We start from the raw sequence: 72,089 nt of genomic DNA on the forward strand, positions 1-72,089 counted from the left end.
TGGTCTGGGGATCCCATCCCCCTGGGCCCATCCATATAGTAAATGGTCGATTTTGACCCTGGGGACCTTATCTCCAGGGGCTTGCCCATCAAACTTCAGGGTGAGGGGAACATTTGTCTCCCACCCCAGGTCAATTTGGCCATCCCCCGGAGCCTAGACAAGAATGAATAGGGAATGGGGCACACAGCCTCCCTCCCCGAGCCGATATAGGCCCAGGGGACCCCATCCCCTTGGGCCCAGCCAGTAAATGGCGTGTACCCTGGAGCCCACCATGGACGGCCACTGTGTTGGGGGCTGTGGGGGTAGCCCCAATGTGCAGCCCCTGCCGGATCACCACCTCCAGCGGGAACCCAACATTGCTCCCACATGCATGGAGCAGCAAACAATGCCACTACCAACATTTTCATTTGTTTCCCTGCCCACTATGAAGCATTTTTCCTCCTCCCACTCATTGGGAACGGACTTACTGTTTCCTCTCACTTGGCAGTAACTTCAAATTGCTGGGCAGGTAAACCGCTGTGTCCTGAGGGTGAGAACCTCAGGACATATCTGGAGCCCGGCCCTGGGGGATGGGATCCCCAGGACCATACACAGGCAGGCCTCAGGGGATGGGGTCCCTGGGGCCAGGTGAGGGTTCGCCATGGCCCCATTACCCTGTATTTTTAATGGCTGGGCCCGGGTGGTGGTGGTCCCCAGGGCCGAAAGCGGCCGAGTAGTGGGACCATGCCCTTCAATTCTTCATTTTGGATGGTTGGGCCCTATGGGGTGGTGGGCCCAGGCTAAAATTGGCTGGGGGTGGGCCACATGGCCCCCCTATCCTTTTCCATTAAGGCCAGGTCCCAGGGGATGGAGTCCTAGGGGCTGAAATTCTCCTCCTTAACATGAAAGATATTTCCCCCAGGACCTGGCACCCGGAGGGTGCTAGAGAAAACAAGCATGTTTTTGTTTTTCAATTTCAATGTGGATTCGCAGATCCTCTGCAATTTTGCTGCAAATTCCAAAAACAAAAAAAGATTTTTGGCCCCCCACGAGGTCTCCGTCGGACTCCACCAGGTCTAGTAGGTCAGGGCATTCCTGCCCCATCCCCTTATTGCTTTTTATCCTTTTTTCTTTGGACTCAGACAAGTCCGAGCCCCAAGATGGCTGTCAGCACTTCCTGGTTGAAGTGTTGGCAGCCAAACAGATCTCACCATGAGATCAGATAAATCTGAGGAGGATTTGCATCCTATCTACATTTCTTTTTCCTTTAATAACTTCAAGACTGCTCAACGGAGTTACGCCAAATTACAAAAAGCACTCTTTCTGGACCAAGATCTTTCTTTCTGCCAAATTTGGTGTAATTCTTTTCAGCCGTTCAGACAAGTCATGTTCAAAATCCCTTTGGAAATTGCATGAGAAAAATGCATTTTGGGGACCCCTCTCCTTTTTTAAGCCCCCGCTTGATGAATCCCCCCGTTATTTTGCAGACAGCAGCTAAAGTGAGTTGTAAACAAGCTTGAAAATTTCGTGAAAATTAGTCACCAAATTCATTAATAAAACAAACAATTCTTTATCTATGAAAACTAGGTCCTCACTATAACTCCCTACTGGCGACCACCAATAAGTAATATATTAAAATTACTGATCCTAAAAACAAATAAGTTAAAACCTCTTTATGAAATCAGAATGATGAAAAAAATCCAAAACAACATAGCTGCCCTGCTTTAGAGCCCACAGACCCAAGAATGCTTTCCTTTCCACCCTAAAATCCCCGCTGATGCTATGCTCCAGCAAAGTAGGAGTGACCAACTTCAAAGTTCATTTGGAATATCAATGAACTGGGTAACAATACACATCTAAAATCTGTTGATAGGGACTATAGACTTCCTTGGGGTTTAACATGCACTCAATAAAAATATATGTTATGTAATATCTAGCTGTCACCCTTGAACCACACCTAAGCAAATTACAAGAGAGGAAAGGCAGGCAAACAGCTAAACCTCAAATTATATGGTGGTCCAGCTGGCCATCAAAACTTCATGAAATACCAGTATCATGCCTATAACTGGATGAATGCTTACTAATTGTCTCAGCAAATCAAAATCAGCTCCACCAACACCCCTCTCCCAATTCTTTAGGAACAGATCAACAGCACCGAACTTGCTTTTGACTCTTACTTGGAGGATGCTCAGCAAGTTAATTGCTTGCTGCTGCCAGCTAATTGTTACCTTCTTTTCACAAGTTTAATTTCCATCAAGGTGAATTTTGTCTTTTTCTTCACCCCTTTCAAAGTAGTTACATTAAACAACCTTAAATAGGTAAAAGTAACAGCACAACTTTATCAAGGAAAGTGCACAGGTGCAAATGATTTTACACAACAGCTTAAGGCAAATCCACAACATCTATTGCACCCAAAAGCCTGGATTAGATCACTTGACTGTGTTTGACTGCCTACTAAAAACCTAACCAGTCTTCAGAAGGCATAAAACAAGTCAACTCGACACATTTATAGCATCGAATACTCTGTTGGTAATGTCATAGCTGGATCATTAGATCCTTCATTGCCTTTTGACCTAGTCATTACTTATAGAGGAGAGCCCCACCTCCTGACAGGAACAGCAGAAAAAAAGCTGGAAATCAAAGTCCCAAAAAATCCAGCTGTGTGCCATGCAGGACCGGCATTCACATCATTCCTCCAGTGCTTTTTCCGGGCTTGCTGCAATGCGGACTCAGTAAATATGATAAAAGGGACCCTGCTGTGTGAATGTGCCTCCATCTTTGCAGTGATGGAAGGGCCCCTGCTAGGCTTGCAACTCCATCTTTGCAGTCCATTGCCAGACTGTGGGAATTGCCTTGAGAGTGTATGACATAATCCCTGCTGCCAGGAGCACTGGGAGATATATTTGGATTTTTTTGCTGAGAAGTGCCTGTCTTTGTCCTGGACTGTCTTAAAATAAGATCTAGGTCTGGACGCTGTTATGTCGTGGATGGTACTGGCGTCACACCCAACAACACTCCGGTAAGTGCAGGAGTGCCACGGGTGAGTAAGAAGTCAGACCACACATGTAGATAGATTCTGTGCAGTCATGCAAGGTCTCTACTCTGAGAGCCCGCCCGCCCCCGCAGCTGTGCACCATTATTTTGCAAAGCCAACATCTATGTCAGGGGGTAATCCTAAGCAGACCACCCCGGCTCCATACAACATATTGCGGGCGTCCAGATACTATAGTATCCCGATGAGCGATACTACAGACGCTACGGTGCTGGCTTTGGGAGCTAACTGTCATTGGGGGTGGCTCCCATTAGTTTTATGGAATTTCCTTTATGGCTAATTCATGAAGTAAGTGAATATAAAACTGGGCAAATAACGGCCTCTTTTGGATTTGGCTGACATGCATGTGCAGAATTGTGTTACAATAGAGAACTGTGTCAAGCCACAGCTGCCAGGGTACATATCAGCATTTCTTCTACCTGCTGTGTTCTTTACAAGGGATGGCTAAACACAGAAAAAGATTGTTAAGTTATTCAGGTCTGAGGTTTTAATGACTGTAAGGGCTTTCTGTTTCATTTTGTGATTTTAGATACGGTCACTGCAGCGTCATGAATTTAACCTCTTGACTGCTAGGGCTTATCGTCCGACCCGTACTAAGCTCAATTTAGGATGTCAAGGGTAGCTTGCATTTAAACCTTCATAAATCTTTTTTCCAAACAAAATTTGCATACATTTTTTCACCAACATCCTGGGAATTTGTAAGGTACTGATGGGGCCGGATTCCGAATTCTAAATTTACTTAGGAAAACCTGGCCGATGGTCTTTATTGCCTGCTAAGAAGTGTATTGGGAAGAAAACAAATTTCCAGTTAAACATTTCCCCTCCCGCCTGACTAAAGGACTACAGACTCTAAATTCAGGTTTTGTTAATTTATTACAAAGCCAAAAGCAACAGAATATAGACACATCTCAAAATCAAAGCGTAAAGATACATGATTACTAGTACAGAGCCCAATTTATGAATGAAGTTCATTCAGCACAATAGGCACAGAACGATACATTTCTAAATCAGAACACAGCTGAGTATAGTTACTGCGTCCAAATCCCTTTTCATTGATATTTCCAAGATAAAAAAATAATCTGTCCCTACTCTACTTCTAAAGTGGCATCCCTTCCTAATTTCCCAGAAGAATGTCCTCAAAGATGTCAGCACATTTTAACTTCCTAAGAAGTGCACTCACGTTAAATGGGTCAGGTAGCGTAAAGCTACAGAGCTCATTCTAAGATGCTCTCCTTCCTTAGTCAAAGGCAGAAGTCCCGCAAGTCTGTCCCTGTGTCTAATAGAAAAAGACAAAGTTACACCCCTAACAGTTCACATGGTCAGTTATCCCGTGAACACCGTCTTTGAGTAACTTTCCACAGACTCCAATTAAGACGAACACTTCTTCGCCAACCTTGGTTCCCAGGTTTCACCAGGCACGGGAGGTGTCCGCCCTGTTCAAGTTCTTCAAAGACATTCCTCTCCTCCCATGTATCTTCCTAAATCTAAAATAACAAAGTTGAATTCCTGCACCTGCAGCAGGGGTGAAAAGAAAACTTTCTACACACATACATTTTAACTTACTCCCATCTCGAGATCAAACGAGGAGAAACTAAACTTAAAGAAACGAAAGTTAGGCCTTCAATTGGTCAACCTTAAAATATTCTTTAATTGTGCAACCGTTACACAAGCCTCTACATGACTCATTTATAACAGTGAATAGATTTGTTTTACCTAATAATCCTAATGTACGTATATGATTACATGATTTGTCTAAACACGTGCGAAATACTGATCAGTCCTGTAAATAACGTCACAATTTCATTCCACTGATTTTAATATGGCGATATAAACTTCATTCTAATATGCATGAAGTTCAAGCATTGAGTGCTCTATTAGCCCCCCTCTGATGACTAGTGTCATCAAACACAGCACCTTTCCCTTGTTCTCCTTTCAGAATAGACTGACCTAAATAGAAGTTGTAGCCGGTCTTCCCTTTCTAAACTTCTCCAGATTCTTAAGGTTCTGATAGTGACTATCCTGCAGTCTTTCCTTCTGCCTTTCCCGTCTCCTAAGAGAACTCTCAGCCTGTCTTGCATTGTGGCACTTATAAGCTCTAAAGGCTCCCAACAATACAATAATACAGATCACAACTATTATGATAGGTTTTATATTATGACCAATAATTCCTTGTCCCAAACCTCCAAACCAATTTCAACCCTTCCAAATCCTTGACCAATTTTATCCCAGATCCCCTCAATAGTCAAATCATGTATACTGTGGTATATATCAGTGATGTTACTTATATATTTCTTTAAATCCTTACTATTGTCAGGGATATAAGTGCAAATATGTTGGACCCTTAGCAATTTACAGACTCCTCCCTCTTTTGCCAATAATAAATCTAATGCACCATAGCCCTTATAGAGACTATCTCCCCATCAACAAGCAGTAAGGCTTGGGCCATATTAACTGACAGTTTGTCCACTAGTGTTGACAACCTTCTAATCTTTACATCATTCAGACAACACCCAGGCTGGGTATCATTGCACCAAATACATCACCAACAATTTCTCCTGCACTTTTGCCACGTTTCCCTTCCAATGGCCACAAGTCTTCCACATTAAATATTTTAGGAAATACCACAGCCAAATAACATGTCCCTTACCAATTTGGAGGCAATCAAACATATGTGTTTCTACTATGGTCAATTTATCAAGTAGCACCTTCTTTATTAATTCTTCAATCAAGAAAATGTGCTCACATTCACTCTCTCCCACAAATACTTTGTCATAATATGTCTGTGCTTGTCTAACGCAAAGTTTCCCTTTTTGCTGTATATCTAGAGCTATTGGACCAGAGCTTCCCTTTGCCTTATGATCTACCTCTTCTTGGGTCCATGGAACCAACTCATGCTTCGGATCAGGCCTGAATAATGAATGTCTATGCCTGTCCTCTATCTGATCCACAAATTTATTTTCTATATAATAGAACATACAAGTCAAATTGTGTCAATGGGCATATGCTGTATCTAACATCACGGTGCGCACAAAATAGTTTGACATCCTCTCTTCCTGCCTATAATATTCATATTTGTTCAGATATTTAAGTACAGGGGCCTCAGGGAGCACTACATCATAATTTGAAAAATAAAACTCAAAATGTGCTTTACCATAAAACATACTGAGCAACACGCTACAAGTGATGCCATATGTCAGGGGTAGGTGATGATATTTAATGCCTTCCTCTACCGAACTGCATGCACACACAGCAATCCTTCGCGTCCATGGTTTCCACATATTCATACAGCAATCTTGCATACACAATTAACCTAAAGTCACCCTTGGAGAGATCTACATGTAATACGCAACTACTTTTTTCTATCATGTCCCTATCTGATTCTGATTCACACTTTCTTATGTCTGATATAGGAGGTGTAGGTGTCCCCCGTTCCCCTTCTTCCGCAACATTGGACTCGACTATGGATGTAATGACCACTAGGGTGATGACTACAATTACTCCCACTATGAGGTTCAAATTTTCAGACTCCATACTGATTCAATTCTCCAACAAGTTGCAGAAGTGGAATCAACAAAGTCATTTCTCTTCCCTTTATGATTCTACACACAAAGTCCTTACTGAATTCTTTTGGGAATTTTGAAGTTCTTCCGTATTCTGTTCAACAATAACGATCTACAGTTCAACAACAGCCATACCTAGCCCTATTTCTTTTTCTACTGAAAAGGCCCTAAATTTATTATTCTTCCACTTGGGTCTAAGTTATCTTCTTTACAGCAATTTTTTTTATTTATTTTTTATTTTATTTCACCAAGCAGCATCTTATAGACATTATACAATAGTACATATATATATATATATATATTGATCTCTACGTACATTCCACAGCATTATATTTTAAGATGATCTTACATTATTCTGGTGATCCAAACCTGGGCATTGATGCTCGACAATAATACAGACACTGTAATGTACCCTTGCAACCTGTACTGGTATCAGTATACTAATGCCTGTGACAAATACACAGTTAGTCAGATCTATAAGCATGATCTTGAACTCCCCGGGCCAGAGGATCTCCCATTCTCACCCGCCCCATTCTCGGCTTCTGATGGCTGTTCCTCCTGTTGTTGGAGTAAATAGTCCAGAAATGGCTGCCAAAAGTCTTTGGGCCTAGATCTCTGCGGCAGCTCATCCTCGTAGGTTCCCAGTGTCTCTTTGCAATATGTCATATCAGACAACCAGGCCTTGAACCGAGGTGGGCGTTTACTGCCCCATTTAATTGCTATTCGCCTTTTTGCCAGTAAGAGTGCCACCGCTAGCAATTTGCACCTTCTAGGCTGTTTGAGCTTATAGGTGCCCAGGAGGCACACAGTGGGTGTATTTGGGATCGGCTCAGACAACATTCGGGCCAGCGCTGTCAACACCTCACACCAGTACTTGTCCAGTTTAGGGCACGACCAGGCTGTATGGATAAAGTCTGCCCGGGGGGCAGAGCATCTGCGGCATTTATCATCTGCCCTGAGGCCACAGCGAAACAGTTTGTCAGGCGTATAGTAGGTCTGATGGAGGAATCTAAAGTGTATAATTCGTAAATTACAATTTGGTGTGAATAAATGCAGCTGTGTGCAGCTATAGTTCCAGTCGTCTTCTGAGATAGGCACCCCAGTGGTCTCCACCCATCGTGTCAATGCCCTATCCGGGTCTGTGTACTGTTCATTCTGCGATGTGGTATATAGTTTTGTGACTAGTTTGTCACGCGTTGGTGATGTGAGCAACGTCTGTAATGCCTGCAGTGTTGTGGGTTCAGCTGGGAACGTATCGTATAGGTATTTTATTGCTGCCCTTAATCTGAGGTAAGCGAACGTTTTTAGTGGTGCTTGGTGCGTGCTTAGGGAGGGGCATGTTAGTGGAATGAATGTGTTATGTGGAAATATCGAGCTCATCGTTGCCAGCCCCATTGCCCCCAGTGGCGTCATCATGTTCTGCTCTTGTGTGAGTGACAGTTTGGGATGATGCGCCAAGGGGAGCTCCGGTGCGTATATGGGATATTTCCTTGCTCGTGTCGCCAACACGTGCCATGCTCTGGATGTGTATTTGACTGGATGTATTACACTGTTAGGGTAGTTCCTCACTGGATCTGCTATGTATTCTGTTAGTCTGTGCGGGCGGACACTGTCCGTTTCTACTGCTATATGTGGAATATGGGAGTGCGGTTGCGACCAATAATGAGCATGATGTGCCTATGCACAGTAGTAGTATAGTTGCAGGTCGGGGGCGGCGAAGCCCCCTTGGAGGTACGATTTCGTGGGGACTCTCCAATTCACCCTGGACGGTTTTCTGGCCCACGTGAGCCGTTGTAGCACTGTACGTAGTCGGGCAAAGAACGCAGTCGTAAGCCATATAGGGATATTCCAGAACAAATAGAGGAATCTGGGTAAAACTATCATCTTTTGGAGAGCTATGCGGTCAGCCATAGATAGAGGCAATTTAATCAATTTTTCAATTTGGTCTTCCAATTTGTTCATTGCCACACCATAATTCGCCCTTATCACCGTTTCTGGGTCTCGGTGCACCCATACTCCGAGGTATTTTACCGGATCTGTGACCCATTTCAATGGGTAGTCTAGTGTCGGTTCCAGGGTTGTCTCAGTTAAAGGGATCACTACTGATTTGTTCCAATTTATGCTAAGGCCTGAATATTGTTTGAATTTGATATATTCTCTAATTAGTGGATTTAGATTCTTATCTGGGTGTCCAGTGTACAGGACCATATCATCGGCGTATAGGGATATGCCCACAGGCCGAAGGCTAAACTGGAGTGCCGTTTCTGGGTGTTTTTGTCTGATTTGCGTGCGAGGGGCTCTAGTGTAAGCGCGAACAGGATAGGCGACCGTGGGCATCCCTGCCTCGTTCCACGGGTTATCTCAAATTGCTGGGACGTGTGCCCGTTGATGCGCCCTCTTGCTCTGGGTTCATTATACAACAGGGCAATCCATTTCAGAAAGGCAGGTGGGAATCCTATTCTGGACAGGACGGTGATCATGAAATCCCACTCAACCGAGTCGAAAGCTTTTGCCGCATCTAATAGTGCAGCCGCAGCCAGTAGCTCAGGATGTAGGCTGTGGTACATCAAGAAGATTGTGCGAATATTGTGGGTTGTGGATCGTGTGGGGATAAATCCCGCCTGATCCGGGAGCACTAGGAGTTTTAGCAGCGGTTTTATACAATTTGCTAATATCTTGGCCAGTATTTTCACGTCAATATTTATAAGGGAGAGAGGGCGGTATGATTCGCAAAAGCTGGGGTCTTTGCCAGGTTTTGGAAAAGCTATTAGCAGCGCCTCCCGTAACGTCATCGGAAGGGATCCCTCTTCATATGCTTCCTCAAACATCTGAGCTAATTGTGGAATCAACAAGTCTTTAAATTCTTTGTGGAATTCTCCCGGTATGCGGTCCATTCCCGGAGCTTTGTCATTTGTAAATGAGTTAATCGCATCTTTAAATTCGTCCTCAGTGATATGATGCCCTAGATATTCTCTGTGGGTGTCAGAGAGTCAAACCAGGCCTATGTCGTCAAGGTACTCATAAATATCTGTTTGTACGTGTGTCGTCTTTGCGGTGTACAGTGTTGTGTAATATTTCCTGAAACTGTCTAGGATGGAAGGAGTGTCGTATACCTGTACATCTTGGTCTGTCGTGATGGTTGTAATGAGTGCTGCTCCCTGCGTTGGCCTGATTTTTTGTGACAATGCTCTGCCTGGTCTCCCACCCTCTCCATACGCCCTAGCCGTGTATTGCTTGGAAAGGTATTTTATTTCAGTGTTTGCGTATTCGTTGTATGTGTCTATTTTGCTATGGATGTCTGCTAAAAGAGAATCTTGTAGTGTGGTGGCATACTCGGCTTCCAATGTTCGGATATCTCGTTCTACCATGTTTAGTTGTTGCCTAATATCTCTAAGGATACCAGCATGCTTGCTGATGCAATGGCCCCTTATGGTGACTTTGAAGGCCTCCCATAGCGTCCTATAGCTCTCCACTGTCCTAATATTGATCTGGAAAAAATCTTCTATAGCTTGTTTCAGTTCTCCTTGGAAGACTTGATCTTTCAGTGCTGATGGTCTAAGTCGCCATGTGAATTCCCTCGGTGTATGTGTGGGGATCTCTATCACCAGTCACCCTGGGGAGTGATCTGATAGGGTCTTAGGTAGGTGTTCTATTTCCTTTGTCCCGGTACTAACGTCCTGCGTCAGCCAAAAGTCTAATCTTGACCAGGTATTGTGAGTAAGTGAGGTGCATGTACCGTCTCGTCTCGCTGGGTGTCTTAAACGCCATATGTCTACCATGGACCACTCCTTCATTCCCTCTAGAATCGAGCGGGCTGCTCGCTTACCGTGTCTTTCGGTACCAGAGGCTCTATCTAGTAGTGGGTCTAAGCACGTATTTAAATCTCCTCCCCATACTATGGACGTCGGTTGTGCCTCTCTGAGTTTGCCCCAGAGGTCTGCATAGAATTTCGGGTCATCCACATTTGGGCCGTATCCTGTGACTATTGTAAGGTCTGCCCCTCCAAAATTACCTCTGAGTATAATATATCTCCCTTGATCGTCTGTAGTCGCTTTAAGTAGTGTGAAGGGAATGTTACGCTTAACCAGTATCAAGACCCCCCTGGCGTAGTTTGAGTAAGAGGATGCCACTCGGAATTGGGCCCATCTATATCCCACTCTGCATTCTCGTTGAGGCGCTGTGTGTGTTTCTTGAATACATGCTACGTCTATTTTGTGTCTATCTAAGTATGCGAGGACTTTCCTGGTTTTTCGCGGGTCTTGTAAGCCTCTCACGTTCCAGGTCATTAGGGTTAGTGTCCTAACCTGTTGTCTCGTCTCAGCCATGGGTTACTGGTAAGTCATCGTCAATAGTTTCTTGGATCACTACGCTCATTCGTGTACAGTTTTGTGAACAGAATGTATTGCGGTCTACTGCTGCCTGGTGAATTTTTAACTTTTCCCCCGTCCCACCCCCTCCCACTTCACCTATATCCCTTCGACGAAGACATCTCACATAGGGATACCTCCTCTCCTAGCATGCCTATCCATAAACAACCCCATGTAAATAACCGGTGTGGTGCACACAGGTGGGCAGGAGGAGCCGGGATTTCCCCCTCTTGACATCCTGAGGAGGCGCCTCATTGACAGCATAGGAAGGCACTACATCAGTGTAAACCCCGGTTCTATATCATGTCAATGCGGCAATTTAACGCCTAACACCAACATTATCAACAACATTAACACATGCCTCGTAACACTTCACTCTTGTACATGTATAAATACAGTTTTCCTGCAACTTATCTGAACTGCCAGTCTTCAATTCAGTGCTCCTGTGATTGGATGTAGTTCAAATTGTCATAGTTCACCGCTGTGAGCCCCAGTATGTTCGTCTCCAGAACAGGGCTCAGTGGTACCAGGTCCTGTCGTTTGGAGAGTTTATGACACGGTACTCTCAGGCGCATGAGTCACTTGCGTAGCCATTGCAGGTCATCCTATCATTCCACGTCCGACAGGGGCCCCTGATCCTGCTGTCTGTCCCTTGGCGAGCGCCTGCGGTCCCCCTTCGGTTTCCTCGACTGTAGATATTTCAGGAGTTCCTTAGGTTCGTTGAATATCTTCATGGAGCCCTCGTCGGTGATCTTCAATCGGGCTGGGTATAACATGGCGTATGGAATCTGTAAGTCACGGAGTTTTTGTTTTGCCTGCGCATATTTCTTCCTCGCCTCCTGAATCGATTGCGTGAAGTCGGGGTATAGAGCTATATCCATTCCCTTGTGCTTCAAGGCGCCAAGTTCTCAAGCCTTCCGTAGCGCTGCATCACTGTCCCAGTAGTTTAGCAGTTTAGCTATGATGGGCCTTTGTCTCGTGCTCACTGGTGGTTTCGGGGCTAGGGACCTATGTGCTCTTTCAACCAGGAAGACCTCCGAAAATATCTCTCTGCCCAGCAGTGTAATAAGCAGTTGTTCCGTGTATTTTTCCATTGGGCCTGTATTTGTTGTTTCTGCAATTCCCATGATTCTTATATTGTTGCGTCTAGACCGGGGCTCCAAATCCTCGGCTTTAGCGGACAATATAGCCAGTTGTTTGTCGACTGCGGTCTGCTTTGATGTTGTTTGCGCGCTGATATCTTCCAAGTCTGATATCCGACGTTCGGCCATGTCTATCCTTTCGGTATGTCTGTCTAGTCGTTCAGACATGCGGTCTACTCTGTGTGTGAAGTTATCGATTTTTCCGTCAATATTTGTTAGCGCCGTTTGGATCGTAGCAAACATTGATTGTACACTGTCTGTTGTGGGACCTCCCGGATTGTGCGCTGACGTTGGATTTGTTTGGTGGTCTTCTCCAGATTGGTCCGGTGTTTTTTTAGATTGATCGAAGTTTAACTTCGGCTGGTTCCTGTCTGGCTTACCCATTGTGGCCTAAGCGTGGTCCCCTGTGCTATTGGCACGATTTAAGTCTTCTGGTGCTTTCCTGTGCACAGGTGTCTGTCTGCATTGTGGGCTAGTGATCACGACAGACGCGTAACTGAGTGTACCCGAGTATCCGCCTCTAGTTCGGGTACGTCTCCTGGTTCCGGCCTGGGCCTGCCGCTTAGACCACCTGTAACTCCTCACTAGATGTTCTGGGCCGGGGTGCAGCACATTTCCTCACCTTGAACTCAATGGGCAGTGGTGCGCTCTTAACTAGCTCTGCGGTGCTGTGACCCAGCTTATGGGAATCTCAGAGTACTCTAGGAGCTATGGTTGCTGTAAGTTGTTGTGCCGCCCTGCACGCTTATTTCAGACCTCCACGTGGCATGTATCGGTACACCTCCTCGCTATGCCGGTCAGTATGGTTACTCTTGGTCTTGTGGCCCTGCGGCCCACCACGTGTGGCTGTCGCCCCCGATAGGTGAAAATTGAAGGCCCGATCACCGCCGCAGCGCGCCTCCTTTAGCCGCACTGCTCAGCTGAGCGGCCTCGTGTGGGCTGTTATGTATGATGCTTAGTGAGTTTTTTAATGGCACAGGGACTGGCGTACCTGTGTCTGTTGAGGCCTTTAGATCAGTTCTCGCAGGCAACGAGTTGGTGCATGTACCGGCCTTCGGCAGCGCGATCTCTGCGGTGGGAGGGGCCACTGGAGTACGAGTGGAGTGCTCTGCGTCTCGGCCCTGTTTTCCACTCTATGCCGGTGTCGCACCTTAGTCTTCCACTGCGTAGGCCACCGTAACTTTTCATTCGATATTTCTTCGCGCCTGGGACTCCGTTTCGTTCAAAAGCTTCCGTTGAGTGATGGTCCTGTGTCAGGCTATGTATTGTTTGAGTATCCGACATATAGACACCGTCTGTAGTGTAGGATCGGGATGATGAAAGCGGGCACCCGGAGGAGCTCACTTAAAGTGCGACCATTTCGTTCCACGGCTAGCTCCGCCCCCCTCTTTACAGCAATTATTATGTACTTTCTTTCTCTTTATACAGTTCAATTCTCATCACAGATCAAATCAGTGCAGAGAGCATTAACAACGAGTTCCAAGATCTCCATACAAAACGCAGCCAATTCTTGAGCTGAAGTCTGGCAACCAAATGTTGGAAATGAGAGTTGATTTAGGATCAGAAGCCGCAATCTACTTAGCCATGGAGGATCAAATACCGTTAGAGTCAAGAGCCCGAGAGCCTTGTCTCCTGTGAGTAACAGTTCAATGTCAATGATCAGTGTGGTCATTGCACATATTCCCCATTCCTGATAGGAGATCCTGATGATGTTAAGAACCCCCTCTGTGGCCATAATTGCCCAAAATCATGAACAACTCCAAACCCATACTGACTATCAGTGAAGATAGACACTCAGACTTGATCAGAAATGAGGCATGTGCGTATTAGGGCAATGATTTCGGCCACTTGTGCAGAGTATACTCCTTGCAAAAAAGCAGCTTCCACAAATCCGAAATAGTACAAACATCATCAGCTGCTCTCAAACAACCCTCATTGTCTCCTAAACATCAATCATCAACAAAAAGGACCAGATCAGATTTGGGTAATGGTTCATCGACAATGTCGGGCCTGGGCTTGGTAGAAAGCTCAGTCCCCTAAGTTTACCTAAGTGAGGCTCTCACTCCACTGGCCCGAAGTAAAATACTCTATATGAGGCTAACAATACTAGGAATTGCCGACTTCAACTCTGTATGGGCCTGCAAGGGGGAATATACATACTGCAGACCATGCCCCTATATGAGGGAATCCTGCCTGCATCTCCTTTGTTGCTGCCTGAATTGCAACAACGACCTTTGGCAACTCCTGCGTCCAATATGTATTGCGAATGGAATAAAGTCTTGCAGCGAAGCGTCGGCCTTATGCCTTTCCATCACCGACACAACGACAGTAGCAAGATTGGCAAAGTTCACTCATCAAATCAGGATCGCCCTAAAAGCAGCTAACGAAAGCTACAAAACTCTGGCGAAGGGTACTGCAAATCTGTAAGAAGAAAGCTTAGCGGCCCTAAAACACCCCTAGCCCACCAGTCTAAGAAAGCGTTAACATCAGCGAGGGCCAAAGAGATTGTAAGAGGTGTTGTCCTTTATGCAGTACAGCTGTTTACCCAGTGAGACTTAAAAAGGGGACTTCATGAAAACGTGCAAGGGACCGCGACATTGACTATAACCTGCGGGGAGGGACGATCATGTTGGCACAGGGCTGCTGTGCTCAATTTTACGTAAGATAAACAGTTGCTTTTAGTAACATGTTTTTTAACTGTAATGCTTTTAATTAATTGATCAGTTAATAAATAAATACAAATACATCTAGGAAGTCATGCTCCCACAATCTTCTCCTTCAACAGGCAGATATGGCATCAAGGTAGCAGGATTCAACATAGAAGATCTTTTCAAAAAAACATTTTCAGATGCCAATATAACTTGCTCAAACCTGGTGAGCTTATTATTTGTCAAATGCTGTGTTTTGGTTCTCATCTTCAGGAGTTCCACAGAGTGCGGGACATAGACAGTAAGTGGGTGACCCATCACAATGTTTTCACATCTTTCAATGATGACACCCGTTGCAGAAACGGATCTGAGTCATCCAGGCAATACGAAAGCTACCGAGTCTAAGGTAGCTGGAAAATAAGCCACTGTTCTACGGGCACCCCCATGTGCCTGAGTTGGTACCGCTAGTAGGCACCCCTCTCTTTCATGGCAGAAGAGCAAAAATGCTTTATTATAGTCGAGTATTCCCAGGGCTGGAGCCCGACATAGGCTCTCTCTCAGCTCCCGAAAGGCCACTAAACAGTCATCATCCTATGATACAAGATCAATTACATCCTTGCATGTCAACTTCAACAAAGGTTTTGCCTTAAGGGAGAAGTTTGGGATCCAATGTCGACAGTAGCCGACCATTCCCAAAAACATTCGGACTTCCTTTTGCGTCTTAGGAGTAAGCATTTTCAAGATTGCCTCTATGCGATCTGGTGACACCTTTCTCTTTCCCTTTTCGATTCGATGACCTAAATACCTAACCTCAGGCAAAAAGTACTAAAGCTTGCCCAGGGACAACTTGTGTCCATTCTCTGCCAGGTGATTCAACAGAGCCACAGTATCTATCCTGCAAGCATCGTACATCTCCGAAGCAACCAAAAGATCATCTATGTACTGTACAAGAACTGAATTCTGTGGCATCCTCAGACCCTCAAGATTCTTCTTCAAAATTTGATTGAAAATACACTGGCTTTATGTATACCCTTGTGGGATATGACACCATGTTAACACACGGTTCTCCAGCCGGAAAGCAAATACAAATTGGCTCTCCTCATGGAGGGGAATCAGTAGAACGCCTGGCATAGGTCAAGGGCCGTAAATCATTCAGCTTTACAAGGTATTTGGGACAGAATTACTGCTGAATTTGGTACCACAGTACAACATGGAATTACAATCTCATTAACTCTTCTCAGGTCCTGAACTTTTCTATACTTGCCACTAGGTTTGTGCAACCCCATTATAGGTGAATTACAGGGGCTTCCTCGTATCTCCTTTTTAATGCCTTGAACAATCATAGATTCAATCACAGGTGTAATTCCTACCACTGTCTCCGGGGTTAACTTATACTGCGGAGTCCTTGGGAATTCAGTATTCAGCTTGACCTGTATCTTAACTGGTTCAACTCCTAGAATCAGACCTATCTCTTCACCAGTAAAATCCCCTACCACAGGAGAGACTGAGTCCCTCAAATCAAATGGTAACTTGCCCTTGGTCAAGATAATGAACATCACTGCACACAAATTCTGACTTGCCACCTTAAAGACAGCGTTGTCATCACAAGTCCACTTCCTTCGGAGTGCAATAGATGGTACAGTTTTGCTTGCACAAGGGGTCACATCCTAGTAGAAAAACTGGACTTGAATCACACGCCACAAATTGATATAGATCTTGAAATGTCCCTATTCTCACAGGTAACTCATTTGTTAGTGGATTGGTCATTTTCTGATTGGTAACTCCAACCACTTGGATCGATTGTCCAGAAAGGGACAAGTTGGGAACCACTGCTGACCTTACAGTGGAACGGGCTGCACCAGTGTCAATCAAAAACGTAATGGGATGACCGTTAACCTCTGCCTCCATAAATGGTCTGCTCTGGTCTACCTCTAAGGCTGCTCCAAGGGTACAGTCCTCCTCTCCCCTCTTACTCTGTCTTTGCAAGGGGGTTGGATCCGAACCGTCGGTCAATTCAATAAAGTTCATCTGTTGATATACATAATTAGCGGAGGATATTCTCAGGGTTGAGGCACCTGTATCTGCTGTTTTTGATCTCCCCATACATGAACCTAGGTCTAGTCACTGTGTTCAGACCATCAGGTACTTATACAGTTTCTTCATTTTGGGGTTGATTAGCTGGATTTAGGTGACACTCGCGCTTCCATTGCCTGATCTTGTGATAATAATGACAAGCAGTGCTCCTCCTTGGTTTAACCCACTCAACTCCTGTCCCTGTGTCCATTCCTCTTACCCTTCCCTGTCCTGGATGAGCTGTCATATTTTGCCTGCTCCTCGACCACTCCCTTGTCTTCGACCCCATGTACCTCTATTCTTCTGTATTAGATCTGGTCTCTCAGCTTTCCTTAACTGCACCATCATCAGCTAATTCTTCATTTTCCTATGTGTGGACTCCACTTGATCGCTACAGTATTTGGCATAATGCAGAATCCCGTTCACTGACTTGGTCTGTTAATGTATCAAATGTTGCTGAATCATCAAACTAATCTCAGCCCTCAATCCAACACAAATTCGAGACAAACTGGCCGATGTCTTTCTGGTCAAGGGCATCCAGCCAACTATGCTGTTTAAAATCCAATAGGAGTCTCTCATAATAATCATGTACTGATTCCTTAGGCGCTTGGGTGGTACGATCATTCTTGAGCCAATCAATAGTTTGAGGGGCAACCTTAGACTGAAGCCATGTAATTGCCTGCTCGTATTTTCTCATTACCTCTGATGAAGGCCCATGTGTTACGGGATCTCTAACTGGCTCTGCGGTGGGCCACTTAATCACAATTTTTCAGACTGTCCACAAGTCAACTGGGACCACAATGTCAAATAAAATATTTAAATCTATCTACAATACCTTTGAAATCTTCAGAAACTGATCAATTTGTATATACCATTCTGTAGGCTTATCCCTTAGCCAGGGAAATAATTGGTGAAGGATGCCAAATCACCCCTGCTCCAAGGCACATGTACATACCCTCCATTCTGCACCTCTCGCAGTGGGAAATTTCCTACCTTCTCCGTCCCCCTCCAGGAGGTGGAGTGTCTCCTATCCCTTACTTCTTGGACCACGTCTCTTCCCACCTATCCAACTCTTTCCATGCCCTCATTCCTATGACTTGTTCTCGAATATGGGCTTTCAACCCTACTATTCTTTTCTCTTCCAATTCCTGGTCAGTGTAATTTAGCCTGTGGTTTTCCTGCAACATTTGTGTTTCCGTCACATCCACATGATTCTTCCATGCCAACTGAACTTATTTTGCCTTCCAAGTGATATCCTTGGCCACTAATAACTGCTCGGGTTCCCATTGATCACCTCATCCACTTCTGCCTTTAACTCTGTACATCTAACAATTTTGCCTTCACTGTAGGCTGAAGCCGTCCTCATTTTGTCACATTACATTGTCCCTCCCTGTCACAACTTTGACTTCTCCAGCGATCCCTTGTCTCCTCAACTCGGACAGTGGGCCGGCCTTCCCTCTTACATCTCTGACCCTTCCATCAACTTTCTTACCTTACATTCGGGATCCCAAGTTGTGATCTAGACACATCTTGCCTCATTCCTATCTCAGCTGAGCTCCTCATAGTGTCCCTCACTGGTGGAACCCACATTTTTATTTCTAATCTAGAATTTGCCAGTGTACCTGTTCGCCTCAGTTCCAATCCTGGGCACACCCTTGAAGGGTCTGCCGTTGCTGGCAATGGAGTGCTCACTTCCACAGGCTCCAAAGGTACACCCATCCCTCCCAACGTAAGAATTCCTACAGAAATAGTTTCTTCCCCCATTCCTGTCAACTGTTGTCTCTCATTTTCTCCCGTACTCGGGTTGTATATCGAGACCATGGGTCCAATAGTAGCTGGCACCGATGGCTTCTTGTAACCGTATGTCACAGTTGGTACCTCTCATCTCAGTATTCCCAACTTCTGACCTTCCTGACCCTTCTGATTCTAACAAAATCTTTCCCACTACTCTTGAACTTATGCCTACCGGAGCCGATTCCACTTCCTCTGGGTTTTCTTCTACCAGTTCTCCCTTTCCCTCCTCAGACAGAGGGTTGTAAGGTGGAGGAAGCGCCGCCAACAGTCTATCTAACAAGCTATCATCTGTGTCACTGTCATCCTCTGTATTTCCTCTTTGTGCACCAGCTACTTGTACTAATTTTGGATGCAATCTCTCTCCCTCTATGGTATCAACCCTAAATCTCTTCAACGGTGCATCCCGCCTGGCATCCTGATACGCCTACATTACTTTTCTCATCCTTCCCTGTGAGTTTTCTCTCCATCTAGCTTGTGCTGCCCGCATCCATGCATCTAATGCCTCAAATGGTGTGGGTCTAGGTGGAGGTTGTAATAATATCACCCCCCTTAATTGATACAACACATCCAATAGAAATGACCTATAAAATGGAATAGCCAATTCTCCTTCTTTTTCTGTAATCTTATGCCAATTTTGAAGCCACACTCTTGTATGCAGTCCTACATCTGTTGGCATGTAATGTGCTGGGGTATCCTCCGGCGGGGCTTCTTCCCCTACTTGAGTCACCACACCTAAATCTCCTCTGCATAGATCTCATAATACCTTAAAACATCTCCTGTTGAATTAAATTGTTACAAAACACAATTTTCCCTGTTCACATGCTTTGCGGAGCACCCTTCAATCCCAGCACAGCATTACACCGACTGGCCTATCCCAGCGTGGCGCACACTGACGCCACTGTTCCCTCTTTGCAGCGGTTCATCCGCCTTCACAATTTCACAGTATACATTTGCTCTCACATTCACACAACCAAGTAACTGTTTATCCAAAAGCTAGTAAACCAAGTAACTACATATCAGGCAGCCACAGTAACTTACAGTTACATGAAACCAAGTAATTGTCTGTTGTCTACAAGATCGATAGTACTTTCTCTCAAGAGCATTCACACTCCGTGACCCACAACCTGCCTTAGTCACTCGAATCGCTGTAGTCCAATCCCTGGCTTGAGGTTTTCCACATGTGACTCTATTAGAACCACTCACACAACGTTTCCTACCCCAAGTGAGCCGTCGATAGCGCTCTGCGACACCCACATCAATGATCAGACTATTACAGTACAAAGCTATCCCAGGATCTTGAACAGCTCTTGAGTCCGCTTTCCAAAACCTTATGATCCGCATGTGTTTGGACCAGTAAACCAATAAAGTCACGTTCACTCAACTATCATTCGAACCCCGCAAGACATCGCACAATCAGTTTACCACAATCTAACACACACATCACTGTTCATACACACGCTACCGCCGCCTCTGCCGCACCATCAACTTCCGCCGACCTCCGTCAACACCCACCATTCTTTGCTCTCAATCATGGGGCTCTCTTTTGGGCTCTATGAGTCTGATTCTGCTCTGAATTTTCCTGGGTTCTCCCCTCACCTCCAGAGGAAACCATCCATTTCTGCTACCAATTGATGGGGCGGGATTCTGAATTCTAAATTTACTTTGGAAAACCTGGCAGATGGCCTTTAAGCCTGCTAAGAAGTGTAGAGAGAAGAAAACAAATTACCAATTAAAAATGCCCCGTCCCATCTGACTAAAGGACTACAGACTGAATTCAGGTTTTGTTGATTTCTTACAAAGCCACAAACAACAGAATATAGACACACCTCAAAATCAAAGAGTAACGATACGTGAATACTAGTACAGTGCCCAATCTATGAATATAGTTCATTCGGCACAATAGGCACAGAACAATGAATTCGAAAATCAGAACACAGCTGAGTATAGACACTGCGTCCAAATCCCTTTTCATTTGTATTCCTGGGATTAAAAAATTATCTCTCCCTACTCTACTTCTAAAATGGCATCCCTGTCTAATTTCCCAGAAGAATGTCCCCAAAGGTATCAGCACGTGTTGACTGTCTAAGAAGTGCACTCACGTTAAATGAGTCAGGTAGCGTAAAGTTACAGACGTCGTTCTAAGATGCTCTCCTTCCTCAGTCAAAAGCAGAAGTCCTGCGAGTCTGTCCCTGTGCCTAATACAAAAAGACGAAGTTACACACCTAACAGGTCACATGGTCAGTTATTCAGTGAACACCTTCTTTGAGTAACTTTCCACAGACTCCAATTAAGTCGAAGTCTTCTTCGCCGATCTTGGTTCCCAGGTTTCACCAGACATGGATGGTGTCCTCCCTTCTCTGTGTTCAAGTTCTTCAAAGAAATTCCTCTCCTCCCATGTATCTTCTTAAATCTAAAATAACGAAGTTGAATTCCTGCACCTGCAGCAGGGGCAAAAAGAAAACTTTCTACACACATACATTTTAACTTACTCCAATCTCAAGAGCAAACGAGGAGAAACAAAACTTAAGGAAACGAAAGTTAGGCCTACAATTGGTCAACATAAAAACATTCTTTAATGTGCACCCGTTACACAAGCCTCTACATGAATCATTTGTAACAGTGAATACATTTGTTTTACCTATTAATCATAATGTACGTATATGGTTACATGATTTCTCTAAACACCTGTGAAATGCTGATCAGTCCTGTAAATAGCATCACAATTTCATTCCACTGATTTTAATACGGTTATATAAATTTAATTCTAAAATGCACGAAGTTCAAGCAAACAATAAAATATATGCAAGTGCAGTTTGTACATGAATATAATGCACCATTACAAATTTAAGAGCGCTCTATCAGTATCCAGGGTTTGTAGATTTCTCTTGAAAGTGAGAAAATCACCAATTTATAACTAACAATATTTTTTTTGCAGTTTTATACAGCGTGAACCCACCCCAAATGTATCAGAGCGCTTTAAATAAGTACCAGTTGCATTACAGACTGACACATTCATTTTTAGGCATGGGGAGATGAAGAGATTTTCCGAGAATCACAGGATGCTTGAGCCTCCTGCCAGGCTGAAACCTGGCTCCCAAGCATCAAAGTGTGTAAATGGGAAATAATTGTAAGAAAGCCTGTTTTTTTCTAAAAAAAAATTAGCATTAACTAAAAGTTTGCTGTGCTAGCATCACAATCGTCTCAGTTCTCAGGAACTAGCAGATTTGTACCATAAACAATTTTTGTTACCACAGCTTTCATGTTTTTCTCTGAGGTATCCAATTTCTCCTATTTATTGCAGTTTCAGGCTACTTGCAGTTTGTGGAGGAAACATGTGAAACCTAACGGAGATTCTGGAATCTCAACAACTTAATAATTTCTGAAAAGTAAACAACATTCTGAATTTATTAGGGGGTCATTTGTTTAGAATTTTCAAGGTTTTCCCAAAAAGATTAATTGAATGAAACTGAGTAGGAAAATATAGCCTTTGTGACTATATTTTCCTCTGTAACTTCCTGTCATGATGGCAGATTTACTGAAGCAAAATACTTTTGGTTGCTGTAATATATATGGTTTGTAGGTTCTGCAAAAACATGCAATATTCAAAGCAAACAACTGAGCTGAACCTTACAATGATTTTTCATTGTCTACTGACTAGGCACCAATTCATATGGTAAAATATAACAAATAAAAAATGGGTATGAAGGAAATCTATGTATTTCTGAAATGCACACAAGATTCTGTATTTTGGGTGGGGTGTGGCTAGCAGCCGATCAAGATGGCTGCCTCTTGAAGGGGCTCTGGCGACTCACAGAGTAATTGCCCTAAAATTCCATACAATTATCAGACCCTGCATTGGCCACCAATCAGGCAGTTACAAGTGGTGTACCAGACGGCCCGGGGAGGATTTACAGGCCAATTTCAGGCCAAGAGAAGGGAAATAGAAGTCAAAGACTGTAATGGCAATGAAGGGCCTACTTGCCGGAAAATTGCACCGACGCAGTAGTTAAGAGTGGCAACAACGATGGTTCCCCCGGTAACAAATCAACATATATAACATCAGATTGTGGCTGCTCCGCGAATAAACCAACATATTCAACTCCAGATTGCGTGAATATGTTGTCTTGGAATATAGCCGGTCTTTAAAAAAACTCAAAAAAAACTAACTGGCAGGATTATATTGATAAATTTGATCTCTGTCTTTTTCAAGAGACGTGGGCAAGGGAACCACTATTTAAAGTAGGCTATAGAACATTTAGCATAGAGGCCCAACAACCAATTAGAGGAAGACCATCAGGAGGCCTCTTAATTTGGATAAAAAAAATCACATAAATGCCTCTATAGAAAAGTTACCTACTGCCACAGATGATATACTGGGTTCAAGCTTTATATTTCCAAATAAGTCCTGGCTATACTTATTTAATATATATATATATAAGACCAAGAGAGCATTCAAAAGAATCACCAGTAATTCAGCATTTGGAAGAAGTCCTTGACCCTATTAAATCCAACGGGCCTATTATAATTGGAGGTGATTTTAACTGTTGCTATTAACCTCTGTCGGGATTAGATACCATTTTTGAGGAAGAAGACCTAGCAATGGGTGTTCTACCCCTAAGGACAGAAAAGACTCTGGGATGCTCTGTATCTGCAAAGCAATTACTTAATTATACTATAGAGAAAGGATTAAGGTCGTGCAATGGCAGATCCCCCTCTGATCTTGAATGCTCTTATACTTTTTCGAGGTGCCTTTCCTCATCCCGGATAGATTACATTATGATAAGTGCTGCTTATTAGGCTTACGTGTAGGACTTTAAAGTTGATGACAAAGGAGAAAGTGATCAATTCCCTCTGTGTTTAGATCTCACAGGGAAATATTTTCTGCTACATTCACTGATATAACCTGGAATGAGCACAGAGGTCATACAGCCTATAGTGAGCAATAATGGGAGGGCATTAAAATGACCATCTATACTGGAAAAGGTAGATCCCCTTACTTGTATTTATAATATCTTTAGTGACCTCGTATTGCTCTTCTTAGAAGAGTGCCCTGACATCATACCCATAACACAGATTCACTAAAAGTTGGTAGAAAATATAAAACCCTACTTAACTAAATCTAAGACCGGTAAGGCTAAACATAGTAACAAGATGTGGTTGTCTAACCCATGGTTTGACAAAGAATGTGCAGCGGCCAAACGTCTCATTAGTGCCTTGCAAACCAAGGAGATAGTTATGATTAGGCAAGAAAGAAATGCATATAACAAAGTTCTGAAAGTAGCCCATAGAAACTGGGAAGATGCTAGTTGGTAAGAATTGATAACAGCTTCAAAGGCAGGTGACCAATCTTTGTTCTGGCGGATTATTGCCAATGGTAGTAAATTAAATAACCCGGCCCAAGACTATAATCTGGACCCCTGCACTTGGCATAGACATTTTGCTCATCTATATGCCCCTCCGGCTTTAATGATCAGAGATTCTCCATGTAGCATTGAGGGTCTCATGACGTCAAATGAGATTGCACCATTATAATTCAGCATAGAAGATACCACACTGGCCATAGACGCTATTAGGTCATCGAAAGCTCCTGGCCCTGATGAGATACCGGGTGACCTCTTTAAACACGCGCCTGAGGTGTGGGCCCCATATATTAATCTTTTACGCAATGCAATCGCTATAGGCCAGCTCATTCTAGAATCTTGGAAGGGAGGGGAGATCATCCCGATATACAAGAAGGGTTTCAGGGACGAACCCGCTAATTACAGACCTATCAGTTTGATAGACATAATGCAAAAGGTTTATGCCAAACAGATCGTAGATAAGTTAAATGACTGGATAATTGAAAACGATGTACTTTCCTCATGCCAAGCGGGTTTTAGAAGGAGAACCAGAACCATAGACCAAGTGTTCAGGCTCATAACTATAGCCTGAAAATATACAAGGCTAAGATCTGGCCACTTATATGTGGCCTTTATTGATTTAAAGGCTGCATTCGATTCAATCCCCAGAGACCTGTTATGGTTAAATTTACTACAGCAGGGGGTACCATAAATATTTTAGTGCAGTTCATTAGGATTCACGAGGATAACTTTGCAAAAGTCTGTTGGGGCAAAGGGGGGGAACTCACAGACAAGATACCAGTCGAGAGAGGCGTGCGCCAGGGCTACGTTCTGGCGCCAACTTTGTTCCCCTTATATGTTAACGATATGGTTGAGTTCCTGCAAAAATCCAAACACGATTCCCCGAAACTAGGAAGGAACCATATTTGTACATTAACATTTGCTGACAACACAAATCTGTTGTCCCAAACGCCAAAGGGCTTGCAAAATCTTCCAAACACTCTTGATGAATATTGCAAATCAAAAGCTTGGATATAAACCCAGTAAAAACTAAATATATGTCCGTAAGGCCCCATAAGTTTTTTAAAAATAATATAAAGCTGGATAGAGCGATCTTAGAGCGTGTTTCCAGTTTTGTTTATCTCGGGGTAGCCATTGATTCTAAACTTTCATGGAACCCACAGATAACCAAATAGAGATCAATTTTAATGCAAAACTCAGCACCAGTTATAAAAAAACCTCTTTGCAACTACGACAAAGGCTATTACACCAGCCCTAGAAGTCTACAAGTCCAGGGTTCAAACTGCTGCTTTACATGGCTCAGAGGTGTGGGGGGATCACTCTCCCTTCTAACTGTGGGGGAAAATAAGGTTTTAAGAAGGCTAATTGCCCTTCCCCAAAATACACTTGTGATCCCCTTAATGTATGACCTGGGCATAAAACAAATCAAACAAAGGGCGGTTTAGATGACCTTGTCATATTGGATAAGAATATGGACCACCAAGGAATTGCAAACTTATAGACAAGCACTGAGTGAATTATTGGTTCTTGACACTCACGTCACTTTCTCGTGGTTGGCCCATATTCGTAAATGACTTCTGGACCTGGGCTTGAGTAGATTCTGGGAACAACCGAGTACGCTGACTCCGGACCCAAGGCGGGAAATCAAAATCATTTACTGGAATTTTATTAGACACAGTGTCACTTTAAACTGTAGATCTGGTGAACTCACAACTCAATTTCTGATTTTTAAAATAACCCCGTTTTGAATAGTTTTTAGATGAAATTGAACCTCTACTTGCCAAGGTATTGTATCTGAAATTCAGGTATGGTACTCTCCAGATAAAGGCATTTACATCCAAGTGGGGAACGATACAGGAAGGGGGAAAAGATTGTACCCAGTGCCATTTAGGAAGCAAGGAGGACATTGCGCATGTCTTATTTTTCTGCCCTGCTTATGTAAATCCTAGAAGGAAATGGATAAAACCTCTGGGCAGGGAATGGAGTACTAGAAAATATATTGAAATGCTGCGTATTTGAAAAACTGACAGCTCTAAGCTTATTGTATTTGGCGTCAGTAGATTTTTATTGGCTATTCATTTTATAAGGATGAAGAAAGGGCTCAAACTCTAATTTAAAAAAATTTAAAAATATGTTTTTATTTCTTATGGGAGCCATATGAAATGTAAATGTTCATGTTGTATATAGCCAATGATAGCACAAACCTACAACGTAGATTTAAATTTTTGAACTATGTTCTGTTAAAGTAGCCTTGATAATTGAGTACTCTGCACTTTGCACTTTATGGAATTTATCTACCGCTGCTAACTGTAAATATTAGGTCTCCCGTATTGCACTGTAATCAACATGAGGATCAATGTACTGTATATGCTTTTTTTAATATGTTCTTAGTATTTTTTGATGCTTTGATGATTCTGTGAATCAAATAAAGATGCTTTGAATAAGTTACGTGTGGCAGAGAAAGATGTCGATGAGCTGCAGCTGGCGAGCTAGAGTGGTGCCCGGCGGTGAGAGGGGGGTATGCAACCATTTAGGCCATTCCCCACTGGGCTTAGTGGAGATCACATCAGTGGAAGGCAGCCTGAAAGTGGGAGCAGCCACAGCAGCGGGCAGAGCCAGAACCCTCGGCCCAGAACAGAATTGACACACCCTGCATCAGGAGTGGTTGATAAAAGTCAGAGAGCACACTTCACATAGCCACCGAGTGAGAGGAGGAGGCTTTGACGGATGATCAGGTGCTACAAAATTGTGGAGGTATTAAGGGTGAGAGACTTCGGGCGCGGGGCAACTGGGCTTGGTCAGAGTGACAACGAGCCTGGAGAGAGTCCCGACCGGGCGATTGAGGAGCCCACAACTCACTGCTTTGACCTCGGGCTCACCTTCTTTCTCCCTGATACCTACCTCATTGTGAGACCATGGTGGCCTTGTGATAAGGATACTTGCTATCCTTTGATGAGGTGAAAGAGCCTGTGTGCCTCAAGATCAACTGGAGGGGGAAGGCCTAACCAGGGTAAAAATTTTTTTTTTTTTTTAAAACCTAACCACTGAACACCCCAAGATCTGGCCTCTGAATACAGATCACAGACGGCAGCACCTACTCCAAGGGTATCCAACTTTAAGTGAGGTTAGCAACCAAGGTACAATCATTGACTTAGGAAAGATGTCGGGGATTAAGGGTGCATGTGCAACACACCAAACAAAATTAGACAAATTCACACATTCTAAACTAGACTCCCAAGGCACATCAGCTGAGGAGCAACAACCACCCCCTTTCCCAGAAGGCACCCCAACGCTGCAAGATATAATGGTGGCAATCCAAGGTGTACGTACAGTGTTGGAAGGTAAATTAGATATAGTGACATCAGAAGTCTTCCTAATCAATCAATCAATGAAGGAATTTGTAAAGCGCACTACATACCCGTAGGGGCTCAAGGCGCTGGGGAAGGGGGGACACCGCTACTGATCGAAGAGCATCTTAATGCATGTAGACCTCCCTAACCTCGGCTCACATGTCAAGACCGCGGAAGACTCTATAGTCACTCTTTAGACCTCCACTAAAACACTAGAAAAACAGGATACAACTCTGTTGACTACTACTGCTACACTAGAGCCAAAGGTTGAGAAGTTTGAGGGGAGATACTGTAGAAACAATGTCAGAATCTTGGGGGTGCCAGAACGGGTGGAAAGTCTGGCAACATATTTTTTGTTGAGGATCTCATTGTAAAACAGTTACAATCATGAGACCTCTATAACTTATTTTCAGTGGAATGGGCCCACCGAGTCCCGGGGGGTCCGCCTTGACATGGGCCCCCCCAGCCCGATAGTGGCACGAATTGTCAACTATAGAGATATAATGTTGCAAACTGCTCGGTGTGGCCTGCCTCTCAAATTCAAAAATGTGATAACATTCTTTCCGGACTTTACGATTAAAGTGCAGAAGCTACTGCGCTCCTTCATGGAGGGCAAGAAGGCCCTAAGAGAGAGAGAAATGAAATATGCAATGATATTTCCAGCCAAACTCAGAGTTGTGGCAGAGGGCTAGACGTGGTAGTTTTTTGAGACCCCTGACGAACCATGGGCCTGGCTGGGTGGCTGGCATAAAGTAGAGGCTGCAAGTATCCCGAAAACAGAGAGCTGCGCTGAAGCCAGTACTGTTGAGAAAAACTTTCCAGAGACTGTAATATCTTAGAATACCGTATCTTGACGCAGCCAAAATTAGAGACACCACGATCCCGATACATGAGCCCAACATTTTAGAGACTGAACAGGGTCCTATTGTTCTGGCCTCAATGCGGTAAAGATGATCCATAATTTGGGGGCGGGAGGGCAGCAGCTGCCCCAGGTTGGGTCACGTTCCACAGCAATGGGTCATAGAGAAAGGAATGCACAGGCGCTCTGCAATGTTGAGGGGTGGGCAGTTTTCAATCTACAGTACAGGGGGGGCCTTGGGGGGGTTGACATTACAATGTTTTTGTGTTCTTTGAGGGATTGAATGGGGGATAGCAGAAATGGCAGAAGGCAAGGTACTGCACAGATATCCAGATACCATGAGTTAACACGTATTTCTATTGAACTTAATAATAGGCATGAATGCCTTCCCTGGTCCCCTGGTGGGCTTGGAAACCCACCCTCTACAATATGTGTGATGTGCACATCCAAGTACGACGCTTTGAAACCTGAAAAGAAACCCAATGACAACATATCAGAGAACTCATAGCTTCAAGCTCCTCTCCTGGCATGTGAATGGGCTGGGAGATAGGATTGAGAGAGGGGTGTTACTACACTATGTGATGCGACAATATCTAGACATAATCCCCCTCCAAGAAACTCACCCACAGGGAACATCCTATGGTGCACTAAGTAGATGGGGGTACAAAAAAGTGTCACACGCAGGGTATACTAGAGGATCAAGAGAAGTGGGTATTCTACTCCCTAATACCTTCCCCTTTACTATCCAACACATTTTGCATGACCCAAATTAGCACTTTGTGGTGCTCTCTGGGTACTGGAAAGGCTGACTAATTAATATTATCACTCTCTACATCCTGCTGCAACAACACACAGAGGCACGGGCAGACTTGGGCTAACTTGTTGTACAATTACCACAGGGGGAGTTACTCATAGGTGGCAACTGCAATGCAGCAATTTGTGGGGAGCGAAATCGGTGGCCAGCGCGACAGCGAGACCCCTCAGGCAAGCTACTTACAGACTTTTTATTGGCTCTGGGCCTGGTGGATGTATGCAGAGTTTGTAACCCGAAAGCCAGTCAATGTACCTTTCATTCAGGTGCCCATGGTAGTCTATCATGTATAGATTATATATTTGGGCTGGAAAAACACCTTCCAACATTCATCAACATATTCTTCTCCCAAGGAGCATTTCGGGCCACTTCCCCCACTGGGTAATCTATGGGGAAAAGACGAGCCCCACTGGCCAGGTTGCACCATTTAATCCATGGTTCTTAATTGTACCTCCAATTTGATCTGATTTGCAAAAGGCCACAGACCAGTATGGTCGCAGCTGGCGAAGGAACTATTGCAGCACAGAGCGCGGCAAATACAAAAAGATCAAGAGTGCCTAACATGCGCAAATTAAACAGGCAAAGAAGATGTTTTTTAGATCAGCAATAGAAACTGCTAATAATAAACACAAAGCGATTTTTAAAAATGTGAATGACTTCAATAAACCCAAATGTTTAGTGCAGGATATCCCTCCCTCACAGATGCTCTGTGATTCTATCGCAGACTTCTTTGAGGAAAAGGTACAGGGTCTGACAAAGGACTTCGAGGTCCCAATACCAGAGTCAAAGAAAGAGAGTGATATATTAGGGCAGGAGGAAACTCAGCTAGCAGCCTTCCGACCAATCAGTCTGGAGGAGACCAAGCGAGCAATTTTGTGGTTACCCCACACGTCCACGTACTGCTGACAAGAGGACGGCAACTATCGGCCAACACCGTGAAGCCGACAGACCCCACGCATGATACCGCGCTGACGCATAATTAAGAGTGCCAGTGCGACGACGTACTGCTAACAACGGGACGGCAACCGTCGGCGTTCGCTCTGTAGCTCCGAGATCTCCTCTACGATACTTCGTTGACGCACCTCTCAGATTGCCAATGTGACCAGAGCCGTCAACAGACCCCAACCTATAGAACTACCAGATCGATTCACCAGGTCATTTATTCATCAGCTACTAGATACCCACAGCGTGTAGTCTCTTGCCAATTAAGAGCAACCACACAGCTTAAACACGAGAAGCCACTCCCAAATGTGAAAACTGAAGTGCAGAACACAGACTAACGATATACTGCACAGGTCCACTTGGATATCTACATGGCTCCCTGATGAAGGCCTCCAGCCGAAACACGCGTAGTTGATATATTCAGCCATGTTTTAATGTATAAATATCTACACTATTATGAAAACTGTATAGGATCTGACAATATAAGTCTGTATATGTAGATAACAAGTCACATATATAATGAAGGCATGCACATAATAATTACGTATATCCAAATGACAACTGTGCTTTTTACTATAATGAAAATTTAATAAAATAATTTTGTATCATGCTTTCTGTCTTACTATAGTCTGTGCTGTCACTAGTCCGTCTCTGTCCATGGTTTCTAACACTAGTTCCTAATTTCTTTTTTTCAAACATTGTATTTATCCCGTATTAGGAACTCTAGTCGGGGATACCCCCTCATTCTTACAAACAAAATCAGGATCACCATTCGATCCGTGCCCCATTGGACTCCTGCACCTTATTGTAGAAATTGCCAATCCAGTAATAAATGACATTGTCAACACCTCACTGACCACAGTCAACGTCCCCATTGAGTGGAAACTGGCAGCAGTGAAACCACTGAAAAAAAACAACTTCCCGACCCCACCACACTATCAAATCTACGACCCATCTCATTACTTCCAGCACTGTGTAAAATCACAGAGTCGATGGTAAATAAACAGCTTACACGTTTTCTGGAAGACAGTGAAGCATGGCATCCTAATCAAGCCGGCTTCAGGACTCAACACTCCACGGAATCGGCTCTCCTGTTCACTACTGAGACTATCCGCTCAGCTTTGGACCAAGGTAAGAAGGCCGTCCTGATCTTATTAGATCTGTCGGCGGCCTTCGAAACGGTCTCACATGTCATCTTAATAGACCGGCTAGCAACATCTGGCATCACAGGCACAGTCCTGGAGTGGATAAAGAACTTTTTGAAGGACAGGAGGCAAGTGGTGACCCTGGGGGAATTCTGTTCCAGTGAGAAACCACTGTCGACGGGAGTACCTCAGGGTTCCAGCCTGAGCCCGACATTGTTTAATGTCTACACCGCACCCCTGATAAAGTTGATATCATTTGGCATGGATGTAATTGCATACGCCGACGACACGCAACTGATCCTGGTAATGGATAAAGAAAACCAGGTATGGGAGGAAAAGCTCAAATGTTGCCTAACGGCCGCATTTGACTGAATGCGGAGAAACCATCTGAAATGCAACACAGGCAAAACTGAGATCATGCCAATAGGCCCCAAAAACGAGTTTATTCCCAGATTATGGTGGCCAGAGAAGGCAGAAATACCGCCTCACATTACCATCTCGGCCGTAACCTTGGGGTAAACTTCGACGCTCACCTGTCCTTTAGACAACAGGCGTCTAAAGTGGCAGGCACATGTTTTGGGGTGATAAAGGGGCTGAGGAAGTTCTTTGACTTGTTGCCTATTGAGGCAAGGAAAACGGTCATGGTTGCACTGGTGACATCACAAATCGACTATTGTAACAGCCTATATGCTGGCACCAATAAAGTGGTCACCCATAAACTCCAGATGGTGCAACATGCAGCAGCAAGGCTGGTTCTAAAATGGCCGAGAAGATCATCAGCAACCAAGGCCCTTAACACACTACATTGGCTACCTATAACAAAAAGGGTTTTGTTCAAAGTGTTGATAATTACTTTTCGAGCTGTCCACGACTTAGGCCCACTATACCTAAGGAAAAAATTTGTGAGATACTGTCCAACACGAGGCCTACGATCCTCAAATGCAAATTTGCGGACCGTTCCAGGGTTTAGACTCAAAACTCGAGGGGGTAAGTCCCTGGCGGTACTCGGTGCAAAAGCGTGGAATACTCTCCCCGCACATCTGAGAGCATTGGACAGTGAAACAGAGTTCCGTAAACAACTAAAAACTTGGCTTTTCAAACTCCAAGCCACAACTGCCAGAGACCTAGTGTGATTCCTGATCTGGTCAAGTCAAGCTGCAAGGCAACATTACATCGGTTGGCTATATTTGGGCACCTAGATGCTCCTTGGAGCCATTGTTGCGCGATATAAATGGGCAATTACATTACATTACATTACATTTTCAAGAAAATGTGGAATAGTGCTGAATCCTCTGGGAGGCCTTTAAAACGGTAATAAGAGGTCAGGGAATTGCCTTACTAGCGGGCCTGAAGAAAGAAAAAATAGCATGACTGGAGAGAGAACTCCACCTCCTTGAGTCCAATTTAATAGCCACAGATCTTCATACACTTAGTCACAAACTGAATATTAAGCAGAAGGAGTCGATAGATATGGTAGAAGATGGGACTAGGCTATGATACAGGGCAACTCTACAGCGAATATATGAAGTAGGAGACAAGGCAGGTAAATTACTATCTTAGTTAGAGAAATGGGAAGCAGCATCAAGATGGGTGTTTGAAATTGTCACAGAGGCATGCACACCCATACGAGACTGGCAAGGTATTGCAGATGCATTTGTATTGTATTATACAAAGTTATACTCTCCATCAATGAGTGTCACTACATATGCGGCTCGCGACTTACTAGCCACCCTTAACATGCCAACTTTGACAGCAGGAGATAGAGATTTATTAAAGGCAGATCCCACCAAAAATGAAGTGACCCAGGCCATTCAGTCCTTAAATTCAGGAAAATCAATGGGCCCCAATGGTCTCCCGATCAAATTATATAAATTAACAGCGTCCAAGATTGCCCCCAAATTAGTAAAGAAGTTTAATGAAACCTAGAGGCAGGGATACTGTCAGCAGATCAAAGCCTTGCTAACATTGTTGTGATGTACAAGGTGGGGAAACCACCAGATCATTGTTCATCCTTTCGACTGATTTCCTTACTGAAAGCCAAAGTTAAGATCTTAGCCAAACTATTGGCAATTAGATTAATACCTGTGATAGGTTAATTAGTACATCCAGACCAATCAGGCTTCATGCCTGGTAGAAATACCACATGAAATCTGAGATGGTTAGATGGTGTACTAGGAAGTGCGGGCTCCAATCAAGAGGATGCTTTGATAGGATCGTAAGATGCTAAAATGGCTTTTGACATGTTGGAGCGGCCCTTTCTCTTTGCTGTTTTGGAGAAGCAGGGTTTTGGCCCAACATTTTTGTCCTGGATTCGCCTCCTCTACATCAACCCTTTGGCGCAAGTAACAGTAAACAGAGGCAAATCAGCGGTATTTACCTTGCAGAGGAGCACGAGACAGGGCTGCCCCCTCTCTCCATTGATATATGCAATGGCTCTAGCATCCCTGGCAGTTTGGATCAGAGGAGAACCCCTGATTAGGGGATTACAATGGTCAGAGTGTTATTGTTATTGTTATTGTTATTTTAATTTTATACCGCGCCTAATCACCTGCAGGTCTCTAAGCGCCCGGAAAAGATGGTACAGGACAATAACATAACGGAGTCAGAGCAAAGAGTAGCATTGGGTTATGCCATGCTCAGGCTTCTCCTGAACAATAGCGTTTTCAAGCTCTTTCGAAATCTTAAGAGGTTTCCTTCCTCACGCAGCCCTCCAGGCAGATTGTTCCACCACTGGGGAACCAGTACTGAGAAGGCTCTCCCTCCCTTCGTCGCTAGCCTGTAGCGAGAACAGGTCAACAACTGTGAGTCCGAAGACCGAAGTGTTCTCACCGGACAGTACAGTTGTAGGCGCTCCTTGATATAGGCCGGGGCCTTACCATAAATAGCCTTATGAGCTGTACACAAACTCTTAAATTCCACTCTCTCTTTAATTGGAAGCCAATGTAGGCTTTGTAATAAAGGAGTGGCTTTAGACCTCCTAGGGAGTCTAAAGATCAATCGGGCAGCATCATTCATCAAGACCTGGAGCCTATTGGTAAGGGTTTTCGGTAGGCCAAGATAGAGAGCATTCCCATAATCGATTCTGGAAATGATAGTGGCAGTTACTATTAATCGCATCATGGGCTCTGAGAGGATAGGGGATAACTTCCGCAGTTGCCGAATGATATTAGTACAGCTGCCTACCACCGACGCGATCTGAGGAGCCATCGACAGATCAGCGTCCAACCTAATCCCCAAGCTTTTTACAGCCAGGCTTGGTTTTGGGGCTGGGCCCAACTCTATAGGCCAGTAGAGGTCACTCCAAGGTGAGGAAGTGGATGGTATAACCAAGATCTCAGTTTTTTCAGGATTGACTTTTAAAAGGTTATCCGTCATCCATTGCACCGTGAACCTCAAGATGTTCTGGGATTGGAGTTGCGCAGCCGTGGTGTCATTTATACTTAACAGCAACTGCGTGTCATCCGCGTAGTTAAAGACTTTACAGTCCATCGCAGCCAGCGCAGTAATCAGTGGTTGCAGGTATAGGTTAAATAGAAGCGGGGACAGGGCCGACCCCTGCGGTACCCCACACTCTAGAATCCCCACCTCAGATGTTTCATCCCCCAGTTGAATCCTTTGGGTCCTTCCTGTAAGGAAGGATTCCAACCACTGAAACGCCAAACCCTTAATCCCAAAGTTCTTCAATCTATCCATGAGCAGGGTGTGGCTGACCGGATTTTTGTACACGCCGATGACATCCTTCTCTACATGGCAAGCCCCTACTCCTCGCTACATAGTCTACTTCACATTTTGGCCCTGTATCAATAATATTCGAGCTACACCATAAATTGGGATAAATCTGTGATGTATGTCCTGAGGGGTGACAATCCACGCATCCCTCGGTCTTGTGTAGCTAATGTGGTGACAGAAGGGTTCCAATACCTGGGTCTCTATGTTACAAGGGACCCCAATGTCTTTCATAACTGCAACCTAGACCCTCCCCTACGACAGTTTCAAGATTTCATACAACACTGGAGGACCCTACCCCTGACGTTGCTGGGCAACGCTTGTCTTTATAAGATGATGGCACTACCCGGATTTCTATATATACTTCACAACATACCATACCTGGTCCCACCAACGCACTTTCAAGCAGTAGAAACAGCAGTGAGAACACTCCTTTGGGATGGAAAAACCCCCAAGAATACCTTTGCAAATATTGACAAAGAGCTGGTATGGAGTTGGAATTGCACTACCGGCACTACAATATACAATACTACTATTGGGCGGCACAATTGACAGTAGTTAATCTGTGGGTCCATTGGCCACTTGACAATCCAGCCTATCGAATGTACAGACATATTATGCCAACAGGAGGCTACCTTAGAGTGATATATGTGGGAAAACGTAACATACCACTAAACATCCCAACCTCCATGGCAGTTAAATTCTGGCAGATGACACTGGCGATGTTAGGGTGGCGCAATAAAATCACGCGAGTCACACAACTGTGGGACTCAATACAATTAGACCTATTAGGAGAATACCGCAGCTTTGATGCATGGGACCTCATAGGTCTCTCTCGGGTAGGGGACTTATGGCCCAATGGAGAGGTGAAACCCTTCATTGAATTACAGCAGGAATATGAGTTGGCATGCCCTGAAATATTATGCTAGCACCAAATAGGTTGCGCACTGCGGCGGGCCATTCCACGGGATGGGGAGATTCCTAAATCATCTCCATTGGAAGACAGACTGCTAGATGAATATATGCCAAAGAAAGCAGTGTCTTTAACATACTGGAAAATACTGAATAACTCCCGAGATACCTTGGTGAAACTTAGAGAGAGATGGAGGGAATATCCGGGGCGTATGGATGATGAGGAGTGGTTGGAGGCGATCGCTTCTCCCAGAGAGGTTGCAATACACTCACATTTCCGATGGGGGCAACTGAAAATCCTACAAAGAAAATATTTTGCTTGCACTGCACTGATTACAACGGGGAAAATTGCATTCTTGCAATGCACCAGAGGCTGTGGGTGGGAAGGCACCTTTTTTTCAAATGTGGTGGGACTATCCTTTGATCCAAGATTATTGGGGGTAAGTGATGTAATGCATGATGAAACTATGTACAGAAAATATTGAAGCCACTCCCCAAATACGTCTGCTGAATATATGGGAAGCAACAGATCTCACTGCTGAGAAATATTATGGGTTACACTGGGCCTCATGGTCTCAAAACGTAATATAGCAAGAAAATGGAGAGCAGATTCTAGGCTGACCATGGGAGGGTGGGAGGCAGATATGGAGTGGTGCATGCAAGCAGAATGCATTGTCTATGAGAGATGGGGATGCCCCCAGAAATGGTCTAAGATCTGGGAAAATTGGAACACAAGGAAGGGGATGTTCTGTCCACCTGGCCAGGGACCTGCCCAACCAGAAGAAAACTGAGAGCCTATAAGGGTAGCCCTACCCCATGAGTTGGGAAGAATAGTGTCACACATTTGGAAAATATATGAAGGGAGGTTCTTGTTCCTATGATTCTATGTTATTTATGATGTACTACACTCCTCCGGCTGTAAGAAATATGCCACGGCAATCATGTTTTTTCTATTGCAATAAAAAGATCTGAGAATTCTCAGAAAAGTCGGGAAGTGGTTTCCTGAGTGTCAAACCTGCAATGATGTGATCAGGAGAGTTACACCATTTGGGTTGGAAAGGGAGTGTCTCCCACTGTAGACCAGAGAGGTGTGACAAGGGGGGAGCACTGGAGCAGCATACACAAGCTGCTGCTTTCAATCAATCAATCAATCAATCAGAGTACTTGTAAAGCGTGCTACTTACCAGTGAGGGTCTCAAGGCGCTGAGGGGAGGGGGGTGCCGCTACTGCACGAAGAGCCAGGTTTTGAGGAGTCTTCTGAAGGCGAGTAGGTCTTGGGTCTGCCGTAGGTGGGTAGGGAGGGTGTTCCAAGTCTTGGCAGCGAGTTAGGAGAAGGATCTGCCTCCGGAGGTTGTTCGTTGGATGCGGGGGACAGAGGCGAGGGCGAGGCTGGCAGAGCGGAGCTGGCGGGTGGGGGTGTAGAAGCCAAGTCTGCTGTTCAGGTAGGCTGGTCCGGCGTTGTGGAGTGCTTTGTGTGCATGGGTGAGGAGCTTGAAGGTGATCCTCTTGTCGACGGGGAGCCAGTGTAGGTCTCTCAGGTGGGGAGTGATGTGGCTGCGACGGGGGACGTTGACGATCAGTCGGGCAGAGGCGTTTTGGATGCGTTGTAGTCGTCGTAGCTGTTTGGCTGGGATTCCTGCATAGAGTGCGTTGCCGTAGACCAGTCTGCTGCTGACGAGGGCCTGTGTCACCGTTCTTCTTGTTTCAGTAGGGATCCACTTGTAGATCCTGCGGAGCATGCGGAGGGTGTTGTAGCAGGAGGAGGAGACGGCGTTGACCTGCTTAGACATGGAGAGGGAGGAGTCGAGGATGAATCCTAGGTTGCGTGCATGGTCGGTGGGTGTTGGTGCTGTTCCCAGTGTAGTCGGCCACCAGGAGTAGTCCCAGGCTGAGGGGGTGGGTCCGAGGATGAGGACCTCCGTCTTGTCCGAGTTCAGCTTCAGACAGCTGCTCCTCATCCAGTTGGCGACGGCCTTCATTCCCTTGTGGAGGTTGGTTTTAGCGGTGTGTGGGTCCTTGGTGAGGGAGAGGATGAGCTGACTGTCATCGACATAGGAGATGATGTTGATATCGTGATGGCGGGACACTTGTGTGAGTGGGGCCATGTAGATGTTGAACAACGTCGGGCTGAGGGATGAGCCCCTGGGGGACGCCGCAGATGATGTCGGTGGCTTCTGATCGGAAGGGTGGGAGGCGGACGCTCTGGGTTCTGCCGGAGAGGAAGGACGTGGTCCAGTCAAGGGCCTTCTCTTGGATTCCGGCTTCTAGGAGGCGTATCTTTAGAGTGTGATGGCAGACCGTGTCGAAGGTGGCTGACAGGTCCAGGAGGATGAGGGCTGATGTTTCGCCGTTGTCTAGTTGGCGCCGGATGGCGACTGTGGGGGCGATGAGGGCTGTCTCAGTGCTGTGGTTTTGTCTGAATCCGGATTGGGACGAGTCCAATATGTTGTTGTCTTCGAGGTTGTGAGCCAATTGCATGTTGACGATTTTCACGATGACCTCCACCGGGAACGGGAGCAGGGAGATGGGCCGGAAGTTTTTGAGGTCCTTGGGGTCCGCCTTGGGCTTCTTGAGGAGGGCGTTGATTTCGGCGTGCTTCCAGCTTTCCGGGAATGTTGCGGTTTCAAAGGAGATGTTGATGTACTTCCATAGTTGTGGTGCGATGGCTGCGTCTGCTTTGTTGAATACGTGGGGTGGGCACGAGTCTGACAGAGAATCTGAGTGGATGGAGTTCATGACCTTGCGTGTCTCGTCGTCGTTGACGTTGGGCAAGGAGGTCAGGTGGTTGGTGCTGGTGGTGTTCACAGGGTAGGTGGAGTCTGGTGTAGTCGGGGCGGTCGTGGTGTTGAAGCTGTTGTGGATGTCAGCGATCTTGCGGTGGAAGAAGATGGCTAGTGAGTCACACAGTTCTTGTGAGGGCGGGATATCGTTGGTGTTGGCACTAGGGTTGGAGAGTTCCTTTATGATGCTGAAGAGCTCTTTGCTGTTGTGTGCTTTGTTATCCAGGCGGTCTTTGAAGGAGGATCTCTTGGCTAATCTGATGAGCTGGTGCTGTCTGCGGGTGGCGTCCTTGTGGGCTTTGTGGTTGTCCTGTGTGCGTTTGTGAAGCCATATCTTCTCCAGTTTCCGGCATGCGCGTCTGGAGTTCGTTGGTGAACCAGGTGGCTCTCTTGCTGGTGTGGCTGATGGAGGGTCTCTTTAGCAGGGGGAGAGTGATGGTGCAGTCGTTGATCCACTGTCTGAGGTTGTGGGCTGTGGCATCTGCGTTGATGGGGTCGGTGGGTGGGTTCTGGGTGAGGGTGGTGATCAGCTCGTCTTCGGTGACTTTGCTCCAGCAGCGGCAAGGCAGCTGTTGGGTGCAGTGGTGCGTGGTTGGTTTCTTGAAGGTGAAATGGATGCAGTGGTGGTCGGTCCAGTGGAGTTCGGTGGTGTGGTCGAAGGCGACGTGGGTGCCTGTGGAGAAGACGGGGTCCAGCGTGTGGCCGGCGGTGTGGGTTGGTGCCGTGACAAGTTGTCTGAGGCCGAGGTTGGCGAGGTTGTCGATCAGGGTGGCGGAGTTGGCATCGTTGTTGTTCTCGAGGTAGAAGTTCAGGTCCCCGAGGAGGATGTAGTCCGTGGAGGCGAGTGCGTGGGTGCTGGCGAGGTTGGCGATGGAGTCGCTGAACTGAGCACGGGGTCCGGGGGGGTCTGTAGATGAGTGTTCCTCTGAGGGTGGTGTTGGGGTCGGTGTGGATCCGGAAGTGCAGGTGTTCGGCGGTGTTGAGGGTGTCGTCTGCATGGGTGGTGACCTTGAGGGTGGACATGTGGACGATGGCTATTCCTCCTCCGATTCTGGTGGCGCGATCCCTGCGGGTGATTTTGTAGCAGTCCGGGATGGCTATGGCGATGTCGGGCGCCAAGGAGTCATTCCACCAGGTCTCGGTCAAGAAGGCAACGTCTGGGGTGGAGGTGTCGAGCAGGTCCCAGAGCTCGACGACGTGTTTGCGTGCAGAGCGGGTGTTTGGGAGTATGCAGCGTAGGTGGTTGGGTCCGGTCCTTGGTGGTTTGGTGGCTCTGTCGCAGGTGAAGCTGCAGGTGCGGCATGAGAAAGGTCCGTGGGTGCATTTCGGGCGGCCTGGAAGCAGCTGCGGTCTCGGCCGGCATTGGGTGCCTGGAGGGTACTGACGTCGTATCGGAGTCTGGTGTTGTGGCATTTGCGGGGGCCAGGGGTTTTGGCACCGGGCGCGGTCCAGGCGCGGACGGGCACGGACGTTCGCAGACAGGCTTGCCTTAGGTACGCCTTCGGCGCCCCAGCAGCGCCAGCTGCGCGCAGTGTCCGGCATATATGGAGAGGTGGTAAGGAAGAGCAGCTGGAAGGCGGGAGCAGAGAGTGGGCAAGGGGGCGGGGCCGCAGGGGGTACAGCGGCGGGGAGAACGAGTGGCACAAAAAGAAAAACGGGACAGAAAAGAGGGGTAAACACTGGCACAGAGCAGAGAAAACGGGGCACAAAGGAGGGGGATAAACGAGTGACACAGATGAAAACCGGGGCAGAAAAGAGGGGGAAACAGTGGCACAGAGCAGAAAAAACGGGGCACAAAGGAGGGGGAAAAACGAGTGACACAGAAAGAAAAACGGGGCAGAAAAGAGGGGGAAACAGTGGCACAGAGCAGAAAAAATGGGGCACAAAGGAGAGGGAAAAATGAGTGGCACAGAAAGAAAAGAAAACGGGTGGGCACAGCGAGTCTTTACCAGCGGCAGCAGGAGCAGGGGCAGACTGGCGGAGCTGCGTGGAGGGGGAGCGACCTACCAGGAGGGTCAGGGTCGCTCTCCTCACCGCGCAGCGTCCGGCATATATGGAGAGGTGGGAGGGAGGAGCAGCTGGGAGGCAGACGCAGCGAGTGGGCAGGGGGGCGGGGCCGCAGGGGGCACAGCGGCAGGGAGAATGAGTGGCAAAGAAAGGAAAACGGGGCAGAAAAAAGGGGGTAACAGAGGCACAGAGCAGAGAAAACGGGGCACAAAGGAGGGGGGAAACGAGTGACACAGAAGTAAAACGGGGCAGATAAGAAGGGGAAACAGTGGCACAGAGCAGAAAAAACGGGGCACAAAGGAGGGGGGAAAACGAGTGACAAAGAAAAACGGGGCAGAAAAGAGAGGGAAACAGTGGCACAAAGCAGAAAAAACGGGGCACAAAGGAGGGGGAAAAACGAGTGGCACAGAAAGAAAAACGGGGCACAAAGGAGGGGAAAAACGGAGTGGAGGGGGAGCGACCTACCAGGAGGGTCGGGGCTGCTTTGGTTCCTGGTGCCTTGACATGTCCTCCACATCCATGGCGCCCAATTGGAAGTACTATGGATGAGGAGATCATGTCCATAGCATCTAGTGAGCTAACAACTTTCCCCTGGCACAGAGTGTTTTTTTATGTTGGGGCTTAAGCCTTTGAACATGTTTCTCCCAAAAAAGATATCTAGACTAAATGTATGTTCTTTTTTTTGTCCCCACTTCTTGGGGATTCTTTTTTTAAATTCAAATCGTTTTTATTGAGAGAATTAAAAAAAAAACAATAATAACAACAAATGAGAATGAAAATGAAAAGTAAAACATGTATACAATGAGTCATAAAATAATCAAATATACACACACAAAAACGTAAAATGATTCAGAGAATGAATTAAATACATAGTGATGCACATCAAGGCCCAGGTGACAACCCAAACAATCAGCGTTACATGACCAAATACTGTTACATATACAATGACAATGAGTCCGGCCATACTACAGGGTTACACTCTATATCCAAGCCCTACCGTTCCTGTGACAAACGAGGTCAATACAAATAAATTGCGGTTCACCCACTGGTTTATAGGTACATAAGATGTCCTCACGGGGGATCAAATGAAAAATACTAGGCATAAAGGGATTTAAAAGGCTTCTTGTGGGAAGCGCGCCAAGGAGAGGAATACAGGGCAGGATTATCCGCTCCTCTTAAAAAGGTTACCCACTCTTGCCACATTTTGAAGGATACCTCGGACGCGTTCTTCCATTTACAAAGAACCACTTTACATGCCAGGGTGAGCAGTAGGTCCAGCAAATGTCGGTCATTATCATTTGGTAGATTCGGGTCCAAGACGCCCAAAAGGACATAGGCAAATTCCCTGACAGGCTTAATGTTGAAGATATGCTCTATGCAATCAAAAAACAATTCCCAGTATTTGCCCAGAGATGGGCAATTAAAAAGCATGTGGGCCAGATCTCCTACCCCGGAATCACAGTTCCAGCAGTCAGGGTTATCTCTTAGTTGAAGTCTAAAGAGCTTATCTGGTGTCCAATATGTCCTGTTGAGTAACATGTATTTGGTCTGAGATAATATGGGAGAGACCTTATTCAAGTAGGCTGTAATATGGATTTTGTCGCAATCGAACGCGAGACCTGTGGAGTTGGGCTCGGTTTCCCATCGCACCTCATTACGTTTGTGGGTTTTCCTTGGCAAAGGGAGAAGTTTATAAATTTTCGAAACAAAGTGGCCTCCTGCTCTGATACGCGTTAACGGAGACCTAAGCCATGGCTCAGAGGGTTTCAAAGAGCGAGTGCATAGAGCACTTTGAGTTTCAAAAAGTCATATAAATCCATCGGTGTGAGACAATGTGTGGCCTGGATCGCGGAGAACGGTAGGAGATGCAACCCATCGTAAAGGTCACTTACCAAATTAATACCTTTTGTGGCCCAATGTTCCCAATTGAGGGGTTCCCCGTTAAGTTTAAGGGCAGGGTTGCGCCAGAGGGCTACTAAAGTAGTATTTTTAATTTTTAAGCCGGTTTTGTGGGATTGATTGAGTCTTAAAAGGGCACGTCTTGTGTTCAATAAGATATATTTCGAATGTGGAAGGTGTGCAAGATCCATGGTGAGTAAAGAAAAATGTTTAAAAAGTGCTGTGCAATAAAGTGTATGCTTTTCCCTGGAAATTGCATCAACAAAATGATTGCTGTGCTAAGATCACCATCTTCCCAGCTTCCAGGAAGAGGCAGAGTAGTAAAAGAAAACCAGTTTCTTGCCATAGCTTTTGCATTTTTGTAACTAGTAGTCCATTTTTCCTATTTTTTGCAGTTTAAACCTACTTGCAGCTAGGGCAGGACTGGCCATAGCGGGCACCGGGCGTTTCTCTGGTAGGCCGCTAGGTTGGGGGCTGGTTTTGGGGCCCTGGGGGCCGTTTTTGTTACGGGGGTCGGCAATATCGGCCCTCGGTAACAAAATCGGCCGAAACCGGCCCTCGCAAACTGCTCGGTTGCACTCCCCCTCACCCCAGGGGGGAGCAGCTGAGCAGTTTGCCAGGGCCGGTTTCTGTTCCCAGTCCGGTCCTGCTTGCAGCTTGTGGTAGAAATAGGTGTGAAACCGTAAAGCTACACATTTCTGATAACTAGATAAAATGTTTAATTCAGCAAGGGGTCAATTGTGTAAATTGCTTATCATTTTTCAAAAGAAAATAATGAGTATATGCAGGAAAAAAAGCAATTGGTGATGTTTTCATGTGTAATTCTCTGCCCAATTAGCCGACTTACAAAAGTAACATAGCACTATGTCAGTTGGACTCTTCTGGTAGCTGAGAAGTATAGTGTCTGTTGGTTGCCCTGAAACACACCATACCCAGAGTCAACATCTGAGCTGTGGTTTGTAATGTGTCATTGTGTATCAACAAATCAACAATTTATATGGTAAAATCTAATGAATTAAAAATGGGTAAGAAGGAAACATGTATTTTTAAAAAGTGCATAAGATACTTAGTTTAAGATAATGAGCTCATCTAAATTTGGGGGTTACCCATGCTATGGTCATTCAGAGGGCGATTTCAAATATATGATCTTTCTTGCACACAGACTTACATTTGGAAGCCAATAACACAGAGAAAATCATTTTCATTTTATAATAACAAATATTATACTATTCTGTGTTTCCCACACCTCTCCCATTGAAAACGCTTCACTACTTGTGTGGCTCAGCCTAGGACGTGTGGCACAAAAGGACCCAAAACGTGGAGATATCAGCTATTCCTGTCAAACAAATTACCTGTTTTGGCAATGAGGTTAGCTGTGGATTTTGGACCCCACTTGTTTGGGTTGGCCTAGCAACCTCAAGAGGAAAGGCACCAAAATGCAACATGGACAGAGCAAATTTTTCCACTCAAAACCAACCAGGTTTTGTAATGCAGTTAGCTGTGGATTCTGGTCCTGGGCTCAGCCACCATCCAGGGATACCTACCAAAGCCAAACATTTCTGAAATCTAGACAAACATGGGAGATCAGAGTGGTCTGGGTTGTGCTGATCCCATTACCTTTTCGTACCTACAATGCCCTTCAAACCTCAAACTTCATAAAAAAACGCACATTACCTCACATTTCTGTGTGGAAAAGTTCTCGAATCTGCCCTGAACCTCAACATTCCTACTGCTCAGCCTCCCAACACTTTTACAGATAAACATTATACCACTCATGTGGCTGGGCCTTGCGCCCACAAAAGGATCAGATCAGTCCAGGGACATACTAAGGCCATATTGACTTGGCATGGTCCAGACTTGATCCGTTCTTGTCATATATGCTCGGCTCGGCCATAATAGTGAGGTAATGTTATTATCGGGAGAAGTGTGGGAACATTGGTTGGTTAGAATTTTGTGTATCCACGTGGTTTCCAGAATGTGTGATTTTAGGCATAGTTTAAGAATTACAGGCCATTGTGGGTATGAAAATGTTGTGGGCTCCACGGAGGGCACACTGCCTTGGACTCCGGCTGGTGTCTAGTTTTAAAAAATGTCTGGCTTGGGTAGGTTTAACTTGGTGGCAACCAACCCCAGGCCTAAATACCACAGCACCCACATAGCCAAAACAAATTGTTTTTTTACACGAAATGTTGATGTCTTCAGGTTGCATTTTGAAGCCTTTTGCACAGTGGATGCTATGCTGAGCCACAAAAGTGGAGTAATGTTTTTAATCAGAAGTGTGTGAATACTGTATGGTACGAATTTTGTGGATTTGTGCAGATTCCAGAGCACTCGCTCACAGAAATGTGAGGAAAATGTGTGATGTTAGGCAAAGTTCAAGGTTTGGAATCTTTGTGGGTAAAAAAGATTATGGCAAGACACACCACCCTTGTATTCAATATAGCAAGAGAGAGGAAACTGGGATTTACTTCAGCTCTGCTTGCCCATATATAAAACTGACACGAAAAAGAATGACAATTTCTTTTTGCCAGCCATGGGTCTGAGATGCTTTAGTCTCTAAGGGGACATAAAGATTATTAGGGGTTTAGTGGTAGGGATGTGGCTTGATGTCCGAATGGCCCATCCCTCACCCCAATAATACTTTTAAAATGTCCCCAGTAGCCCGAGGGCTTACTGGCTTTTGGTGTGCACAGTGCTTAATTTGTGCCGGAGCTTTCCGGTGCTTAGCACCGGCACATAATTATCAGGGCCGGGGCTACAAGCATCTTGGTGCGTCATTCATTAATATATTGGATTTACCTCACTATTGGACTTTTTGCAGAGTGCTGTGTTCTGCTTCTCGTTCCTCTCAGGCACGGCTGTGAGACTGAGCCTGCCCTGGCTGAATGAAGTGGAGATTCATGTGAATAAATGAAATCCCAATCTATGTTCAGTACTAGTCAGAATATGTTGATGGCAGCCGCGGCCTTTCTCAGTTCAGTGCTTAACAGACGGCGGGCGGAATTGGGCGTGATTTTTGTTCTGTGCGGGTTGGGGCTGTGAGGCAGCAGGCCGCATGCGCAGACTTTCTCAGATTGCATTGCCACGCCCCAGCAATGCATAGCCGCAGGGCTGCACCTCACCACCACCGGGTCATCGTCGGTAAAAACGGCTCAACACTGAACTGAGTGCCAGGCCAGCCTGACCTCACTGGGACATTGAGGACGGGCAGGCAGCAGCCGGGCAGGCCTAATAATCAGTTATAACTAAGGCTAAAGGCCTGCAGTGCGTGTCACGGCCGCCCAGCCCTCCACGAACGGTAAGAAGTTATGTACTAATTAGTCGCACTCGCCATATCAATAAAATGCTGTGGACCTAGTGGCCCATGCCAAACCAACGCTGCTTTTTTTTTGGAGCGTGGTGGTGTGACAGTCGTCAGCAGTGTGTAGTATACAGTTCCATCAGAGGCAGTGCTAGAAGCCTCGATCCAGAGCCGTTTTCCTATGGCTGATGGTGTCTGTAACAAACCGTCTCAGTATCTGGAAACCACAGGCCCCGGCCGATGTAAGTATCGTTTAACCTCTAGTATTAAAAGTTTTTCGCATGACAGATCTCATGGTCAAACTGCTGCATTAGACTAATGAGCATATCCAATATGTCTAATGCGGGAACGTGAAAAGGTCGCTTTATGCTCTTTTACTTTTGTTTTGAAAGCGGTAGTGTAGTCTTAAGTGTGTGGTATGGTGCCCTTGAGAGCTGTTGTGCAGTCTCCCGTTTGGTCTGTGGTGCCCTGGAGAGGTGTAGTTGAAATCTCTAGTGTGGGCTGTGGTATTCTGGAGAGCTGTGTTACATTCCTCAGTGTGGGCTGTGGTGCGCTGGAGAACTGTGGAGCGTCCTCACATGTGATTGCTGGTCGCTGGGCAGGCTTTGTAAACTTAGACAAGCATCAGTTTTACCCTGTACTGCCAGGGGCACCAGACAGAGGGTATCCGAGTGCGCTTTGCACGTGATTGTATCGCCAACCCGCAGCAAAATCATTTATTGTTTATAGCGTTCTAATTGCATTGGAGGCTTTTATGTCAAATCTCTTTCCGAGTCAGGTATAAAACGATTGTTTGCTTTCTAAGGCAGGCAGGCACACTCCTGACGCAGACCGGGGCTTACTTATGTAGCGAGGCCTACAGTAATATTGACTTTCGAGAGCAGTCGGAGATCAGATGTATTGACCAAACAGAGACGCTGTGAAGAGTTACTAGTTTTCTATAAAATCACATCCGGTTGTTGAAAATGCAGCTCGGTGTGTATAGAGTAGACACGCCCTATGTGTCTTGTTTACCAGCACCACAGACCTTAAAATGCACCTGTACTTCGGCAGGTCACTTCAGTGTTGTAGTAGCTCTGGTCCAGTGGCTACACAAGATTTAAAGATGAATGGTGATGCACAGCCTGGCTGGCAGCCGTACACTTATATATCAAGATTCCAGCACTGCATGATACTGATGAATATGATATGGCCCGGCTGGAGTTAAGTTAAACTGTCCTGCTCTTTCCGCCCGCCCGGCCCCTGCCCTTGAAGTATCCTCGATTCCTCCCAATTCTGAATGCAAAATCCGTGCAGGCTGTCAAAAAATGGACATCTGTGTCTCACTCTTGCTGCTCTTGCACTCCTGGAATGCCCATTATCGGGGATAGCGCAGACATGTTTCTTGTACAAGTTTCTCCAAAGGCCCACCTTTCTCTTTGCATAGCTTGTTTGGAGCTCTCTCATCACGCCCCTTGCAAGAATCTAACTACTCCCTTCAGGTTGTGCTTGCATTAAAGACTAGTATAATGGTGTCCACCTTTGGGCATTTATATGGCTGTTTTGTTTGTCACTTCTGGTAATACTACTCCTGTCAACAGAAAAGCCAGATCACGCAATGCTTGTTAGCATATCACGGATTTATTTATTCTAATTACTAGAATTTACAAAGCAGTATATTTTATAGGCTGTGAGCACCATTATACAAAATCTTATTTTTTTAATGAAGTGGATAAAATAGCTGCCTTTCAAAGCATAAGCTTATTCAGTACAGTAAAACAGAAAATTACCATTTGTGATATTTGCCTAGCATTTTATGCATTTGAATAATGTTCCTGCTCTTCCTCTTTGGTTTGATGTACAGCGCTGAGCAGCCCTTTAAATTAAGTTTGTCCTCTAAACTAGAAGAACCATCACAGTGAGTGCACACTTATAAAAGCTATGAAAAAGTTGTATCTCTGAACTCAGACTCTGTTAACAAATGGCCCACCCCAGTAGTGTCCTTTCCCCAAAACAGCACATAGATCACTGAAATTGTCAATTTTCAATGCATTATTGATTTTAGCTAATTATTTCCAAAATCACTTATTCCAAAATGACTTTCAGCAGTGCCAGTTGATGATGTGAGTTTAGCGAATAGAGTAAGTGGGTGGAGCCAGTGGAGGAAGTGAGTGGAGCTGGAGAAAAGTAGGTGTGGCTTCCGACAAACATTTGAGCACCTGCACTTCATATTTTACAAATTAAGCACTGGGTGTGCATATTTGAGGCAAAACCCCCATTTGCCCTGAGAGGGGTTAGAAAGAAGGTATTGCCTCTTGTGGGAAGGAAGTATTGGCAAATACAGAGTGGGCTGCCTCCAACCATGTTTTACTCCTAGTAAAATCTCTGGTATCTAGCTGCATTTCTACTCCCACAAGGGGCAAATTGGAGCAAACCAAAATCCAGACAAATTCCCTATCTGATCACAATGTGGGGGAAAACTACAATATTGCTCATTTTGAGGTGGAGGCATGTCCAGATGACAGGAAGAGGGCACCCCATACACATTGTTACCCAAATGTAAAAACCATATTGTCTAGTAAGCTTTCTACCCACTTGGGATGGCTGTTAGGAGAAACTCTGTATCTGCACACAAGAGAGTGCATAAGCCTGCTGTTCCGGTTCAAGGAGTGGGGGCACAACCCCAACCCCATGCCTGGTCAAGTGGCCCCAACCATTTAATTTGTCATTTTATTCCCTAGTGTCTATTGGGTATTGTGCCCCCTCCCTCCAGGAGAGGAGGTAACCGCCTCATTACAGCCCTCGAGGAATAGAAAGGCATTATAACCCTTTCTAGTGTGGCGGTTCGCAATACCATCCACCTTCAAGGTGGGGCAGAAAGTTTATTGTGCCCATGGGGTAGGGGGGTACTCCCCCAAAAGCAAATATCTAGTGTTTAGTAGCATTTCAGCCTCTCCGGCAGGTAGATTGGGGTTAAACTCCCAACTCCCACAAAGAGGGCAGAAAAACTATATGGCCCATTCTGGGGTGGAAACTCAGCACAAAGCCTGGGAGGGCCTCTCCATTATCTTTGCTAATTATAGATTTGTTCCCCTAATATCCAGTGGTATTCTTGACCCCATCTGCCCCCAAGGACACAAAGACTTTTCCATCCAGGGGTGCAGGAGAGCACAGGCCCATGCTCAAGGAGGCGCTCTCCTCAAACAATAATCCTCTGATGTTAGTGGGCTTTCTGCACCCCCTTGTGAGACAGACTGGGAATAAAACACCCCAATCTGAACCCAGGGCAACAGAAAACTGTTGTACTAGGGGAGGAAAGAGCACTAGCCCAAAGCCAGAGGTTACGTCCCGCCCCCTTCACAACCTATCCCTGGAGCCTAGCATCTGGATCCCTGCTTAGGGATAAACCTCCTGCTGGAATTCTTCAACAGCAATCCACTAGGGAGAGATCTCATTGGAAAGTGGATATTCTTTCCTATGCAACGATACCTTTCCTATTTAAATCGGTTCTCGGGGCTGACATATACCCCTGAGCACTGATGTAAATGAAAGTAAAATAAGCTGTGACGTCAGACCTCATGATAATGACATCAGTGAGCCATGAGCGCTAATCATCATTAAAAAAAATGCCTGTCCTGAAATGAAAAAAATGAAATTCTTCTGCTGCCTGTGTTCTTTGAAGTGACCTTCATGTCAACAATGTCCGATAAAGAGCATCCAAGCAGTTAACATGTTATAAGTTTGGTACTGAGGATTGGCTTTTAGGTTCGACATCTTAAACCAAATCCGAACAGCAATGCAGGAAGGTTCACGTTGTATTTGCCATGACTTTTCACTGAATCACCTCACCCATACCCTAAGGGTCTCGTTACTGATAGGGTCTTAAAAGCAATGGCACAAACAACATGTGGACAAGGTCTCTAAGGGCCTTGTTCACATTCTGTTTGTCCCATTGTCTTAAACACTCCTAAGGCCACAGGTAGCAACTGCTCACCAGCCTAGCGCAAACTGACATTCTTCAATAGCATCCTCCGCTGATTATCTCTGGATTTTAATGAAATAAAAGCAGAAGGAGAAATTGATGGGCCGCTCATCCCTCGATGCATAATGAAAGCTTAGAAAATCTACTGTTAGCAATGCAGGATGACACTCACTATTATAATTGCATTGAACTGTTTTGTGAACCTTTCGTGCTCAACAGCAAATATGAAAGTACAATGCGAAACAAATGAATAACAGGAGTAGGAACAAATCTTGATGGCTGTTGCCATGGAGTGCAACCTTGAACATTTTGAGCATGGCTCATATACGCTTTTCATTGTAAATTGCAAACAGAAGATCGCCTTGCCGCGTTGTTTGTTGTTTCTCTTCTTGTGTGGAGCAATTAAAAAATATATTTTTTTTCTAACAAAAGGTGTTCCATTTTCACATTTTGTTCTTGTCCTCAACAAATGTACTTCTGTAATGTTACTGCAGCCCTGTTTTAATTTGCTCTGGGCATATTCATTATCATGGCACATGGTTACAATGCATCCTTTACCAAGCAGCACCTTTACCATGCAGTCTTTACTTGCTTTACTATGTAGATAAGAACCATGATGGTCATTTTTAGGTACCTTACATTGCGGGACTTAACTTTGCAGGTAAGTTACTATTTTTATAAATTTAAATAAGCATTTATATATATTTTTTTTTCTTTCCTCCAGAATAATGGGTAACCGAGAAAAGCCTGGCCCTCTTGTCCACAAGGACTTCAGTACCTTCTGATGTCATTCAGTGTGAAAGCAGCTTAACAATATTGTAGAAACTGATTGTTTATTTAGAGTCCATAACTATTCACACAAATCTACTTTTTCTTGTCTTCCTACATATTTATTCAAAATTGCCGTGCCCTGTAGCTTAGCAAGTCTCAATTATTTAATTGAGTAGTCTATAAATATTTTCACATTTATTATGCTCTTTAATTTGGCATGAGAACCCTATTACCATTTTTAAGTCTTTCCTCAATTGCCAATATGCATATGGCAGCTACCAAACATTACATCTTTTTGTAGCCTACAAGGGGATGTAACTTTGCTTGCTGTTGCTAATGTGAATTTAAATAGTTACCAAGTGTTTATTAAAAATCAGTGACGGCTACTTCCCGATGGCATTAGTGGAGTGGGGAGGTTAAAAAATAAAGACTTACCTGCAGACCGCCTCTCTTCGGTCCTCTGCGTCCTCTCTTTCTTCCTTCTGCTTACCAGGAGGTGGGATCAGGAAGCACCCACCCAGGCTCCCTCTCCCTTGACCAATCAGCATTGTGATTGGTCTGAGCACCTTTTTTCTGCGCTCAGCCAAGAAATGGGAGCCTGGGGCATTGTTTTCACCCAAACTGTAATGCAGCCTGGATGGAGAACATGCAAAGTGAGCAAGAGGGCCAGCCAAACATTCATGCTCATTTGGAGTGGGCAAACCACTCCTCCCCAGACCTCCTCTGTGAGCAGGGCAGCCCGCCCACCCACAAAGCTGCCTGTGCACTGAAAAATAAAACGATAATAACATTGCCTTATTATCATTTATTTTTCCTTTTTTTGCCGTGCTGCAGGCAGTAGGGCGATACAAATGTGCAGATTTTACATTAAAAAATGAAGTATGTTTAATGCAAATATTGTGGAAGGCATTCATACCGAAAACCTATAAGACTACAACCTAGAAATCAAGCACAACTTCTAAAGCTAATGACTGGAGATGCAATGTTTTAACTGTAGGACCATTAATACTGAAATGCTTGTTTTTAATTTAAATAACAATTGAGCACGTTGTTTTTCTGCTCTTTGCTGCAGACATTACATTTTCAGAAAGTTTTGTTTATTAGTTAATGAATAGACATTTGCTGTAACAGACGACTGATATAGAGGGTCACACAGCAAGAACATGTAGACAGCAGAGAGGATGATTCATGGGAAGACGATATTGCAAACAAGAAAGGATGTGCCCAGAACATTCAAGGACACATGGTTGAGACAATTATATTCTGGTGAGAAGATGGGAAGTAGACCTGTTCCCATAAGCGTGCTGGAATGTTATTGGTCAACATGAAGAAGAAAGAAAATGAATGCTGCAACATAGAAAACGTGAGTTTATATTATTGACTGTTCCTAGACTAGTTCAGGTTCTTAGGATTTCGATTGGCCAGATTCTTCCACTCTTTCACTGCAGAGCAGACTGATTGAGTTTTCACTCATTCTTTCCTTGGACTGAGACTAGCATCTCATTATGTTCCCTTTTACTGATGCTCTTAGAGGAGACTCTGTACTATGTTTCATGGACATCTCTTTTTGAAAAGTCTTGGTTTATTCTTTGATCCTCTATTGTTTGAGCTGAGAATATTTTCCAGCTTATTCAGTTAAAGCTTTATGTTTATGCTCGAATTCTTCAGTACACTTTATGAGTTTCTGAACTGACATCTTAAATCCCTTTCGCATTCATCCTGACCTGGCTTAAAATGGGTACATTTCTTAATGTAACGCGCTTTTTACATTTATTGTATTAATGATGTATTTTGATTTAATGAATTGATTCATCTTATTACTAAATATTGATTGATTGATTGCCAACCTTTTACTGAGAACTCAGAGAATAATATTTCAATAAAAGAATGAAAAACAAAGAGATTTAAAATGAAAACCCTTTACATCAACTTAACTCTTAATATTGACTAAACTAAAGAAGGCTAATTGATAATGATATACGTTGAGATTTAACTTTTAAATCACAGCTGACAATAAAGATCAATCAGCCTGATGTTATGCGGGGTTCCTGGAGAGCAGTAAGTGACAAAATGAACCCCGTTCAAAGTGTAAGGTGCATCAATTGCTATATAAAGTGTGAAAGAGCAGAGGATCTAAACCTAATAATTTACAGATGTTCATTGATAGAATAAGCTTAGTATACAAGTTCCACACAAATATAACTAATTGCATCATAGTACACCTCAAGTACTTCCTTTATCCACCGCCCCCGCAATAGCCAGAACATCAACAACCTGTACTCTTAATCACAATCCTTAACCCCTGGTTAGCATTAGTTTATATTTGCTTGAGTAACGGTTAGTAGTACAGCATGAGCTTAGATGCCTGTGCTCCTACGCTCCTAAACTGGCCAATCAGCCCAACCAACTCTACGCCACCGAGCTGAAATTGCTGACATATCCGAGAAAACTCTCACCCTGGACCCATTGGATAGCTCAATATCTTTTTTCTGAATTGCCTTTCTTAAAGTGGCTTCTCTTATACAAAAATTTGAAAAGTTTACAATCATTGTCCTTGGGTACTTATACCCAGCTGAACGTTGTGCAGGAACTATATACGCCCTCATTAAGGTTATATCTTGTGGTGCATTCTCAAGTATATGTTCTTTGATCATTGTTTCCATATATAACAAGGGATTAGACTGGCCATTTATACGTTCCTTGTCCTCCGGAATTCCTGTAAAATGCATAATTCTCCGTCCATTTTCAATTGTGAGCCCTGCAGGTTTTTTTAAGAGTAGCAATATCACGGTCTCAACTCAGAGAATGGTCCTTAATGTCTGATACACGCTGCTCAGGTTCTTTCCTTCGATCTGAAATCTGTTGTACCATACCCTCAATTATATCTACCCTTTTATGAACAATGGCAATTTTCTGGGCCTGCAAATTTTTACAGTCTCGTATTTCCGCTAGGATAGTTTAAAAAAACTGTTGAAACTGGTACATTGAGGGCTGGCTACCTCTATCCCTAGATAGTCCAGTTGATATCTCATCAAGTTGCTGGCATTAACATGGTACCCCTTTGCCCTGCCAACATGTATGTAGGAGCTAAAACCACAGGGTCGCTGGACAATACTTTGCCTGTGTCCTATCCTTTGGAGAAACAGATTGGATCCTCCGGAACTAATTTGTGACTTTTGGCGAATAGTGGATAGTCTTTATGAGCATTATCAGCCACATTCCCCCCCTCAGAAACAGTAAATGTAACTATTGGCACAATTTGAATGCTTTGAATATTTTGTGAATTACTAATAGCCTTTGGATTTTCCATTCTCAACAAATTCAAGGTATTATCAGACTCAGATACCAAGACAGCTTCTGCCCTAGTATCCACAGAGTTCATGTCGTTGGCAGAAAATTCTACGGGGTACCCTGTTGAAACCAATAAAGGGGAAAAGCCTGTTCTTTTTGACAGACCTGGGTATAGCTGCTCAATTGATTTATCTGTTGCTCCACTTTTTTTTCAGATTTCTTCTCTCTCCTCACTGCAAGGATACGCATTTGCGCCGCCTTCCTCTTAGCCATCTGAACTACAGATGAATGGCTCCAAGCATACTTTGACCATCCAGTAGAAAAACAATGTACTCCTCTTCCTCCATCTATCCCTGTCTGTCAAACATGCAAGGAAGTTCCGGATATGCTTGCAGATATATACACCTAGGAGCCCGTGGAAACTTGTGAAAACTGCTAGCAACCTTGCAGAGGAGAACTTAACCACTGGGGACCAGCCAGGGGAACAATAAGGTTCAAATTAAGTTCAATTTAAAAGGTACTACTGCTCAAGGACCCCAGACTGGTCTCCCTGGACTCCTCGATCGAAAAAAAAACCCTTACAACAGCAAGGTGCCTGGTGGCTCCCTGCATTCAGCACCACTCTTGTCACCATCCTCTGTGCTGCTCTGCTTTCCTCACGGTGGCCGACACTAGAAGTCCGCTGCTTTCGCTTCTAAAGTGGTCACCGCACCTGGCACCATCGCGTTTCCAGCTCCATAACTGGTGTTTCAGAGCTGGCAACTAGCTCCTGGTCAATCGCTTTGGTGTGCTTGCTTGCACCTGACCTAATGCGAGGGGTTGGAGCTTTGTGTGTTCAGCGGCGAGGCATCGGGCTCACCCTTGCCGCCTTTTATATAATAGCACTTTTTACATTAATTTTTAAAGGGGTAATCATGATATAATATCACTTTAGCACTTTAGGATCAGCTTACCAGTCGTAATCAGCTTTCCATAGTTTGATATACGGTTAGGAGTAACCCCTTGCACTTTACATATGTCACTTTTTCTGCTGCTAGGTTAATATACCCATGTTCTTGAGAACTGTTTCATTGTAATATGGCACTTCTGGGATTAGGTTATTTGGGGCCAATGTAGGGTAAAATGTGATATAGAATGGTGCTTACCATTTATAGCCCTGTTAATATTTATAATTTTTCTTACATACTTAACTAGCCAAAGTCTATTGTTTTGGATATAAGCTAATGCATGGATTGGCATTTGTCAGCCTGTATAAGATATAAATAGCACAAGCACTTTCTTGACAAACTGTCAGCACCTTAATGTGTTTCAGGGAGGTTGTGAAGGTGTTATTTTGCATCACAGAGGAGGTGGGAGTAAAAGCGTGTGGATAGGTGCCAGGTCAATGTGCCAAACAATGTTGGGTGGGCTGAAGAGGGGAGTTAAGGGCCATTTCCCTCTTTGGTGGGATCAGGGGTGGAGGGTTGGAAGGGGAGGTGTGAGTAGGAGGGTTAGACAGTTAAAAAGGAGCAAGACAAGAGCAGTTCAGAAATGGGTAAGATATAAGAGCAGAATGAAAGAAGGGGGTGAGGTGGTAGTTGTAGGGATATGGGTCAACTTTATCCAGTAAAGTATGGCAAGGATATATTCAGGAGAAAAAACAAAGATAAGGGTAGAATTTTTTTTAAGCAATGGTGTTTTGATTACATTTAAGGAATGTCACAGAGGATCAAGATAATTTCCTGTCTAAATGGTCTATTAAATGTATGTAAAAGCCGGGCATTGTTCAAATGGTTGGGTTCCTTTTCTCCTGAGGTAATATTTAAAAAAAAACCACACATTTTAAGTCCAACTCTCGAAAATTGTTACTGCCAAGGAAATATTCGCAAGCATATTTTGCATCTGTTAATAGGGCAGTTCGGGGAGTTGGTATTCTGTTTTTGAGTCATTTGGATTAGGAGGGGAAAGAGGTGATCCAGAATAATGAAGCAAGATGTATCTGGAGTAAGGTTAAAGTTGTTGGGGTCTTGATTTAATTGAATTATTACGGCTCGATCCTTGATGACACCATAGCTTTAGAACAGACTTATGAATGTTAATAAACGCACAAGGCCCCATAGTTATGGGGGGGGGGGGAATTTCACTTTATACCAGAGCTGGGATTAGATACATTAAATAAGGCTAAGCAATAGTTAAAACCAAAGACCTCAAAACTGATAAAAAATTATGAAGAAAGATTTTGCCCTAATAGATCCATGGTGAGCAGGTCACCCTGGCCTTTCACAGTTTACATGTTATTCTGCAAGGTTTAAAATGGCTTCACAACTAGATTTCTTCTAACTTAATAACCAATTAGAAAGAAGAGGGTCAAAGATTATTACCAAAGCTTTCTCTGCCCACTCTATAATCTCCATTGTCATATTATTAGGAAAGTCTTGAGGTAATAATTCCAGATGGCATTTCGATAAAGCTCTGCTAACAAATTTAGCATGGACTGAAGACACACATAAGTTTATACATTTGTTTTTTTATGGATAATGTAAGTATGCCCCCTGCTTTATGGTGTGGGAGGCTTTTAAGGCCTCTTTTCGAGGACAGGTTATCTCATATAAAGTGAGCACCTATAAGCAGAGGTCACGGAAGATAGAATTTCCACAAAGAATTGTGTAATGAGCTAGAAATGAGCTGAATTCTGTGAGCATAAGAGAATATGATGAAAAGGCACTACAGCAAGAATTGGCACGAGCAGGAGACCAACTATGATTTTTTTATTTTAGAAGATATTACTGGGAGTAAGGCCTGCCAACAGTAAGTGTATGAAGAAATTCAGCTTATAGGCAAATATTTAGCATGGTCTACTAAAATCCAGCAGAATAAGGCCCACTCTGCCTTACGGCAGCATTGGAGGTGGCACAGATGGCACTTATGTCCCCAGACTGGAGGCATGCTGAAATAGTTTTATTTCACAAACCAGGGCACCCGCCGGAATTACATGCAACTTATAGGCCAATATCTTTATTGAATATTGAAGCAAAACTTATAGCTAAGATGCTTACTACCAGACTGTTGGCGCACATCCCTGACCTTTTTTACCCGGATCAGGCCGGATTCATGCCCAGACGGGCCAAAAGCCATAATATTCATCAAGCCCACACTGCGATAGCTGCCGTGGACCGGCTTGGAAGCCCAGCGGCTCTTTAGTTGGCCAATATGGACCGCACGTTCGATTCGGTCAATCGGACGAATCTGTTAATTTTATTGCAACATATTAATTTTGGCCCCAAATTTCTATCCTCTATCTTTATGTTGTATAATGGATTAACTGCCTCTGTGCGTATATCCGGCAGGGTATCCGCTTCATTTTCTATTACCGGAGGCATCTGACAAGGCTGTCCATTGTCTCCGCTCCTGTTTGTCTTAGCCATCGAGCCGTTGGTGGCCTGGGTACGCATGGATGCCTTAATCAGAGGCTTCGAGTGGTCAGGGAGTTCTCTGATAGAATCACATTCTATGCAGATGATGTTCTCTTTTTCCTTTCCGACCCTTGGAAATCGGGCCCTCACATTTTGCCAATTATGCGGTTCTTTGGAGAAACCTCAGGACTATATATGAGCGTCAATAAATCCATCTTGTGGCTCGTGCGCGGGCCGAGTCAGACTATAGCTGGGCTTCTGATCTTTCTCAGACCTGTGGAGGCATAAATTACCTGGAGGTCTTTGTGACCAACCGACAAGAAATATCCAGTTCCAGAAATATTGGCACAGTTTTTGCCAGGGTTAAAATGGAACTTAAGTCGTGGGCGGGCCTACCCGTTACCCTGTATGGCTGCTCGGCTATTTTTAAAATTATTTCTCTCCCCAGCGCCTTCATCAATTGCATAATCACCCCTATATTATGCCACAGCTCTGGTTCAGGCAGTTGAATACTATGCTTAATGAGTTTCTTTGGGGTGGAAGTACAATTGGAATAGCGCTTCGAACTGGATTCCTCTCTCCCTTTTGCAGAGGCATATTGACAACCGAAATCTAGTCATATTACGCTGATTCCCACCTACCGGTACTTAATGATTGGTGGTACCCCCTCCAAGACAAGCCGGCATATGCGCTGGAGCAGCGGCTTCTGGGGGACTCGTCACTTTATAAATGTTTATGTAATTGGGCTAGCATTCAATACCTTCCTCCGGCCATCAGGGTGGTCATAGTGTTATGGCGCCAATTGCTCCGTTGCATTGGCAGGCTGAACCGCCTGACAGGTGCAGCCCGCTGTGGTACAATTGTCTTCTTCCCCAAGTGCAGCGATTACAAGGGTTCCAGAGCTGGGAACGAATGGGTATTTCTACATTGGCTGATGTTCTCCAGGGCATAATCCTCAAATCCTTTTCTGATCTTCAAAAGGAATATTCCATTCCGCACTCCCACTTCTACAGGTATCTTCAGTTTTGCCATGTCATCAGTCCTCATCTTAAGGAGATTTCCATCCCCCCTGAAGTTAATCCATTAGAGGGAAAGCTCCGCGTGGGCGACCTGATAGACCATAACATTTACAAAATATACCAAACATTGGTCACCCATAGAGTGTCCCTTAGGGAAGCAGCCATAGACGTCAACACTAAGTATGGGCGGATCTAGCGGATCTCGCGTACGCGAATTTGCGAATTTACGGATTCGCAATCCGCAAAAATACGCGAACTCTCGCGGATTTGCGGATTTTTACGTTTTTTGTGTTGGCGAGCGTTCGCGAGGATTTGAGGACCATTTTGCAATTGCGAACTTACTTTTCGGCTCGAAACGGCCGCGACTATGTTGTTTCTACGTCTGGTTTATGATCACAGGTTCACAGCACCCTCTGTTTCACCACTGCCACCCTCTGGTACACCCATGCCACCCTCTGGTACATCCTCACTGCCACCCATTAGGTTTGTTTATCACTGTAGATTATGGGGGTGAAAAACAGCAAGCACACCTGCCCTGCTTCAACTGCCATGAATTAATTTGGGGTTGATTAATGTGTCAGTGATTTTGAAAATTCCAGTCTGGCTGGCACCTGCTTCCTTCCTTATCTGTAATTTGCTTTCTGTTGCAGTGAAAGCAAGCACACCTGCCCTTCTTCAACTGCCATGAATTAATTTGGGGGTGATTAATGTGTCAGTAATTTTGAAACTTCCAGTCTGGCTGGCACCTGCTTCCTTCCTTATCTGTAATTTGCTTTCTGTTGCAGTGCAATTTTTTTGTCACAGGACCTTTATGGTCTACTTGTAGCTATTCTATGAGCCTGCTGTTTGGGTCATAGCAGGGTCATGGAATAGTTGCAAATAGGCAACTGAACTCTGGAGGGGCCCCTCAGGAAGCACTACAGTGAATGGTTACTAATGTTAAGTTTGAACTTTTGCACCTGCTGATTGCTTTCAGTTTAGCAAAAATCGTTTTTCTGCAATTTCGCGCGATTTGCGGGGCGCGAATCCGTGCGAATACAATTTTTTTTTTGCGCCGTGTATGTTCGCGTGATTTTTTGCATGTTCGCAAGGCGCTTGTAGCTATACGTTTGCGAAGTTACCCTAGCGGTCGGACACGGGCGCGGCCATCTTGTTTGCGTGACGTAATTCCGTTTCCGGCCGCTATGTGTAATCTCGCAAAGTGTGCTGCTCGCTAGTACAATTTCGCTCGTGATCGCGAGGAAAATCTCGTGCGAACTTACCCACGCGGTCGTGAATGGGCGCGGCCATCTTGTTTCTCATTCATTGCTATGGTTCTGGGCATGCTTTCTGTATCCTCTCTGAATCTCTGCCATCCTTTGCTTTTTTGAAGTTTATTTGATCTATTTTACTTATTATCTATCCCTCTATTTTTCTAGCTCTATATTTTTGTGTTTTCTGCTACTTTTTGTTCATTTTAAACTACTTTTTTAAAACTCTTTTCTTTTCCTCTTCCCTATTCTATTTCTTCTTTATTATTTCACTCATTTCTGCCCAGACCATGGTAAAGGGAGCCGGGAAGCACCCTGAGAAGGGGAAGGGTCCCGCACCCCGTGCCCGGCTCCCGTGCGGGCGTTTGAGGGGGGAGCAAGTGATGCCACGGGAGATCTTTAGCGCGGAGGAGGTGGCCGCACTCATCTTCCACGTCCAGCGCCGCCTCCCCAAGACGATCCTGGGAGGCGGCAAGATCGCAACCGGCTATGGCATCCGGGAGCGCCGGAAGCGGTGGGAGAAGGTGTGCCGGGCCATGTTTAAGCTCTCTGGGGTCCGGCGCACTTATAACCAGGCCACCCACCGCTGGACGGATGTCATGGACCGGGAACGGGACTTGCTGGACGCGCTCGGCATAGAGGTCCCCGGGCTTGGTGAGTAGTAGTAGCCTAGCCATTTCTAGCTATTTCATCACTAATCTGTTTTATCCGGCTCTGTTATTTGCAAATCTTTGTTCTTTACCAAGAGCAATAATGCTGCCGATTACATTAGGTAAATTATATTTCAAAATCTTCTATGCATTTCAGGTGCACTGCTCTCCTTCTCAGTAGCCTTGCTTGCTACTATGCCTATTTGTTTTGTATTTTGTGTTCATTTCATTGGCCTGAGAAATTATGTATGAGTGTAGTGTAAAGAACTGCGTAATGCTAGACACTAAGGGTCATATTTTCAATTACCGGCGCATCCCTGCAAAGTAGCAGGGATGCGGCAGTAATTGTGCGCCATGCCACCACCACCCATTGGCCCAAAACGTCACAGAAGCCTTACGCATCTGTGGCGTAAAGGCGGCGCATTGCTGGAGTTGCGTGCCAACGATGGCGCAGCTCCAGCAATGCTCTGGGGTGCCCTATCTCCCCAATGCTGCATCACGCCGTACGTCGGCTTCAAGCAGGCGCAGGGTTTGAGTCACGCATCATTGTCCTAAAATTGACTGATTGACATCTTGTAGATTTCCCTCAGCCACATTTAGGATTCGTTCCTGCGCAGGAACGCCCTCCCTTGCGCCGGAACGCCCCCTGATGGTGCTGGGCTTTACAACGTGATGCATGTCCCATATGCGTTTTTTTTAAAATATATACGTCGCACCATGGCGACTCTTTTGTTCTGCCGCTGCGTCACAAAAGTCACGCAACAATGGAGGAAAATGAGCCGCAAGGGACTTCTAAATCAGCCCCAACAGACTGAAGTCCAGTCCTTCCTTTAGGCACATGGCTATAAGAAGAAATAATGGTGGTGGTCGGTGGATTGATAGTTTGAGTTTGCAAGCAGGATGGACTTTGTCTGTCACTTTGCGTGCTGCGGACTTCTGCCTGCCAGGCCTAGGCAAACCTTTTTAGTAGTCTGTTTATTGAGTTACATAGGAACTTTGAAAGTCAACGGCCGCAAATCAGGCAATACGAATAACGTAGTATACCACATGAGATAGACAACTATTCCACGGGATATATTGACCTATCTATTTGCTATTTCTCCAAAATATTTTGTTATAGTTCTTTTGAAATGTTTGATTTGGTTGACAAATCTCACCCATGTTTTCTGGTCTTTCTTTCTTTCATGTTGTACATCAGCTCCCCCCAAGGGCAAGAGGACACAGGAGGAGGGTGCTGTTCAGGAGGATGCAGGCCAGGATCGGGCAGGCGAGGGCTCCTTTGCTGGCCCCAGTAAGTTTTAATTTTAATAAAGAGTACCTATTTTTTCCTAGCGTTCCTCATTCGATTTTTTCTAAATCGTCTTTGATCTTCTTGTAGACTGGATCTAAATTCTTATCCTGCCTCGACTATGACTCCCTGTGGTATTACTAGATTATTCTTATTAGTCTGTCTGTGTAGCTAACTAAGATTGCACATTTGGCAATTCCATTGGACTCCCATTCTAGTCAGAAATAGCTCTATGCACTGAGTGCAGTCCTCTGGGATTGTCCATAATGTCTTTTCAAGTCTTCTAAATGTTTATGCTTTGACAATTGCCAACAATAAAAAGGTGAATGACCACCAAGAAAGAATAAGATACTACTTTACTTTTGTTTTGGATAGAAGGACAATCCATTCTACCACTGTTGCAGGGACAAATCTGCACAAACCGAACTATGAACACTAAATAGTGCATTGTTTATCAATTATAATAGGCGCAGGTAGACTTTCTTTCCACATACCTCAGTGATATCAGACTTTGAAGAACCCCCAATCTCCTTACTGACTAGATAGTGTGGCAGAGTCATTTAGCTCCCTAAGTCACCGATGATTGATCCCCAATGATCATTAGATTATCCTACGCAGGGCAAGAGTACGGAGTCACAGTCAAGAAGTGTCAGAGGCACTCATGCTTGCAAAAATTCCAAAACCTTTAGCTCATCCACTCTAGTCTGGAGGACCAAAAACCACAGAGTCTATTTAAGTTTAAAAGCTTTATTAAAACTAAACACATTTATTAAAATCAACTTTGTCATAAAAGTAAACGTTTAACTGAAAATGGGAAAGTGCTTAGTGCTAACGATTAATTGGACACATTTCTTGTGGTCGAGCTGAGCTCTCACCTGGTTTGAACTTGAGCTTGACCCTGATCGTGTTCTTAGAAGTCAAGCTTCTGTTAGGAGAAAAAGTGTTGTGTGTTAAAAATAAAAAGCAAGCATTCATCAGTTGTGACAAAAAGTGCAGCAAGACAACAGCCTTCCCTGAAAAAAGGGACATTTTTACTGTAGAGTATACAGTTACAAATTATTACATTGTATTTCGTTTTTTTTTAACTTTCTTTATTCCTCCTCGACCAAATATTATACAGTAGTGAGTGGTGTATTCTAACATTCTAAAAATTTACTTTGTAGGTGGAACATCTGGTGGCGGGGCCAGCGCGGAGGTGGTGGATGAGGAGGACAACTCTTCTGGGGAGGAGGCGGTGCGAGTGCTGGACAACACCAATGTGCCTGTGAGGGTTGACACTGTGGTGGCGGGCACAGGTAAGCTATATATTCGAAAAGCGAAAGAAGGGTGTAAGTAAGTGTGGAAGGACGAGAAATTTTATGATGGCTGGCAAAGAAGAATGATATGTGTTTGCTTGGCCCCCGAGGTGGCTGGGAAGGAAAGAATATGGTATGGTGCATGGCTGGGTCAATGATGAAGCAAGGATGGGTGGAAGGACAACAGCCTGGGTGGGTGAAACATAAACTGTATGTGTGCATATACTTTGAATGGATGGATGCCTGGAGCATGGTATTATCTGACTCTTAGATAGCACATGTGTATCTAGAGAGAGTAGATGGTCACTGGATGAACTAAGTGTTACCTTGAAGAGCATGTAACACCGCACCCGCACGTCCGTTCCAGTGTAGGGAAGGCAAGGAAAAGAAATTGTAAATTTGTCCAATACTACCATGAATAGTAGCAATAGTTTGTATTGCAACTGCAAGCACAGCATATATCCGGTTATTACGGTGGACACTCCGTACCTCTCTTAATAACTTTAGTTTAGTAGTAGTACGTCATTCATGTGTGGGTGTATCACTGTTCACTCAATAATAAGCAAAGCACCTAAAGTCATCCCATATGTCATCAAATACATCCCATGTGAAGTGATAGATAATCTAATTATTTAGCTTCTTCATTTTCCTTTTCTAGTACTTATTTGCACTGTAGGGTGAAAGGTAAATTAATTAAGCAGTAGCCCTTGTAACAGAGTATTCTCAGTGCCACCCATAATAGAAAAGTAATAGCTTCACCACCTGCATGTACTGGACCGGTACAGTAACGCAAGTCTGTCTCACTCATCATGGTATGCGTCTGTTTTTCTCGGGTGCAAGTTCACTGCGCTGGCATTCTGCCGGCTTGCATAAGATAACGTACCAATTTTCCGAAACAAGAGAGAAGAAGAAGAATAAAACTGGTGTACTGTCATAGTCGACTGTAATGGAAGTCCATAGTGGTCGTAGAATTTGTTCATTAAACTACCACTAATGTTAGAGCAAGGATGCAGAAGTGGGAGGTTAGATAGATACTGTCCTCAATAGTTATGTACTGTGCTTTCAATTTGCTACTTGTACTGTGACACAACTTTCGGCTCAATCACTTTGTGTTAATAATGTTAAGGAGCAATGGTTACAGACTATGTCTTTCTTTCTTCATATAGTTGCTCCTTCCAAATCGACATCACGGAGGGAGCAGGCTCGAATGGCCCGGCAACGGAGGCTGGATGCCACTGTCGCGGAATATCGGCGGCTGGTGGCCCTGGAGGAGTCGGAGGACACGCAGTCGACCGGTGCAACCACAACATCCTCGACTGGGACAGCTGCATCCTCCTCCGTGAACCCACGGGCTGCCAGCCAGCGCAGTGCTCCAGCGGTACAGAGCCGGGCTAACAAAGCCAACCGCCACCGCCAAGCAGCAAAAAGACCAGCTGCCCCCCACAGGAGCTGCAAGGCACGCCAGCGCCGCCTAGGAGTGAGAATGTCCTACCTGGAGCAGGAGGTCCATAGGTACAAGAACTTGGTGGAGGGCCTCTGCTTCGAGCATGCCACCCTCCTCAAGGAGTATGATGCCCTGGCCGCAAAATTCACCAGCACCCTCCCGTAGTGGAGTGTCCCTTGCCCTTTTTTTAGAGACTTTTGGGGGGTGGGATTTGGGAGTTGGGTGCTTTTTGGGACTTTTCAAAGACAATCGTTGGGGTTAGGGAGGGTCTTGAGGGAGATTATTTTGTTAGGGCTACATAAATATACTTTTTTAAACTGTATCTGACCATACCTGTTTTTTACTGCTTTTCAGTCTGGTGGGTGGGGGTGTAACAGTAAGTTTGTTTTCCTGAAGAGTCCTAGGACTTTAGTAGTACTACCGTCAATCTCTCGTCTAGTCCTAATACTCCATTATACTACCACCCACCAAACGCTTATCTTACCTGTAATTTGTGTTAGAAATTAGGGCTAGGCCCAGGGCTGGCTCCACGTGAAATGGGGATTAAGGTTGGCAATCCTGGGAGGATGAAATTTCCTCATTGCGGTGGTACTAGTGGTGTGACACAGTGGCAGTTGCATGCCTATGGAAAAAAATAAAACGAAACCTGGTTTGTCCTTACTGTAGCATTACAACGGTTACGGCACGATCGAGAATATAGCAGGTGACAGTACACTAGAACAGTGCCACAATGTAGCCTAACAAATGGTAAAGTATTGCAAGTATAACTAGTACTTGCGTTGAATTTATTTGACATTGGCTCCTACTACTACAAGAAATAGTACTGAAGCTGAGTAAGGCTAGAATATATCCTCGTATTCCTTCACCAGCCTGTTGCTATGACCTTATCCTCCCCAGCAAGTGTGTGGAATTATTGATGTCATTTAGTCAGTCATCAAGCAAAACCACACAGCCCGGGGGAAGAGGGTTAGGGTTTGGAAAATGGATGGGAATGGGGGTTTCTTTTTGGGTAGGTTTTGTTGAGAGAAGAAAAAAAAAGCACAGCATGGACAAACAATAATTGAAGATAAAGAAATCTTTGGGTACAAACTAAAGCTAACCACATGCAGTCACACTCATAGAAGAAAACAATGGATACTGTATCTGTATTCTGTATGTTGTTGGAGTTGTCCTGTTGAATTTGGTAAGTAAGTTGCATGCAGCAAACAATTCCTCTTATTAGCGGCACTCCTCCATTCCAGCTGATGCTTCGTCCATCAATGTTGGTGACCACTGACAGAAGACACCCTGTCCACTGCCTGCCTGGCGGATGTTGACTGAAACCCGGCCTGTAATTATTGAACGTAAAACAGGAAGTGCTATTACAATACCACTGATAAATAAATATAAGGTATGTACGCTGTGTGGTGCAAAAAGTCACACTTTGATTTCCCTAAGACAGTACAATATTGTTGAAATTGCGTACTCTGTCTGAGTCACCTTTTTAAGGATAAATAAGTATGGCCAAAATAATAGTTAGCTAACCCTAAGTTACAAAAAGTGCCAAAAGGTTTTTCCTTATGGATTTTGTCCTAAACACTTCTATCCGTTATTAGACCTTCACAGGAATGCCCCAAGAGACCCGCCAACCCACCCGCCAAAAAGCACACGACAACACCCCCAAACCGCCAGAAAGCAAAATCTCATACTTACAATATCTCTCGGCCTTCGGTCCAAACGCGCTGTGCAGCTAGGTCATCATCATAACTCCTGTTTTCCACCACGGATTTCCTGAAAAGCAAATGCAATCAAGTTTAGACTGTCGCAGCAGTGCTCCGACAGAGACACCAAAACCCACCAACAAACACCAGGAAGCCCCTCAAACAGGTCCCCGGAAACGCTACATTGAGCAAGATGTCAGAAGAAATAGGAAAAAAAAAATCTGCATGGATTTTGTCCTAGACACTTCTATCCGTTATTAGACCTTCACAGGAATGCCCCAAGAGACCCGCCAACCCACCTGCCAAAAAGCACATGACAACACCCCCAAACAGCCAAAAAGCAAAATCTCATACTTACAATATCTCTCGGCCTTCGGTCCAAACGCGCTGTGCAGCTAGGTCATCATCATAACTCCTGTTTTCCACCACGGATTTCCTGAAAAGCAAATGCAATCAAGTTTAGACTGTCGCAGCAGTGCTCCGACAGAGACACCAAAACCCACCAACAAACACCAGGAAGCCCCTCAAACAGGTCCCCGGAAACGCTACATTGAGCAAGATGTCAGAAGAAATAGCAAAAAAAAATCTGCATGGATTTTGTCCTAGACACTTCTATCCGTTATTAGACCTTCACAGGAATGCCCCAAGAGACCCGCCAACCCACCCGCCAAAAAGCACATGACAACACCCCCAAACAGCCAAAAAGCAAAATCTCATACTTACAATATCTCTCGGCCTTCGGTCCAAACGCGCTGTGCAGCTAGGTCATCATCATAACTCCTGTTTTCCACCACGGATTTCCTGAAAAGCAAATGCAATCAAGATTAGACTGTCGCAGCAGTGCTCCCAGACCCCAAAACTCACCCACAAACACCCGGAACCCCGCCAAAGAGCACCTCAAAGGCAAGCAAGTCAGCAAAAACGGCAAGAAATTTCCGCGTCATATTTGGTCCAAAACACTTTTATCCGTTATTAGAGCTTCACAGCAATGGGCCCAGAGCCGTCAACTCACCCGCAAAGAAGTAGAACACCTCCAAAAGTGCTGAGTCTTTCTTCATTGGGCGTAATCCAGCCCTCTGCTTTGAGGGAAATAGGAGTCTGGAGGAGGAGGATAGAGGAGCATGTTCTTCTGAACTTGTGAACCTGAGGAATGTAGACTGCGGCACCTTCAAATCAATAAGCAAACAAGTGAAGACAGTTCTGCTGATGGGCTTGTTTTTGGGATTAGGTGATTAAAGTTTGAATTAAATTAACTGTGCAAAACAAAGAAAGACAGACACACAGGAATAAAAGTGAATAAGGACGAAAAAGAAAGTTATTGATTCATTGTCTCATTTTCAGGGCTCGGTGTCAGGGAATAAGAAGAAGATTTCGTCATCATACTCTGCGAATTCAGGCAGGATGAGGTCAGTGTGACCAAACAGAGAACAAATCCCCTCATCTACGTTGCCGTCCTCCTGGTCTTCATGCGGCGTGCTTTCTCGTACTTTGTAATCTGGTGGTATGAGGTGCTGATTCATCTTGATCATTGTCAGCCGCTCCACATTTTTGGGCGAGAGGCGGCTCCGTTTGGGAGTTACAATGCCACCAGCAGCACTGAAAACCCGTTCAGAAGACACACTTGCGAGTGGGCAAGACAAATAGTTTATAGCCAGGTTGGAGAGCTGTGGCCACAATTGTTTTTTCCCATGCCAATACTGCAATGGCTCATCATTAAGAAAGACCTCTGTTGAGTCATTCAGATAGTCCTGCACCATCGACTCAAGGTCCTCAGCGGTTCCTCCACTTTGCTTACTTTTTGCTGTGCCTGTGACATTTTTTCGAGAACCATACCCAAGCAAAGTTAGCCAATCCTCTACAGCAGCCACTGTTACTGTTGTGTCTGGTGCAGATGATCCGGTTGCCGGTGTCTTTAACGGCTGAGAGGTCACTTGTGTCACAGCCACAGGTGCAGAAGTGGATTTTTTTGACTGGGGATGGCCTGCTGATGCTGATGTACTGCCTTCTTCTCCTTCAATATCCTGCCGTTCTTTTTCAAACCTCTTGGCTGACCAGGCTAGCCAACGTTTGTACTTTTTAACATCTTCATCAGCAAAAGGAAAGAATGCTTGGCCTGCCAGCGCCTTTTTGTAGCGTGGATCCAGAATAGTAGCACAAATGTAATGCTGTTCTGAGTTGATCTTTTTAAGACGTTCATCACCACGTAGGCGCTCTAATAATTTCTCCGACAAAATAAAAGGGTCTTTTTTTGGGCATCTTTTTCAAACTCAGAAGACACCGCCTTCAGTTGGTGCTCCAGCATGCACAACAATGGAATAGCTTTTCCCAAATTACAGTCCTCCTGGCTGACTGCACGCGTGAAGAACTCAAAAGGACGAAGCATGTCTGTCAGGCTTTTAACTATGTCCCATTGCGCCGCACCCATCCGCAGGTCCATCTGAGCTGTACCCTCTGTTAAGAAATAGTGATCGAGTACCGTATACTGCTCATACAGACGCTCAAGCATGTAGAAGGTTGAGTTCCAACGTGTTGCCACCTCCTGGATGAGTGCTTTCACTGGCATTCGACGTTCAAGTAGCAGCCTCCTCAGATGCTTCCGGGCCTTAAAAGAATGGCTGAAATGGTTGCACATTTTGCGGCAGGTGGCCATTACCTCGAACGCTGTACTGTCTCTATCACTCAAGAATTTTTGAACTACCAGGTTGATACAGTGCGCCAAACACGGCACTCTGAAATAGTCACCCAGCGCCATGGCCTTAACTACATTGGCGCCATTATCCGTGGAAACATAACCAATCCGGCGTTTTTTTGGGGACAGCCAGTGAAAGACCTTTTTGTTAAACTCGTCCAAAATGTTTTGTGCTGTGTGACTTTTCTCCAAGCCAAACATGGCTAGTGTTGCATGTTTCCGAGCAGCTTTAAAAACTTGGTCCGGGTCAACACCTGCATTTAGCTTTGCTTTAACACCTGAAAAAGAGACCCAGTGTGCAGTGATGCACATGTAATCAGCGCCTGCGCCACTGGTCCACATGTCTGTTGTCAGATGTATAGTGTGAACAGCACTCTTCTGCAAAGCTGCCCCAACCGCCTCCAGCACATCTTCATGTAGTGCTGGAACCGCAACTTAGGCAAAATAGAACCGGCTAGGAACCTTCCATTTAGGGCAGAGCGTTGCCACTAATTCTAGAAAACCTACCGCTTCTACAAAAGAAAAAGGGAGAAGGTCCACAGCTAGCATTTTAGCCAGCTTAGTGTTATACAGACGCGTCAGTGGGTGATTGCGTTCATATGGCGCGTCTGAAGAAAACATGGTTCTAATGTTGCCCTGGACCAAGCATTTACGGGATGATAATGACTTCGTTGACGCAATTATGCTCGCTGGTGAACTTTTGCGCGTTGGTGTCTCACTCGCTCCAACACTCTTAGTGTGCCTCTCATGGGGTGTGCTGCTGACAGGGGTACTGGGTGTAAGTGAAGTGTTTGACACGTCTTCTTCCTCCTCGTCATCATCAGATGAAACATCAACGTTTTCTTGACTTCCAATTCGGGCTTCCTTGATCGCCTTTAGGTGCGCAAACCATTGGACAGTGTGCTGTCTCTTAAGATGACCTCTCTGGCCTCCGGTACCATAGTTGGTACCTGACTTACCACGACTAACTGCAACCTTACAAAGGGTACAAATGGCGAACTTTTCCCTTTTTGGGCGAACAGTAAAGAAGTCCCAAACTGGTGACTTGAAGTGTCTGTGGGGCATGGAGGAGGTGGCGATACTGGTGGTGGTGGTCATGCTGCTAATGCCAGATGAAGTGGAGGATCTGGATTGCCCAACTTTTGTACGTTGTGCACTTTCACCGCCACTAATTAAGGTCGAGGTGGATGGAGGTCCCTTCTTGCCAGAAAGAAATATGGAAGCGGTACGAGTTGGTGTACTACTTAACTCCAATGATTGTGGTGGTGTTTCCACTGTCTCCTCGTCGACAACATCATCATCATCACGCTCAGCAGCTTTTCGGGCTAGGGTCAAAATGTCTGTTTGCTGCATGCCCGCTGGGGCTGCAGTTACCTTTATGATGACTGGGTCGTCGTTGTCAGAGTCTTCATCAGCAGCAGTATCCGCCACTTCTTGCTGAGCCTCATCATCACACTCCATAACTCTGAGACTTTGGACGAGCTTCCTTTTACGCTTAACTACCTTTGTCAGATCATGGTGTGCCTCACTCTCAGACGGCAGTGGTGCTGGTTCCCAATTTTGATCCGTATCATCAGAAGGAGGTGTGCTTGAAGAAGATGTAGACACCACCCTTGATCTCTTCCTTGCTAGGGGTGTGGAAGACAATGAATGATCATCAGGAGGAGTGTCTTCCTCAAATGATACCTCGCCTTGATTGTCGATTTCCTGATGTGCCCCTACTTCGGGAGGAACAACTATTGTGGGCACTTGTGACCCTCCATGCACCTCTGCTTGCGCATCTCCTTGCGCTGCCTCTCCTTCCCCATGTACTTGGGCTTGTACTTGCACATGTGATAGTTGTTGCGGCTGTGGTTGTTCAACACTCGTCAGATGAGCTACAACAACCTGTGTTGATTGAGGGACATTGCTGCTGCTTTCTTGCGATGAGCCAACATCACTGGTCGATGGTGATTGAACAACTATACTGGCTGCCTCTGCAGCACTCAAGGGCTTGGACTTAAGTTGGCGTGGTGGTGGTGGTGGCACTGAGCCCAATGGAGCGGGGGTGCTGCTCCCAGCTTGGTCCCCAGCAGATCCCGCTGCTGCTGCAGGCATACTTTTTTTTTTACTCCCAAAAAAAGGGGTGGCCGGCACACCAGTCTCCTTGGTAACTTGCTTCTTCTGCTCCTTACTGGCACCTTTCTTGCTAGAGGAGCTACGGGTAACTTTTTTTGGGGCCATCTTCTTCAGAGCAGGTCAGAACAGCAGGCAGCAGTTGCACGAGTTGCAGAGTTGTCTGTGTCCAGACGTGACGTCGCGTGACGTTATGCTGCACACACACACCGCTGCAGGACTTCTTCCTGGCACTGGTGGTTCTCTTGAGTCTTGTGCACCTAAAAGCAATTGAAGACAGAGGAACATCAGTTCAGTTATACACCCCAAAAAATCGACAAAACACAGAAAAATCAGCACAATCCCATGCCATCCATGATGTTTACATTGAAGACACCCCACAGAAAGACTAGGGCCATGCAAGTATGCAACACTCACTACCCCTGGGCATAAAGGATGAAAAGTAGGCAAAATAGGCGCAGGCCTCAGACACTGCCTCTCTTCAAAATGGCCCCTTACACCCCAAGCCAGTCCACATCAACAGTACACCCCAAAAAAACAGAAAAACAGCCAAAAATCACCACAATCCAATGCCATCCAGGATGTTTGCATTAAAGAGAGTGAGACCCCACAGGCACACTCAGTCCATGCATCACTACCCCTTGGCAAAAGGCCACACCAGCAGCCCCAAAAAAACGACAAAAAACACAAACAACAGCACAATCCCAGCCCATCCATGGCCTCAATGGTGTAAAACTTCAAGAGGACACCCCACAGAAAGACTAGGCCCATGCAACACTCACCACCCCTGGTCAAAGGGCCCCACCAGCAGCCCCAAAAAACTACAAAAACGACAAAATTCAGCACAATCCCAGCCCATCCATGGCCTCAATGGTGTTTAAATTCAAGAAGACACCCCACAGAAAGACTAGGCCCATGCAACACTCACTACCCCTGGGCATAATGGATGAAAAGTAGGCAAAATAAGTGCAGGCCTCAGACACTGCCTCTCTTCAAAATGGCCCCTTACACCCCAAGCCAGTCCACATCAACAGTACACCCCAAAAAAACAGAAAAACATCCAAAAATCACCACAATCCAATGCCATCCAGGATGTTTACATTAAAGAGAGTGAGACCACACTACAGGCACACTCAGTCCATGCACCACTACCCCTAGGCAAAAGGCCACACCAGCAGCCCCCAAAAAAAGACAAAAACAACAAAAAACAGCATAATCCCAGCCCATCCATGGCCTCAATGGTGTTTAAATTCAAGAGGACACCCCACAGAAAGACTAGGCCCATGCAACACTCACCACCCCTGGGCAAAGGGCCCCACCAGCAGCCCCAAAAAAACGACAAAAAACAATAAAATCAGCATAATCCCAGCCCATCCATGGCTTCAATGGTGTTTAAATTCAAGAAGACACCCCTCAGAAACACTAGGCCCATGCAACACTCACTACCCCTGGGCATAATGGATGAAAAGTAGGCAAAATAAGTGCAGGCCTCAGACACTGCCTCTCTTGAAAATGGC

Source organism: Lissotriton helveticus, chromosome 12, assembly GCF_964261635.1.
Source record: "Lissotriton helveticus chromosome 12, aLisHel1.1, whole genome shotgun sequence".
In the NCBI taxonomy this organism is placed as follows: Eukaryota; Metazoa; Chordata; class Amphibia; order Caudata; family Salamandridae; genus Lissotriton; species Lissotriton helveticus.